General features: G+C 34.6%; 1 protein-coding gene across 1 annotated transcript; it reads right to left on the reverse strand.

Moving 5' to 3' along the window:
* Positions 1-21,887: 21,887 nt before the first annotated feature.
* On the reverse strand, positions 21,888-41,298 carry LOC142340465 (uncharacterized). The gene is made up of 9 exons (XM_075391040.1): positions 40,887-41,298; positions 34,705-34,734; positions 34,512-34,637; positions 34,368-34,433; positions 31,391-31,624; positions 28,494-28,736; positions 26,130-26,369; positions 25,379-25,585; positions 21,888-22,678 (listed from the first exon to the last, which is right to left on the reverse strand). The coding sequence occupies exons 1-9, from the start codon at positions 41,209-41,211 to the stop codon at positions 21,888-21,890; spliced, it is 2,262 nt and encodes a 753-aa protein (XP_075247155.1). The 5' UTR covers positions 41,212-41,298.
* Between the last annotated feature and the right edge of the window lie 30,791 nt (positions 41,299-72,089).

Here is a 72,089-nt window from a genome sequence, read left to right on the forward strand (position 1 = left end):
GAAGAGGGGAAAAGCAGAAAACAGGCGCCTACGAAATCAATAATTGATGCTCTCAGCTTTTTAGATTTTTATTATTTTTTGGAGTTTCAATAATTTTTCCGTGAGATAAAAAAGAGTTAATTCTCTTGCCTTCTCGGCCAATAGGAAAATTATGAAGCACCTCACTATGAACGTGAGTTTGTGATTCGCTCCCTATCGGCCCAAACGGAGCTGAGAGGAATTAATTGTTTCTCTCAGCGAAGTGGGACGGAATAAAATTAGAGAGACAAATAACAGAGCCAGCGACGAGCAGCAGACAACTGCTTTCATTTTTCTCAAAATTTAAATTCACTTTAACAATAAAATAGTCGAACAAAATTGTTTAATAACTTAGACAAATAATTCCAGATTTGATTTTATAACTTTCTTTTTCGACAAATAATATAACTGAAGAAACACCCAAGTGAACGATCGCCCCACAGCTCACCTCCAATTCACCACTACACCACTGGTAATTAGTAAGCTGTAATTTTATATTTACTCTTTTATAAATTTAATACTTTCAGCCCCCCAACCATTTTAAATTGAGACTTATAGCACAGACAGGTCTTAGGCATATATCTTTGCCTTCGATTTGTTATATCTTTTGTCAAGTTTGACTGGCATACATAAAGAGATCCCGTATTGTGTGATCTGTAGCAGCCCAGCCAAATTTGATAACTGGTGCGCCCAGAGGAAAGAATCACGCCTGAATTTTTGTTTTTCTATCCGATCGGATTAAAATAGTAAAATAACCACTAGCACAGAAGTGAAAGCACACTAATAGACAAACAAATAGAGTAATATATATCAAATTTACGGCCGAAATACAGTAAATTTACATTAAAATAGTAACAGGCAACTGATTCTTTGCTCTTGTAAAATTGTTCTGACCCGGGTGGGGGTAATCTCTGTCCAATTTTTAGTTTATTTATATAACAATTAAAGTACTTTTACATTTTATAGTCAAAATTTAACCAAAAATCATCCCCCCAAAACCTATTTAGCCTAATTTTCACCCAATTTTCATCAAATTTATGGTTAAATTTTAGTATTTACACCTTAAATAACCGAAATTCAACCAGATTTTATCCCCCCAAAACATATTTAATTTGATTTTAACCCAATTTTCACAAAATTTATGGTTGAATTTTAGTATTTTCACTCTAAATAATTGAAAATTATACAAAATTCATTCCCCCATAACCTGTTTAGTCTATTTCTAACCCGATTTTGACCAAATTTATGCTTAAATTTTAGTATTTTCACACTAAATAATCGAAATTTATACAGAATTCATCCCCCCAAAACTTGTTTAGACTATTTCTGACCCGATTTGGACCAAATTTATGGTTAAATTTTAGCATATGCACTCCAAATAACCAAAAATTATCCAAATTTCACCGCCTCAACATCTAATTAAACTAAAATTTAGCCGATTTCCACCAAATTCACAGCAGAATTTTAGCATTTTCACACTAAATAGCCGATTTTTAACCAAAAATCATCCCCCCAAATCATATTTAGAGTAACATATGTCTAATTTTTACTGAATTTTTGACCAAAATATAGCATTTTCAAACAATTTAACGTAAATTTAACCAGAATTCATCCCCCCAATTAGTGTTTAGTGTAATTTATATCTAATTTTCTACACATTTAAGCACACGTTGTTGCATTTTCACATTAACTAACCCAATTTTGGTTAAATTTAAGCCTTCCTTAGTTGAATATTCACTCTGTTTTATCAATTCCTTGACCAGGGTGGGGTAATATTAATCAAATTTTAACCAAATAAACATTATTTTGACTTAAATCCTCAAAAACTAACCAGATTTTAACAAAATTAACGTCACTTTTATCATAATTTAACGAATACTAATCACATTTAAGCCTTAAAAACATCATTCTTATCCAATTTTAACCAATAATACTCAAGAAAATAGCCATATTAACGTCATTTTTACAAAAAATTAGGAAACATTAACGAAGTTTTGACCACATAAATCTCAATAAGGCCCTAATTTAACAAAGAATAACGGGTTTTAAACCAAATTTTATCCCCCCAACATAGATTTTTAGCCTGAAAATAACATAAATTGATGAGAATTCCCCCATTTTAACTGGTTTCACAAGTACAATTTCACCAATAGAGGTTTTAAACAGTGCATGGACCAAACTGGAATAGTTATTGTAGAACATCTTAATCTAACAGCAATAGAAAACACTAGAAGGGGTAAAATAACACGGTTTATTACTGACGGAATTACTTTCTTAGCTATTTTCTACGTGTTTGAACATAATTCTCCCGCTGATTTTTGTATAACTTATGCATCTGAGAACCCTAATTTTCAGAATTTACTAACTTTGTTAAAAACTAAAAACAGTGTGATCGAGATTCCCGCAGAAAATTTAGCCAATAATTAATTAAAAGAGCGTAAACTAGCCTTTTTAACCCAATTTGTACACAAATTTATCATAGAAAAGTTGTTGTTTCATGTTAAAATACGGTCATTAACAGACTCAAGCACTTAAGAAACAATATTTAAACACAATAATAGCTACAAAAATACTACTACTGATGTACTAAACATCCCGTATTAAACGTTTTTATACTGTCTTCTGTGTAATTTCATACAAAAATACATTAATAAAACAACAAAAACAATTGTTCTATGTTATTTATATGTCATATATTAAAGTAAACGTTCAAGATCTAAATATAAGTATTAAAGTACATAACAAAATAGGCAAAGTTTCATATTATTTAACTGACAAGAACAGAAACTTTTTATGCATTTACCATCACTCTTCTAGCGAAACAGAAACTGAAATCTACATAACTTACAAGTGGACCAACCCAAACTTTAAGGAACTTTTGTGTGCTCTAAGAAATCAGAACAGTGTGATAGAATTAGCATAAACGTTATCATCTTGTGTGTGGATGAGCCACCAAAATAAAATTCCCCCGTTTGGTTTACAAATCTTAAAAATTATTAAACCAAAATACATCAACATTTCTCCTGACGATCCGAGTTTACCAGATAGAGTTAAATTACTTATAAAAACAGAATTTGTCACACAAATTAGATTATCAAAAATAAACAGATTTCACCAATACTCTGTTGAATTTAAACACTCTGAAAGCACTTATCCTTGGTTATTAAATTTTACCGTTGAGCAAACCGATATTTACTCTTGGGTTGAAATTTTTAGTACTGATAACGGCAAAAACTTTGAATTTAAAATACAATCATTAAACGGTCCTAAACAAATAAAATTCATAACACAAAACAAACAGTTCAACTTTCTACTTTAGTATTAGCGTTTTATTACATAATTGTTATAACAAAAATATTTTCTACACTAATTACCCAAACTAATAATACTTTCGTATAAAATATTCTTTTCGTACACTAAAATAAAACATGGCAGCGAACGTTGTTGCGTACCCCGACATAGCGTTAGAGAAATTTACAGGTTTAGATCCATCTGAAGATGCCCAGGAATTCTTTAGTTTAATACAAAGAAAAATCCAATTCTCACTAGGAACAAGAGATCCTGCGGATGCTGATTTGCAAGCAGCATACGACGCTAGACAAAAAGCATTGTTTGGTTCGGTTTTGCGTGGGCCCGCAGCCCAATGGTTTGAAACCTTAGCACCAGGTTTAGCATGGAACGAAGTTAGAAACCAGTTCATTACCCGTTTTACTGATGCAAAGGACAAGTATAGGAAAAGAATTGAAGTCGAGAGTATTAAAAGGCAACCAGATGAGTTGATAAAAAGCTATACACACCGAGTAACAAAAGCAGTTGAAAAAGGATGGCCAGATCCAGATTTTAACAACGACCAGCGTAACGCTAAGTGTATGGAGTACTTTGTAAGAGGATTAACGCCACCTACACTCAAGCAAAAGGCACATCAGCGGTTAATAGAAAACCCAGCTACAACTTGGCAACAACTACAGGATCATGTAGCAACTAAAGACTTAAGTTTTTCTGTTAGCAGTGAATTCACGGGTACTGCCTCAAGTAGCATCGACAATAAAATAGAAATAGAAGGGTTAAAAAACCAACTCACAGAAATTGCAAATCTAATGAAAGATCATAAAATAAACGCCACATACAACAACGACAATCCCAGATTCAAACAAAACCAGACTAGATTCTGCAAGTTTTGCAAACGTTCAGGTCACACAATAGCTTTCTGCTTTAAGTACAAGGACTTTAAAAACGAAAACCGAAACCCACCTCAACAACGAGAAAAGTTCACAGATAATTATAAACGTAGTAGGAGCCATTCACCAGGTCAACAAAATTACAAATCAAACAATTATGACAATCGAAATTCTAGGGACAGACAGAGAAATAGTTATAACCAAAATCAATCCAATTATCAAAACAACTCTAGATCAGACTACCGACATCGATCACCGTACCCATCAAACTCTTCAAACAATTATCGATCATCTTCCTACGATAACCGATCACAGGAACGACAAAATAACCATCGAAACAACTCTTACAGAGATAACAATAGGCAAAATAGTAGGGATAGACAAAGCAACGGTCCTCCAAGATCAGATAATCGATATCGTGATAGGAGTAGAGACCATGACCGAGATAGGACACCTACTAGACAAAACCATAATACTCATTCAAGAGATAACAGTGAAGGGCGAAGCCCTCGAGTTCACTTTACCAGTGAAACTTCTAGAGACTATTACAATGAGAACCACAACGACGAGTATTTAAACTAGACAGGTCTCCGTTCATAAACACTACTGATAACAAAACAAGTTACTCACATATCTATATTAATTTATACCAATCCGTCGGAGACAAAAATAAAAATAACGGCTTAGAAACACAGTTTTTATTGGACACAGGAGCATCAAGCTCTATAATTAATTACCACACTTATCTTGAACTATGTAAATTACAACACATTGAGATGAAAGCTTCAAAAAATCATACTTTAGCGGTTAATGGTGAGAAACTAAAACTTCTAGGTCAAATTACTTTCAAAACTTCTTTCGACATTGAAGGGAAGTATCAAGTGGAAGTTACCACATGGGTTTCAGCCAAAGATGGTTGCAAGCCGAATTTGTTGGGAATGGATTTCCTTGAATCTACAGTAAATTCTATTGACCTAACCACTCCAAAAATTGATTTAAAAACTTACCCTGAAGTAGCCGTCACACTATCTAGATACCAAACGAAAAGCTATCCATACATTAGCTCTTACAAAATTGTAACTCTTGACCAGCAACTACCATTAGCACCAAAATCAACTCGAGTAATATCAATTAGACCTCCGAATGAATTCTTCAGAAAGGGAACCTCCTTCGTAATTGGAAGTGAACTGCAAGCTCAAGGAATTTATACTTACAATGTTCAGTGTTTTAGAAAAGAAAAGGAATTACCAATAATGCTAAACAATCCTCTAAACAACAAGGTTGTCATCCAAAAGGGTCCTATTGGGCACACTTTAGAAGACATTGAAATTAGACAAGACCCAGAATTTTCTGTAGTTGACAACGTTGCATTCATAAACCACTTAATGAATAGTGACACTAATTGGGATCAAATATTCCATGTTAGTGAAAAACAAGGTCCAAAAATTTCAAAAATCCAAAATTTCTTTGCAGGCAAAACTCCTGAAAAACAGAAGAAAACAGAAAAACGAAAAAGGCAACAAGATTTTACCAACAACTACGAATTAGAAACAGACTTTAGCGACGACCTCAAGGATCTTAAGCCACAATTAGAAACAATTGATGAGAACATCAGACCCGTTGAACTTCCCAAAGAAAAACTTAACAGATTTGAGAAAACCGATCAAGCGTTTCTCAAAAAATTTGATTTCAGTCAAGCTGATATCAATGACGAAAACTTAGACAAGTTACTGAGGACTTTAACTAAAAATAAAGACGTTTACTCCCAACACAAATACGATGTTGGAAAGATAAAGCAAAAATTTCATGTCAAACTTTTACCAAATTCAACTTTAACCAAACAGAGACCTTCCAAAGTACCATTACATTATCAGGAAAAACTAGAAAACCTTTTGGAACAACTGTGTAAAACAGGTATAATCCGGGAAATGGGTAATGATAAAGAAATGGGATCAGAATTTATTAATCCAATCATAATCCTACCCAAGGGGAACACAGTAAAACTGGTTATAGATGCCCGATACCTGAATTCAATAACAGACCTTAGTCGATATTCATGGCCACTCGAACCAATCGGAAGTCTATTAACTAGATTAAAAGGTAATTTCTTCACAACCAGTGATCTTTGTTCAGCCTATAACCAAGTCCCTCTAACTGAGGAAACCAAACAGCTGGTAAGTTTTGTAATTGGTCCAAAGCAATACACATTTGAACGCGGATTTTACGGCCTATGCGGTCTACCTAATTTCTTCAGTCGTATAATGACTATCCATTTTGCACCATTAATTAGAAAAAAACAAGCTATAACCTACATTGACGACACCATCATGCAAGCGCAAGATGAAACCGAAATGTTTGAAATAATTGACAAGTACCATGAACTTTTAAGGAAATCTGGGTTGAAAGCTCAACCTGAAAAGACTAAATTTTTCCTTAGGAAAGTACAGTTCTTGGGACATGTAGTAGGTAAAGATGGGATACAACCAGTCAAGAAGCGAGTAGCAGATTTAAAAGCACTTAAGTCGCCTGAAAACAAACGTGATGTCATGAGAGTTCTAGGTTGCTTAGGATTCTACAGCATGTACATCAAAAATTTGCATGTTGACTGCAAACCATTCTATGACTTAACCCGCACAGAAACTAAATTTGTTTGGACAACGGAACACGAAAAACTGTTTAACGACATTAAAAACAGAATTAGCGAAGATACTATCTTAGCAATACCGGATACTAAATACCCTTTCCACGTGCATGTAGACGCTTCTTCTATAGGAGTAGGCTCAATTTTCGTTCAAGAATTTCCAGAAGGGAAAAGAATAGTGTCTTTTAACTCTAGAATTTACACTAAAGAGGAACAAAAAATGAGCACCACAGCACGCGAACTTTGCGGTGTAATATCTGCACTACAAACTTATGAGCATTACCTAATTGGTTCTCCCCATCCAGTATATGTGTACACCGACCATAAGCCTTTAATGTATCTATGGGGTAGAAGAGGAAAACTCTCTCACAGGTTTTTTAGATACCAGTTAGTAATATCTCAATTTCAGAACTTGAAAATTATTTGGACTGAAGGAAAAAACTTAGCTTTTCCCGACATCCTAAGTCGCAATGTAAAACTTAAAGATCTGGACAAGTATCAACTTAAACACAAAAAGATACCAAAAGACATTAGTTTTTACGACGAGCATGGCAATGAGGAAAAATACTTCATTTTGCGTGATAATGAAAAGGGACCAGCAGATGATTTTTTTCCAATCCTAAAACAAAGCATAACGGGTATCGACAAATTCATTTTCAAAAATGACAAAATGGTAAAGCAAAAGTACGACAATAATCAAAACAGACTTTGCTCAATAAACAATATTTCGGAAGATTTCTCGTATGGTTCATCAATTAACCACTATAGGCGTCACCGCAAACATGAAATAACACCTGTATCAGAACAGGAGGAAGACGAAACGTCCGATCATTATACAGAAATTGATTCCTACCCTGATGAAGGGATAACCGAACAAAATTTTGACCCAATTTCGGAATTTGAATTGTTCAATGAGAACCAGTCACCGGAATTAGATTTTGACAAACTCTACATTGATCAAACTAATACCACAGACTCGGAGTACAGATTTCCTCTAGAATACGATAAAGTTTTTCTCGTGAAAAATAGCAGTTGTATAGACAAAACCGAATTAGCGAAAAAATTTCCCGAAAATACAAAAATACAAGATGCAAGAGAACTCATCGATAAACTGACAATCTTCTCTAAAGAAGTTGATTTAAATACATCGGTAATTTGTCAAGAACAATTAAAAGACCCAGTGATACAACAAATTCGCCAATTAAGGACGAACAATAACAAAGATGAAAAGAAAATTGAATTCCGACAATCTAAAGCCATAATGTCATACATTAATAATTTTGAAAAACTGAGTTTCGTAGGCAACATCTTATGTATTCAACAACAAACAGACGAGCCAGATATTGAATACCTAAAAATTTGCGTACCACTGTCATTGTTCTTTAAAGTTTTTCAGTTAGCTCATTGTGAACTGTCAGGTCACGTAGGTTTAGATAAAACACTTGCTAACGTAAAACGATTTTTTTATTGGCCCGGAATGTATAAATGGATTGAAAACCTAATTGCTGATTGCCTTGAATGCCAAAAAAATAAACAAAAAAGGAGAGATATCCACGAAGCACCTCTCGAAAAGTGGACTGATACAGTCCCATTCCCCTTTCATACGGTCCATATTGATCACAAAGGACCTTTAAATCCACCATCGAACGGTAAACACCATTGTTTAGTTATTGTCGATTCATTTTCACGTTTCATTCAAGTATACCCCGTACATTCCACAGACGCAGTAGACACCATAAAAGCTTTAGAAAAGTTCATCTTGTCTTTTGGAATACCACAAAAACTTGTTTATGATAAGGGTTCGGCATTCATGAACCAAGATTTTGCGAGTTACATTCATGAATTAGGTATAACACCCGCACCTCGAACTGCTTATGCGCCTTGGACTAATGGTAAAGTCGAGATCCAAAACAAACATCTAGGAGCACATTTCCGAATTTTTCTAGAACAAGCTCGAGGTAAATGGGACGAACTGGCACCAAAATTTGCTTTTTCTCATAACACGGTTCCAAATGCTAGTACTGGAATCTCACCTTACGAAATTGTGTTCGGACAAAAACCACAGATACCTCTGTCACTTAAGTTAGGACTCCTACGAAATTCACAACTCACATGCTCTTCCGAGTTTTGCAAAGACCTGCCTCTTCACAGGCATACCTTGCAAACTTCAAAAAACACCGAAATTGACAAACTTCTAAAACCGACTATTAACAATTCGTTGCTTATGCGAGAAAACCAATTCAAACAAATATACAATAACGCTTATAAAAAGAGCTTAGAAAACAATAACCGCGCACATAAACATAGAAACAAACACAAATTAGGCAAGCCACTTGAGGTTGGACAAAAAGTTCTAATGGAAAACCATCAAATTGAGTTAGGAAAGTCAAAAAAACTACATGAACTAAGATCAGGTCCTTATACTGTAGAAAAAAAACTAACCAATGTTAACTATGAATTAACTCTAGATAGCAACCCGGCCACCAGGAAGGTCGCTCATAGAAATCACCTAGTCGAGTACTACCCAGCTACTGAAACTATACCAGAGTTAACCCTAGAGTATGGTATAGATAAAAATAATTGTGACACATTTTATAATAATCTAATGACAAGTCAGATGAATAAACTCAATAGTCCTTTGACTAAATTCTCCTTCCAAAGCCCCACTAACACCGAATATTTCCCCGTGGATAATTTCATACGAAGAGACTCCCCTGTGCAGAACTTCGACCCTGACCGAACACCTACCAATTTCGATTCTGGATTCAACGAAGCAAGTTCAGGTGGTCGTAATAACCCACCTCCAGTCCAAACACACTTACCTAGCGGTAGTCGAACAAGAAGTTCAACTCCTTGCCCACAGCACAATTCTAGAATACCTCTAGACCCTAATTTAAGTCCTCTCCGCCCTAATACATCGGAACAAGGACCTTCTAATTTACAAACTTTAGAAAATAATAATAATAATAGGCGAACTTCTAGTCGCTCGGCCAAGCCGCCATCACGCTATCAAGCCCGATTTACTTAACTTTGTTTTAGGTAGCAATAAATCCAGTCAACATTTACTGGCAGTGCCTATTACTACAACTCATAGCCTTAATTCCCGACTTGAAGCGCTAAAAAAAGAACAGGATGAAAAGATATCCTTGTTTTGATAAACTCTATTTTTCTTATTTACTTATAAGTCTTTTCTACTTTTGTACTCTTTCTATAGTTATTAACGCTACTGAGGATATTAATGACGTATCTAACAAACTTAGGGTCATTCACTATGACTGTTCTAAAATGAAAGAAAATAAAATGTATGCTTTAACACAAGTTTCTCCTTGCAAAATTACACCCGAAAACATTCAGATGGTTGATACACATGTAACACTCTATCAACGGTCTTATCGGACCTTTGTCAAAGCACTTATGTGTAAAGTCACTGCAATGCTCATTCGTTACAATTGTGGTATGTTTTCTCATTCATCAATTGTACACAACGCTCCAATAATAACATACGATATTATTGTTTCACCCGAACAATGCCTAAATGCTAATAAAACTGGAAAAATTACTGTTACCGAATTTGACGATGATGACATGGAAATTGACATAAAACATGGAATAAAAACTGTCTCCTATAAAAACCAGGGAGTTGATCTTGAAGGTGAATCATCAACATCTTGTGATAATCGTGGTCAAATTAAACACTTCTCTTTTGAAACCCTGATGCAAGAAACTGTACTCGATATTGATCTTAATGACAGAACTGTCTATAACAGTCAAGGACTAAAACTTCCTTGCGCCCTCTCAGAAGGAGGTTGTCATTCGACATCACTCGACCCCTTTGCATACAATTGGGAGGCACCGGAAAATTGTATAGTTACTAAAAGATTTTCACAAAACGCAAAAATGCTAAAACATGAAAACGAACTTGGTAACGTACAGTATTTCATAGTGAGTGATGAAAAACCGGAGACGCCCTATGAAGGACCAGGAACGTATTCTCCTGCTGAAATGGACATAAAAATTAGAGTAATTGATGAAAAAGAAAAGGTGTGTGGAAAACCAGAATTTATTTACAGAACAAATTTAGTTTCTTTATATGTTTCTTATAAAGGCGGATTTAATATGAAGACTGGCAAACCTTATAAAACAAAAACTCAACAATTTTTTCATAAACTTCGTGTTGAACCTGACAATAGCCTAAGTGTAAATGGGTTTAATAGGAAGCCTTCAGATGAACAGATCCGAACATCCGACAATGGTTTTGTTGCATGGGAACACTTAGACAAAGACAAGTTAGACTATGATCTTAACCTTGCGGTAAAAATGGATTTTGTCATATATCACAATTACATGCAAATAAAACAAGCATGGAAAGGTTTGGTCATAGAGCAATGCGAACTTGACCGAACTCAAAAACAAATGATACTAATGCAGGCTATCCAAAACAATCGTTTAGCTGGATATATGTTAACCGGCAACCGCTCGATGTTCTTAGACACAGATGGTAGCATAGGTTGGCTGTACCACTGTCCAAAACGAAACTCACCACTTCAGGTTCTTGAACAGTGTTATGATAGGATTCCTATTCATTATGATGGTAGGACAATGTTCGTCGACCCAATTACTCGACAAACCTACCCTTTTGCAAACGAAGTAGATTGTGTTGGAGGCTACAAAAATGCCTACCAATTAGATATTGATAATGAAAATTCATGGTACCATTTGATGCCAGCACCTGTTCCTTTACAACCGCCAAAAATATTCTCTTCAAGAGTTATTAGTTCTATTCCAAAATTTACCGGTTACGAATCGCAACGTGCCGGAATTTACACACCAAATCAACTTAAATCGTTTTGGGACAATATCTTGCATTCGGAAGCTTCAAAATCTGTTTTGACAAAAATTTCAAGAGAAGTTCTAGAAGGAAGAAGCATAGACTATTCTCAAAAAGATATCTATGCGTCAGCAATGGGAATTAACAGACAAATTTATCTAGATTCTCTTCTTTCACCTACATTTTTTACAGACCAGTTCAAAGGCACTTTTGGAATCATCACTTTTTATCTGGAAAAAATTGGAGTTTATTTTGCTTGTTTCTTGTGCATAAAATTCTTAACTGATGTAATCGTAACAATCATAAGAGCGTTCGAAATCCACAAAATATCCAACAAAACAATGGGTTTTTGGAAAATTCTATTAGGAGCAACATATAATCTTTGTATCTTATCGTTCTTTACACCGGTATTCTCTAACGAAACCAAACCGTCGGCCCCGCAGAACAACAATCATTTTTTACCGCTTAGTAATTATCAACCTTACAGCACAATAGAAAAAACTTACAAATGCGTTGAGAATCAACCTCGAGAAAATAAAATTGATGAGCATTGTCATACAGAAAATAATAAAGTAGAATACCCAAATCTGGCGTCACATCAACCACAACCACAAAATGATGCAACCATTCTAAGTGTGGTGGCACCTCCTTAAAGCTGTTAATAAAAAAATCATCTTTTTTATAAAAAAAATAATTTCTCTCAAAAATAATAAAAATTATTTGTATTAGACTCTATAAGTTAATTAATATCTTGTTTAGATACACCTCAAGGATGCTATGCTATGCAACCCAAATTCATAAAACAGCCTAACGCTTTATTCATTCGTTTTGGACAATACACCGGACAGATATTATCCTCAAGTCTTTCCGATTTAAAAACTACTGTAACTATTAGAGTTGCATCTTTCTACTTCAGTGACATTATAGACTTGGACGTACCGCATTCAAATTTTCAATACTTCTCATTGTTAAGAGCCCTGATTGATGACACAATTACTTTTGTAAACATTGGAGTCGAATACAAAATTGTTTCAAAGCGTTTGAAGAAAAATATTATTAGACTTTGACTTTTCCTGTAAGAGACATGTGTGGATTCCTTCCTTGCTTTTTAATTCTTATAATCCATTTTCAACTATGTAATCGCAACTATGTCTATCTAGCTATTGCCTGCACTCTTCCCATACTCCGATTTTGCCTCAGTGAATCCGATTGATATATTATCTATAAATATCAATCGTTGTCAATAATCCTCTTTTCAGAAATAATTGACACACCCTTTTTTATCCTTTTTTTACATTTACATACTTTTATACATAGTTTTGAAATGAAGAACAATAAGTTAATTAACAACTAAAACGCTTCCATTAATGTACTTTTTGTTTCAGGATAGACTCGTTACAATTTATCAAATAAAGAAAACTTTTGAAGAAAATCACGGAGACATTTTCCCTCAAATCGTTATAAATTTTGAGTTTTGGGACACTTGGGAAAACGATACTGTGATTTTAACCCCTCATTCGTTGTATTGGAACTATTTCGTGTATTTAGCACAATTCGACCCTAATAGTCTGCCAAATGAGCTAGATCAGCAACATGATTCATTTAACTAATAGAAACCTACAAATCAGAATCGGAAACCAAAATTTTGAGCTATTAGCCGTATACTATGTTTCCGCTATAAGTATAATGACTTTCGCAAAAAAACCCATGACAAATATTTACAGACTTTTAACTATTTTCATTACTCATCCTCAGTTCGCCGAATTCACCATTTTTCTAGCATTCAAAGAAAACTCGGTATTTCAAGTACAACATCCAATCTACATTGCTTAGGTATCATTCTAAACTATGATATTTGCAGTTAACAATAAATTTGTAGAGTTACAAAAAATTCAACGATCTTTTGATGCATACCCAACTCCTGTACCTACTATGCTAGTAACGCTCAAAGAAATCCAAAGTGAAAAAATTTGTTTAATAAGTATTAATCCTCTTTCAGTTCATTGGAAATTCTTCCTATTTATTCTAGAAAACCCAAACTGTGTACCTCACAATCTTTATTTTGAATTGCCGAAAAGTGATTGTTCTCCAAACGATTTCATTACTAAAGAATTGGAAACTATTAACAATTAAAAGCAGCAATGATATTCTCATACAAAAACTGCCTTATACAAATACAAATTTTTGAAAAATCATTTGTCACGACAAAAAGCAACAGAGTAATCCCACAATTAATACTCCATTTTGAATATTTAAACACTTGGACTGATGGAACCATTACCTTAACACCATCTTCCCCCTATTGGACATTCTTTATAAATATATCCCAAGCTTTAAATGGTTCTAAAATCCCTTTTAATTTAGATCTTCTATAATGTTGTTCCACTTTGGTGAGCGACTAGTCAAAGTAGAATCCCTCGAGAAATCATTCATTGAAACTCCCACTGCAGAAATAAAGCCCTGTATAATCATACATTATACTGACTACGAACGTGGATGTGAGGGTTCTACTCGAGTAACAATGGGAATGATGCACTGGAAATTCTTTCTCGCACTCATCGATATCGAAGAGCACTTCCCAGTCAACTTGGGCGCTCTTCAGTAAAGTAATTTGTTTTACATAACTTGCTCTCCACAAAAATTTTTTTTTCTCCTTTCCTCTTCTTCATTTTATTCTATCCTTTTTTTTCTGATCAATTTGTTCTTTTCCCCTCATTTCTTTCCAAATTGTTAAAACTAAAATGATTTTGTTCATTGGTAAGGAAAAAATTAAAATTGTTAAAGTAGAAAGATGGTTCAATATTTGTTTCACACAGTATAAAGCATGTATCAAGATAACTTATATGTTTTTAAGCACCGGTACCATTAATCATTATTACATTTATCCAAACGAGAAACACTGGAATTTCTTTTTTGCTATTGCAGATTTAAATGTAACTATCCCCAACGAACTTGAACACCATGGATTAGAACTCGTATACCCGAATCTTTCTAATTTGTCCTTATAATGGGAAACATTCTGAAGATATCGTCTCAGCAACCTCAAATTGATACAACCCCTAAAGTTGAATGCCCTGTTTGTTATCTCCCTTGCCGTCAATTCAAAAAATTGCACAAAAACCCAAATGGTCAGCCCCCCCATTTTGCTTGCATTCCTTGTAGAAACGAATTATTTAAATATTGGAACCAACCTAAATGCCCCATTTGCGTAACTCCCATTTATACAATCAGTCATTGCCATTATTTCCAGTGTGATTCTTGTCAAGAAATCAAAAAGTTATCCACTTGCCACAGCCACTTCAAAAGCCTACACCCTGAAAAATCAATTTGTTTGCAGTGTATGACCTTCACCACTACTAAATGCCCCTTATGCAAACAAACAATTGACCCAAACAACCCGTGGTAAAATCCTTGATTCAAAACTACCTTCACAAATTATCCAAAATGTTTATCCCCAAAGTACTTGATTTTTTATTAATGGCCCTCATGATTATTGCAGCAGCCTTCTCCTTCATTTTAACCGTTTTCCTCGTTGTTGTAAGTATTCCTTTCAATTTTTTGATGTTAGTAGTTATATTAGTAATAGACCAAGCAATAAAATCCCAAAATAATCAACAACCAAATCCTCCAACCATACCAGTCCCATAATCCCCTCCAATAACAATCTTCCAAAAATGAATACAACTGACAAAGAAACCAATACTATAGAATCCAAACCGGTCTCATTAATTTGTTTATGCTGCAGACGTGAAACAATTGTTTTCAAGAAATTACACGAAAACCCCCCTAACGAACTACCCCACGTAATGTGTCTGCTCTGTTACCAATATGTTATAAACGATATGGGCTACGATTTTTGTCCTAAATGCTCTAAATTTAATGTTATCTTTTCAATCTTTAACTGGTTTCAATGTGATATTTGCAAACAAACAAGATTTCAATATTCTGTTGCAAAAACGTTTCATCACAGTGATCACAAGCCCGTCAACTTTTGTAAATTTTGCGTAGAAGACTATGAATTATGCCCTCGTTGCAAAAAAATAATTACATAATGCGTCCAAGAACTTCCAAAATTTTAATTCTTTTCCTGCTTTCACTTTTGATCCACTCGATATCCCTAATTCAATTCAGTTTTTACCAGGAGCAAATCACCTCCTTCACCCTAGTTCTACACTACTCATTGAATTGACAAAATGCATCTCGTAACATTGTTTATTCTTCTTTTTGTCCTCTTGTGCGCATTGGCAATATCCCTTTTTATTAATCACTACCTCCTTTCCATTTTCTCCAGATACGGAAAATGACCAATCTAGACCTATCCACAAAAATATTTATCTTAATCCTAATTACCTTGCTTGCAATATCGTTCCTTATTAACCTCATCCTACTGCAGTTTCTCAGAGCTTTTCCTGTTTTTGTATAAGGAAAACAAAATAACAGTCACTCGATGGGTCTTTCACAATCCCTATTCGACGGTTTTCGTTGGTTCTATCCCCATAAGGACATTATCTGCCCTATATGTTCACGAAAAACCGTTATTGTAGAAAAACTACACAAACAATTCCCCAAAGAAAATCCCCACTATGTATGTATTCCTTGCAGAAAAGCACTTTTTAAAAGATACCCAAACCCTAAATGTCCCATCTGTCTTCGACCTTGTCTTCCTGTCCTGATCACATCCTACTTCCGATGCAATTTATGCAAAAAAATGAAAACAGAATTAGGAGTAACAAAACACCCACATGTTTCCCAACATGACGAACACCGATTCTGTCGAGTGTGCATAAATAAGCAGAAAAAATGTCCCATTTGCAAAAATTTTTTAGACGACGTTGTCTAATAAACCAAAAACAACTCAAGTACAAACGATCTTTTTCTTTTTTCTTTTAACTTTTCCTCGGGAAGGGGTTACCTCAGCTTTCTCCAGCCTGCCCCCCTGGCTTTTGAACCTAAATAATTCAGAACACTAACACGATAACTGAAAGTTCCAAAAACGACCCGAAAAATTTCCTTCTTTCAGCTAAAGCAAGGTTGTCTCCCCAGCTGCACGGGTCGTTGCAGCCGTGTTAGTGTGACGCACGCCCCAAGACTCACACCTCCGGGCAGCGGAGAAAGACGTACTTGTGCCAGGGCTGCCCGCCTGGCATAAGTATAAAAATTTTTTAATTTATGACCCCCCTCCCTTTATTAAAATTAACTTTGCATTTAGCAAAACAAACGATTTTCTACCAAACTTTATTAACAAATGCATTTAGCATTATAATTTTTAAGTAAAGCAGTTAGCAACAAAACCTTACAAAAACATTTTTACAATAGAATACTTTTCTATATTAGCAATACATCTGCAAACATGAAAAGAAGCCATAATGTGTGATACTAATGACACAGGCTAACAATATCAAAATATTTTAGACCTCAACCACAAAATGAGCATCAAGCACAACCTCTCAAGTGTAATCGTCCCCGCTGCTTCACCATCTTCATCAAGCCAACAACCAACACTACAACATCAACAGAAACCGTCATCAACTCCGCCATTTCGACCAATGCGAGAACAACAGGACCAATATGATCCCCAAAACAACTGGCAAGTCAGTCGCAAACGACCCTACGAATTTCCAAACCAGTCAAGCCATGCTGATAAAGTAAGGAAATTAAGTAATATAAACGATCTAATGACTGATGAAGAAAGAAAGGACACAAAGAAATGCCTGGTGGTTCAAAAAAGCAGGGAGAATGAATTCAATCCTGAGAACCCAAGATTTGTAACGAATTTGAAATATTCACTGAAAACAAAATTCAACAACTTCAAAATTGCAGATAAGGTCAAGATTCAAAACACTGCCACAGGTGAAGAATTATTTGCAAAAAGTCGTGAATTACCGATCATACCAGACTTCTCACTTCCCGACAACCTCAACGTATGGAGAATTAAGAATAGGAGTGATGAACAAAAAACCTATTTGGTTAGAAATAATCAGTTGGATGTATACGCAAACGTTCCCTACTCCGCAATCACGGCTTTTCCGACGCCATCTGACCATGTAGGAGAAATATCGAAAGAATCTCTGATATCTGAAAATTCTAAGTTCCGCCAAGAACTCTTCATCAAGGAAACCGAGTTACAAGAAGTAACAATAAAACTGGAACAACTGAGAGTGAAATTGGACAAGCAAGAAAAGGAAACAAGCGACGATTACTGGAGACGCCAGTACATAATCTCAAAACAGCTTGACAAGACTGAGGAAAGTAACCTCAAAACACTCAATAAAGCATATGCACGAAAACATTTGGAGGTTACATCAGCTAACCAGAAGCTTGGAGCGGAAAATAAGAAACTCATTGAACAAGTCAAACAATTATCCGCTCAAGTAGATAAACAAAGGAAGAAGAACCGAAAACAAAAAAGGATAATCAAGGAACTATCAAATACAGAAAAGCATGCAGATGGAGACGAAGTAGTGGAAGTGGTTGATATAATGGACGACGGAAACAGTCCAGTGCCAAGCCCAGTCATTTTGCCCCCAGAATTTTTCGAATAATACAGCACAACATTATCGCCCTTTGCGATTAATTTTATAGCATACCATTATCGCCCTTTGCGATTAATTTCATAACTATCTGAACTTGTAGTAACTCATTTATATGTTCCAAACGCAATAAAATTATATACGATGCAATATATTTCTTTTTTTTTTAAATCATTTTCTTTTATCTTAAAAATCGGGGTGAGCTGTAGTATTACGAGAGCCGTTACAAATGAGCGGATAATTAATCCCGCATTAGAGCGAACGTATTTAGGCGCTAATTAACCATTCTTTCGCCGCGCGCTAAACAAACTAACGCTTGTTAAGACTACCAGTACACAAGTATTTAAACAACTCAGTTCGACTTATTTAAATAACACAACTTTAGGCCTGGATCTCCTGGCTTATATCCAGGATAGAAAATGTACATTGTTGAACGTAGGCGGCCTGTAAAACCACAGTTTCTTTTGATTTAAATTACTTCTGCTTTTGACAGTTGCAATGCAGATCTTTCCCCCCAAGTTCAATAAAGATGAAGCAGATTGCTTCAGGGGAAAAGACAATAGAGTCTCATAAAAAGCCCCCAAGAAAACCATAATTGTTGCGGTTTTAGAAGAGGGGAAAAGCAGAAAACAGGCGCCTACGAAATCAATAATTGATGCTCTCAGCTTTTTAGATTTTTATTATTTTTTGGAGTTTCAATAATTTTTCCGTGAGATAAAAAAGAGTTAATTCTCTTGCCTTCTCGGCCAATAGGAAAATTATGAAGCACCTCACTATGAACGTGAGTTTGTGATTCGCTCCCTATCGGCCCAAACGGAGCTGAGAGGAATTAATTGTTTCTCTCAGCGAAGTGGGACGGAATAAAATTAGAGAGACAAATAACAGAGCCAGCGACGAGCAGCAGACAACTGCTTTCATTTTTCTCAAAATTTAAATTCACTTTAACAATAAAATAGTCGAACAAAATTGTTTAATAACTTAGACAAATAATTCCAGATTTGATTTTATAACTTTCTTTTTCGACAAATAATATAACTGAAGAAACACCCAAGTGAACGATCGCCCCACAGCTCACCTCCAATTCACCACTACACCACTGGTAATTAGTAAGCTGTAATTTTATATTTACTCTTTTATAAATTTAATACTTTCAGCCCCCCAACCATTTTAAATTGAGACTTATAGCACAGACAGGTCTTAGGCATATATCTTTGCCTTCGATTTGTTATATCTTTTGTCAAGTTTGACTGGCATACATAAAGAGATCCCGTATTGTGTGATCTGTAGCAGCCCAGCCAAATTTGATACCAGGAACTACAAAGAAACTATGTCAACCAAATGAGCGGCCTTGACAACAATTAACCGTATACGAACTGGGAAGGTATCTGCTTGGAACTTAAAAGAAGAGAAGTATCTGCTAAAAAAAACCTAGCAGGATTAACGGTAATTTGGTCAGTCTTATAGGAGCTCTAATAAGATAATGTATAATTATACATGAGTCTTACATAAGTCTGGCAGATAATATTCTCTATTTGACTCAGGAAAAGCCAGAACAAACAAACACCCGTATAAATCTTACCCGACCATAAGACTCTACACCGGGGCAATTTGAGTACTGATCCAGAAAGAAATACAGAACCTTATCATAACTTAAACAAGTTATTATTAAAGTTGAATTCGTGTGACTCTGTGTCTGATACAGATTCGGAATCATAATCTGCATCAGATTTTGCCCGGATCAAAATTTGATTCAGAGTTTTTTCTATGACTCAGACTCTCATTCAAACTCCATATTGAATTTTGTGTGAATGAGATTCTGATTCAGAAGTTTTTTTATTCAAACTCTCAATTTTATTTAATTCGGCAATATGTAAAAACAAGATGGTGAGCCAAGCAGCGTTGTGCCATTGTTTCTGCTTTCATGTGCAAAAAAAATTTTAAAAAACATAAAACACCTTGAATGGCAATATATAAACAGATTGACAGAAATTTTTTCCAGTCTTTTTAAAAGATGACCTTTTGCGATTTTCCAGTACGCTCTGTTTGATTCTACACTCAACATTTTTCATTCCTTGACGGAAACCAGCTGTGGTGGATTAACTGATACAAGGCAACGAGATCGCAATTCACCATTGTTAAGTGACAATTACGTACTAAACAACCGATACGTATTGGAAAAAAACAATCATTGTATAACAATCAATATTTCAACCCTTCTTGACCCTTCTTGAGCTAATGATACCTCAATCTACGGCTGTCTAAGGGAAAAGCAACAAAACACTGAACAAGATCTTCAAAAAATCTGTGACTGGATGGAGGAAAACCAGCTGAATGTTAATCAAAACAAAAGTAAAATTTTGAAATTAAACTCAAAAAAATCCCAAGGCGTCTGTAGACATTCACAATTTTTAATAATAAATACAGAATTGATGAAGTATTTGGGTGTTTCTCTGGAAAAAAACTGTCTTTTGCCGATCATAAAGAAGAAATTACAAAAAAGTTGAAACATCTAACAAATTGATTTTTCAGTTTCAAAAAATTTTTCAGTAAAAAACTCTTTTACTCTTGTACAAAACGTATCTTTAACTAACTGTAAAAGACAGCGTCTTAGTGTATAGCACTGCAAATGTATCTGTATTTGAAAAAAAAAACAATTGGCCACAAAATCATATCTGGAAGACTTTCTTGGCCTTCGAAAATTTGAAAGCGTTTCAAAAGTCACAAAAGACCTGAAAATTTTACACGTACAAGAATTTCACCTCTGAAATAATTAAAGTGCTTTCCAGGGTTCTTAGACAAGGCTCAACACCCCTTTTTTTGGAATTACGTATTAAAAATATTGAAATAGAAAAGCATATAGGTGCCCAGGCTAGATAGACTGAGCTTAAGCTTTAAGTGATATCAACAACGAAATCTGTGGTAGCGCAAGTGCCTAAGATATTTAATGCTTTTGCAAAAGTGAAAAACAAAATATTCAAAAACCTATTAACGCTATCCAAAACAGAGATTCCAATTTTTTGTTTTTACATAAACTTAAGGAAAATTACATACAAGGAAACCAATTCTTTTTTTAAACAAATTTCGTTGGGGTCTTTAAATTAGCTCCTCGGGTTTTTTTCATTTTGTTCAAGGTTCTGGCAGGTTCGGGCGTAATTGAATTTCTTTTAAACGCTGATTGTACTAATTCATTGTACAATTTATACAGCGTTTGGAAATTCAAATCTAATCTAATCTAATCTAATCTAATCTAATCTAATCATTCTACTTTTATCAATATCCTTAAAAGTATATATATATATATATATATATATATATATATGTGTGTGTGTGTGTGTCTGTGTGTGTATGTATGTGTGTATATATGTATGTATGTATGTTTATATATATATATATATATATATATATATATATATATATATATATATATATATATATATATATATTTAAAATAAATAAAATCTAATTATATATAACTATGTATCTTACAGGACACAATTTTTTTATGTCGCAAAAAGCATTATCCTAATTTGTTTTTGACAACAGATAGACACAAATTTTTTTAATATGTATTCCATAATGACTGCAATGGAATCAATTAAAATTTCCATATTATTTCAACAGCAACATCTAGTAAAATCGCTGATTTCCGAATACAATTTAGTGTCGGAATGTTTTAAATCCTTAGTTCTCGTCTAGGGTCCTATAACGTGTTGGGTTGTGTTACATTCCACAAATCCGGTCAGGTTAGTGACCAGAACATCACCAAGCAATGCCGGCGGAAACGTCAACAAAACTTCCTTTCGAACCGGAAACGTGTCTGCGTAATCTAATGACTCCTGAGTAATGACATTGTATGTTAAATTATCTCCGAACTCATCGACTTTTAGAGCCATTAAAACGTATCCGCCACCGAGAAAAAGTTGACGTTTTACCAAAATTGGAGAACAAGAAAGCTCAATCTGGGCAGATTTTGTCTCTGTTTCGTTGATTTTGATCAGTTTTACGACAGTTGTGACAGCATATTTGTGTCCTGAAAGTAAATTGTCAAAACGCCAATTTAGTTGTTCACTTCCAGTCAGGTCGAAAAATGAAGAACTGAATTTGATTGGCTGAGGTTCAATGAACACTTCAACTGTATCGTATCTGCCTCGGATGTGAACAGTTCCTCCAATTGAATTATCCAAATGTTCAGTTATCACAATTTCAGGCTTTGTTAACTTTGTGTGGAAAAAGATTATTTGAGTGTCACCAAAGATGCCATTTTGAGTTGAGGGCTTCAAATGGATCTCATAATTGGTTCCAGGTAGAAGGTTTTGGATATGCACGCTGTTAGAACTAGAAACAGTTAAGGGTGGAATATCTTTCGGGTAGAATTCTATCAGCATGTCTGCGTTAGCCTTGTCAAGATTCCAGGAGAGAGTAATTGAAGTCTGGTCTGAAATTGGGTCCGGACTGCTCAGAAACCTGGGCTCATCTGCGTCACCTGAAAATTTTTTCTTTTCAACTTGTGCTATAACCCCCAAATCTTAAAGGGTGCATATTATCTGCAATCCCAAACGGACGTGTCAGTTTTAAGATATTGATTATATAATGTTTTTGGAACCTGCACCTGTTCTGTAACTTGAGAGGTTGAGGTAACGCAGGGGGGGGGGACACAAACGAATATTCAGCGCATTTTTAAACTAGTGTCATGTGATACAAAGTTTTTATAAAAAAGAAGCTTCAACTTGTTCCAATCAATCTTTTCTGGGATTGTAAAATAACTTCAAGAAGCGCAATAGGATAGAGCGAATGAAAAAAAAAAACATTCTGTATGAAAAACTTGCTTTTTCTTGGCTACAGTTGAGCTGTTGCATTTAGTGATATCATTAATTGTGAGTTGTTTAGAGTTAAGAAGGCATTATTCATAAAAAAATACCCTTCTAACTTTTTATATCAAAAAATGATAAAAGTATAACTAGTTGCAACGGGTTATATGAAATTACAGCCATTAGTAATCGTTCTACTGTTATTAAATTTGTCAACATCTAAAGTTTTATGAAAATTTTAAAAATAATGTTTCTTAAAACAGCCTAAAACATACTCTAAAATTAAAGAATACAAAGGTTGTTGGTTATTAACAAAAAAACTATGTAGTCTTCTTAGGTTACATTTTTAATGCTGACTTTCTATTTTTGAAAAAAAGCAATTATATTGAAACAAAGAAACTTAGCAATATTATTAGGATTTATTGCAGCAATTATAAACATAGCGGGCAGATTGCCAGAAAATAGCCGCAATAGCTTTGTAGACCTGGAGTCTCAAAAAGATAGTAACAGAAACAGACCAAAAAGACATTTCTTTTTGTTAAAATCTGAGATGTTATATTTTGATTACAAATCCGTATAAGATATTTCCGCTTCAATTCTATTAACTGCTATCAAATAACCTTCATTCAAAATGACAAGCACTCACTTGATCTAATCTCTGTGAATTAAAGTAAAGAAAAATGAGTTTTAGAGTCAAGGAGTTGTTTTTGAAAGCGAGGTAAGTCGCGCGTGACCAAAACTTAATACCGAAAATGACCAGAAAACTCGATCCAATAAGAGTGAAAAATGACGTCACGCACGCAATACAATTGAAATTGCATGAAAGAATTAACTAAAAGCACATCTGAAGTGATTGTGACGTCGTATGCTCGTAACAAAATTCTTGATTACGAAATAAAAAACCATAGCAGGACAAGCCCTGAAATACAATTCAATGAATTTTTATTGACTTAACAAAAAACTAGAACTAGAACGGAATATGAGCAAAATGGGAAAACCATTTCTGGAAAAATCAGAATAAAAAATTAAAAAAAAAACAGAAATTCAAAGTCAAATGGCCGCATGTGAAAAACAACCACTATCAATAAAGGGAAATTTGGCTCAAACAAAAACTCTAGGCCTAAAAAGAAATGAATGGATTGGGAACGGAGGTATTAACCACTCGGCTATCAGGGACTTGTGATCGAGTCTTAACAAAACAATCGGTTTTGTTTGAACATCAAACTTTAATTCGGAGCGAGAACAATTGAATCACTCAAAATTCAAGAAGAAGAAGAGAGTGAAAAAGTTTCTTGTGAAGTCAAAGATTATTCAAGAAGAAAAGCGCAAAACGGTCAAGCGGAAAATTTTCATAAAAACACACGGTTACAATAAGTGCACTTCATTCGAGAGTAATTAAAAAACAGTAAAGATCAGAGTGGAAATGACACATGTGTACACAAAACCACTAGCGAGAAAGCGAATTTTTGTTCAAATACAGTTTTCTCATTCTACTTCAAATTTAAATTGAGAAAATTTCACGCCGCAAAGGTACTCGCTTTTCCGTTTCAATTCCTGTTTCGGCGTGACCAAAATAACTTCTCCAATTTGACTTCAAAAATCATGAAAATGTTTGAACAGACCTTAAAAAATTAACCCAAGTCAATTCAAATTCTTTGAATTGCCAAAAACCAAGAGAAGTCCAATAATAGCCCACCTATCGCTTTTCGGCTGTTAATGAAAATTTTGGTTATTCATTACGACTACGACTAGAACGAATCGTATTATCGTCATAATCAATTATGCTATATGTATATATATATAAATATATATATATATATATATATATATATATATATATATATATATATATATATATATATATATATATATATATATATATATATATATATATATATATATTCTTGGCTCTGATTATATATTAGCGTTTCTTGGAAAATTAGGCAAAATTGCCTTTGCTACGCGAAAGTTTCTAGCAGGCTTAAGAAGTTTTAGAGCAGCTACTAGCTTGTTATATTATGTTGATTCGTTGTTTACTCCATTATAGTGAGAGTAATGTTCTGTACTTTTTGTGAGTTGCAACCTACAATCTCTTAAATGCTTGACATCATGAGGTCCCCACTGAGCCAACTGGTCCACACTGTGAGATTCTGACTATGCTGTTTCATACTAAGCAATCACCTTGCTCTAAATTTTTATATCAAATTACTCACTAGTTGATTACTCAAACAAGACAGGATAAAGTAACTCAAGTAATAATTGAGACTGATACGATTTCAGTTCTTCCTCCTGCAAAAAAATGTCTTCGACGTAAGGAGGTTAAATGAATTGAATTTCCAACCTCTTTCTTTACTTTATCCATCAAAACCACTAACGTCCAAATAGGAAAATTCCACAAACTGAGTTGTATCCTTTTGCAATTCTGCCTTGAGGTTTCTCAATCTGGACAAAGTTGGACTCATTTTTAATGGGACACACTACTGAGATCCAATGGAACTGGTTGTACTCTGATGGGGATCCACACAACTCACACTGATTCTCATCCAAACACGACCACACTGTCCATTGCGTGATCGTCCAGTCTATCAAATAAATTGCGCTCATAGTAATTCCTTAAGTGATGTCGTTAATTTTGGGGCTATCATTCACTGAGACAGAAATGCATTGGTCTCACCATTGGTTTCAACGTACAAAAGCAATGAATATAATTTTCAGCTCAACAAAGCAGCTCAAAAAATTTTATGAGCAAGTAGGAGAATAAAAAACGAGAGAAACTCTGGTCAGAGAAAGTGCGACAGAACAAAATTGATCTCAATTTTTTAAGGATTCTGTTCCAAAAAACAGTGACTTGAGCCCAATCTTGAATCTATTTGAAAAGTATACAAAATCTTTTTACCTCTGTAGAATAAGTAAAACAAAAAAGTTTTTTAACGAAATCTTTTTAGCAAGCGCTTCTCGATTTTCGATTAGATTGGTAGAAATCAAATAAATATGAAACAACTCTGAATAAAATATTTAATTTAAGATTTGGACCAAGTACAGAAAATGATTAGATTTAGATGAAATTTATACTAAAATTAACTAGAAAGGCGGACGTTGAAATAATTAATCGAAAAGAATAGCTACCATTTTGATCTTCTGAAGGTAGAATGAGGACATGTGAAATGTATTTGGGTCCCTCTAGATGGAATCGGATCTTCACTCTGTCAAATTCATTTGGTTTAGACACAATGAGACAGTCGTCCAAATGAGATCCATTTATCTTTGGCATCCAGAAAGAGTCATTATCATAGTTCAGATCTGTGACATTGTCTTTTTCCACCTCCAGTTTCACAATTTTAAGGTTGTCTTTACCATGAAGAGATACTACACAAACACATTAAAGGCCTAAAAAATAATTCACTGAGGCAAATAGATCTACTCTTTGCTTGAATTCTTAATTGTGGCAACGAACGTGACTAATAACCGCATCGGAAAAGGCAGAAAAATTTTTAAAAACTTATCGCGTCTTGAAAACAATTTTATTTGATCTATCTGCACGTTGTTTTATCCTTTATATTTTTCTGTTCTTCATCAGTAAAGCGATTTAAGTGAGTGTGCACTGTCAATTTATGGGTGAGCGTTTAACAACTAGCGTATATTACTGTTTTCGAATTGATTGAAAATTTCATTGGTGTAATACTATTTTGGGTTAAATTCAAAGCGGATTAGTATTAGAGCACTCTGCATTTCAACAGTAACCAATTTGTTATAGATGACTATTTAGAAATTATAGCATCTTTCAGAATATGTTTTCTAATAAACAGAAAAAAAAGGAATTAAATTTCAAGTTCCTGAATTTAGTTTTGCACCAAAAATGGGATTGTACTTAACCATTTCGTTTCATGAGGTCAATTTACAAATAAGCACCCAGGCTGAACTCCAAGGCCAAAGGTTGTAATTCGCAGGTCATCTCAGATGGCACCTATTTTTCTGTCGAAATCAGAAAAATTATTTACTTCCTGGTTTTTCGAATGTGCCTAAGTTGAAATTTTCATCTCCTGACGTTCACATTTGTGCACTGCTGTTGAAATTCTTAAGCAATTGCCTCCAAACTAACTCTTTCTGTTTTTGCTTTCGCTAGTGGTCTCCCGCTGGTCTCTCGATTTCTCTTGTCCTCTTTTGCTGGGTCACTTTTCGTTTAGTGTTTGTCTACTCATTTGTGATTTGTAACATTTATTTTAGCTGCCCACATCTTAAATTACATTATAACAGTTAAACAGTTTAGGTTTAAGGCAGACATAGACATGGATTTAACGTTTCAAGAGGAAGTGAAACATATCTTACGAAAAATGGCCCGAGGAATAAAAACAATTTATGCTATTAGAAAATCAATTCCACAAAAACTATTGATACTTGTCCTGAATGCCCTAGTACTAAGTCACTTGCACTACTCAGCGGTTATCATTCACGCAATTGAGCAAAATTTAATAATGTCTCTTGAGAAACAGCTTAACTGGTCATTACGAGCAACTTTTTTTAAACAGAAATTTGAATCTGTTCAAGATATTAAATGCAGTCGGAATATACTACCCGTAAAACTCTTTTAAAAACAAAAAGATTACAATACTTTTGGAAAATAAAAAAAAACAGTTACGACCTGCTTTTTCACCAACATCGGGACGTCCTTTAATCACCTGGAATCTTCATGAGTCTATAAGGACAAAAAATTGTTTTGGGACCAAAAATTTTTCTCTATCAAAAGGCAAAACTCGTTTGTTAGATTAGCGATACTAGATTGGAATGAACTACCCAGCGAAATTAAAATCAAACAAGACAAAAAAAGTTTCACCAAGCAACTTAGAACTTTCTTCTCCTCAGCTTACAAAAGGAACCCTTTTTTGTGGAAGGTTACTTGTTCAACATGACGTGACTTTAATTTTGGAAAATGAATTAGAACTACTGTTTACTGGTTGGGTTGACTTTATAAACTTAATTAATTTTTATTTTGAGATATGCGACATAATTTGAATTTAACTCAAGTTTTCTGTTATAATATGTAAATAATAAATCATTTAAATAATTACACTGTCGGACTAATATCAATTGTAATCGTTGATGTGGATCGGAATTCAGTGTTTTTCTTTAGACAATACCTATGTCGCCTATAGGTATTAAGATGTTTCAGCGCCGCGCGTGTTACTATGAATAAAATAATCATCCGCAGTTCACTTTTGTGGAGTCATGAAGAACCCTCCTTCCTCTCATCTCCTGCTTCTCTGCCTTAATATATTTTTTTCGATACGATGAAAGCTTCAGATTTAGAAAGAAAAAAGTTTTATTGTATGACATCATGCGTTCAAAAGCACCTATGACCAATCATTTTTGCGTTCATTGAGTTTTATAGACTGTGTAACTGTGGAGCCATGACGCCCCCTGGTGTGTCCACTTTCACTCTGGGATGTTGGCCTGGAAAAGTTAAAGAGACAGGCTCGAAACTTATACTCTTACCGTTCATTCCTAGAAGAGATACTTCACACAACTGAATTCGTATAAATCGAGGGCCATTAGGTGATTCCATTTGAACTTTGACGTAGTTGCCAATCTGTTCACACTTAGAGAAGATCCAGGAGTTGTTTCTTTGCGACGAGTCATCGAAGGAACGTCGGTTCAGATTAGGGTCCAATGGCTGGCATGGGCGACATGTTGGAGGGTTACGAATCGAATCACAAACCAGAGGATTTATTCTCACTTCTGAGCAGAAAAAACAACAAAACGTAAATGTTGAGGATTTCCACGTCTCGCGAAAACCAATGGAGGAAAGAAATAACTGTAGATACTAGGCAATTTACAATCATTTTCGTAGCTCTAAAATTTAACATTTTTATACAAAACCTGAGACTTTTTAGAGCTGAGTTACAAATTTTATCCTTTTCGCTGCTCCAACAAGCTTATTGTTTAAAGGTTTGTATGAAGCCCACTCTAAGTTTTGTCTCTACTGGTAACATTTAAGGTGTCCCGCTTTTTCATCCCTATTTATTCAAGCCCCCCGCAGTTCACCCCGCATTTAATCTTTCATAAAATTAGGACTAATAATTTAGTCAAATAATCTCTTGGCCATGCCTGGCGGGTCATGACCATGCCTCCTCGGGCACTTCATATGAAACCATCATAACCGAATGTGTTATTAAGTTATCCGCTTAATTATGAAAAAATATGCCTGTAATGTCGACTGCTAATTGGTGGGACAAACTGATGGAGGGGTGAAATGATAGAGGGGTTGAGCGATAGAGGGATTAAATTATAGGGGGTTAAGAAATGCAGGGCTAAAAGAATCGGAGTGAAAAGAAGTAGAATCGACATTTAGAAACTCTGAGTTCAATGCTTTGCTTGTAAAATATTGTCAAAGCCTATCGAACAATTGAATCCTGCTAAAACAGCTGCCTAAACATTTAGAGAAAAGCTTTTAGCGCTACATTGAATACTCTTGTGCTTTGTTTCAACTCAGCTTAAACTAGTTAAAACACTGCTCTGTTAACACGAACATGCGAAAAGGAAATGCGGATGGATGAGTTGATCAAAATCATATGTTACCATTTGAACTATTCCTACTTTCGGATTTTTTTCTCGTTCACATATGGTTCTTTCTAGTCATACGAAGACCATATATGGTTCTTACTAATTATATGAATTACATATATAGTACTTAGAGAACATGGCAAGATGATACAATGAAGTTATTAAGGTATTTAATGGAACCACTAATGATCTTATTGTAGTTACACTCATCATATTCCCCCCGGTTGTAAAATAGTTTATATTGAATCGGTTTTCAGAATCTAAGGACATGTTATTCACGGAACACAAACACATTACTAAAATCTGACAAAACATCAGTAGTATTTAAAGAAACCCAGTCAAAAGATGATACGAAGCAGTTTAAAGACACTTGAGCAGAAACTTTTTTTAAACTTAACAACTCTATAACAAATTTGCTAAAGAGTTTGATATGTCTGTACAATTGCATGAAAAAAAATTTTTTGACAACCCAAAACCTTGATGTAATGAAAACTAAATCAAAACTAAAACAGATAAATTTTGAAAGCTTTGCCTTGAATGTATCATTGAATGTATAATATAGAGGAAATTCCGTATATTTACGCCAACAAATTTAGAAAAACAGTTAGTTGCCTCATTAGATGGTTTGATGGATCTACATGTTTTTCTCAACTTTGACAACTTCTAATGTTCAACACTTGCAATTATTGATTTGATTTTCTCCAGTGAACCAAGTCTTCTCAAAACTATGGCTATGGACCACAAAATCTCCTTCAAATGCAGTTTTTTTTGAAGTTAAAGTTGGATTGTTTTTCTCTTACAGTCCTATTTGAGTTATGCATTCTTACACCGCATATAGTTCTAATCAAATGACTCAATTTGGATTCCAGGGGCTTCAGCGTTGTTTTGCAAGCTGTTGCATGGGTTACAATATATTGAACTATCGGTTTTACCAAATTTTTATAACAAAAAGTTTAATTGAGGAAAAAAACTATTTTTTTAGACGATGAAAAGGATTTTTTTGTTCCATAGTTTCACGAATTATTGTAATTGGCTGAATAGTAGCTTCACGATATCCGCCTTTTTTTTACAAATTATGGTCATGGTTTTCTTATTCAACCAATCGACAACGGCTTTTAAGCCTTTTTGGCAATATAAATATTTGTTTTTTTTTTCATTTTGCACAAAAACTGCGTCATTAGCTAACAGCATAGAGTCAAGAGCATTTGAAGTTTTAGTGATCACATGGATGCATAAAATGAAAAAGAGAGGCCCCATAACCACATTAAACTCAGAAAGACTCTGTTTTTATACTCTTTTTATCTCATTTTGACTATGTTACTAGGGGCCAGTACTCCTACCAAATTTATTATAACTACAAATGCGTAAAATTGCGGAAACTCGCTACAAAGGCATTTTAAAGTATAATTTAAATTATAATGTTTTATTATAGTGTTATTCTCTATAATATATTGTATAATATTATATGCCAAATATTATAATTGTTATTTCGTCGCGATATCCCTCACTTTAAAACCCTTTTGATATGTATTAAGATACGTTTTGTCAAATTAAGACCTGGGCCGAGGTTTCAATGCTAAAAACACAAATTTATGCAAATTGGGGGTGAATAATTTGCAGTGAATTAATAGACCACGCATAAATTTTCATCTCATTCACCGCAAAATTTTGTAAGAGAATTATGGTAAATTTTCTGACTTGTCAACGCTAGTTACCGCTTATCTTGAAAAACTTTGTCAAAATTCGGCCCGGGGAAGTAAAATGAAACAAATGGTCCACTCTTTTGGTTAGGGGTGCTGGCTATTATTGGCTGACAAAGGCTTTGTAACCTGCGTCATCTTGGTGGGCTATTATTAGTGCAATGGAGTCTACAAAGTATCGCATCCTCTTATCGGTTCCATTTATGTCAACGACAACAGTTGTGTTCTCCAGAGATCCACTACTATCCAAATCAAGGGTTTCACAGGACCCATCATTCGGAGAGGGTTCGTCAGTGCCGTCATTTATGGGCCACCAAAGCCTGCCCAGTGTTGGGTTCGAGTCCCAGACAAGAGCCATTTCAGCTGAAATAGAATCTGGAGTAAAACAGAAGAATTTGAAACTCAACTGTCTCTTCAATCGGATTTTTGAAAAGTAGATGGATTTTTTGTCTTGCCTTCAACGTCCGTTTTCTCCTTAAACTAACTGATTTTCTAGCACAAATTTAATGAAAGTCATTCAAAATACATTTTTCATGTTAGATCGCTATTTTATTAGAAATTATAGCTTTCTTGCGTTTTACAAAAAAAACTGTAATTTATTGTGGAAATCCCATTTTTTTTGGTATCCCATTTCATTCAAATTTTCGCAAGTTTTAAGTTCTAACCAAAATCCCCATAGCGTTAAGAAATTTGAAATGTTAGTTGTTGTACGGATAATTTATATTATTCATGTTGACCTTGATGATACAATTACTACTGATGATTGAGCCCTCCCTTCCTATTTGAAGGGACATCATTGGAATAAACCGTATATTGCCCTAATATGAGTTGTATAGATCTGATGGACTCTTATCGGATCAAATTTCTTTTTAGTTTTTCCCGGCGAAAAACTGACCCGTTGACTGTCCTCTAACCTCCACCAAGCCGTTAAAAGCAAGGTGACTTAGGTTGTGACCTTTTTTTGCTCCAAGAACAAGAAGAGAAAATTAATTGAACTGTAAAAACATTATTCAAATAAAAAGAAAAGTTCCAATGGGTTAAAGACACAGTCGAATGAACAAAAAATTGTATTTTAATCAATGCTAGACTATAGTGCGCTCTAAGTGGCCTCTGTGGTCAGACCAAAACAAGCTCTGTTCACATTCAATTCTGACCACTATCAAGACTTTTGTCCATCGTTCAAATACGGATCCAGACCAGATTACACTGCCAATGTTGGATTTCATTTTCTGTCACTATTTCACTACGCGTTTATTGAGAGTAGTTTTATAAGCATGCGTGTAAACTAATCACAGTATTCAATTTCAGTTCAATTAAACTTAAAATTTGGATATGCCCGCAACTCAATTCCACTGTTAGTGTTTTGAGAATAGCGTGAAAAACAGTGACGATAGCCTGTAACTATCTTCAACACCATTTATCATTAGTTCCTGAGCGTCACTTTTTTCCAGTAAAATAGGCACCCCCTTTGTATATGTTTAAACGTTATGCATGTGTTTAAGTTATTACGCATGAATACGTGCCCGGAGTCAAGCCCCATAGTAAATCAATACTAAATCATGATATTTCAATTCTGTATTTTTACACTTGCCATATTATGATCATGTCACTTTTTACCCTGTGCAGGCAACAAATCAGTAAAAAATAGGTTCCATGAAAATAGTCCGGCCAATCAAAAATCCAATTCTTAGATCTTGCTGTGCAGCCTAACTTAACAGTCTTTGGGAAATCTAGCCAGTACATTACTCAGTCTTCGAATACCATGAAAAGTTCAAAAAATAGGAAAACTTTTTGTTAAAAAAATCAATTGAATGATTTTGAATGTTAGATGAAATTCATCGAATTTACTAATTATTGAATATAATGAAGAAATAGACCAGTTCTTCTACTGTACCAGTTCTTCTACTCAAGTTCTACTCTTCAAGTTCTACTCTTCATTTCGCTCTTCAAATTTTACTATTCTGTCTGCAATTCCCGTCTTACGGGGGGGGGGGGGGGGGTGGGGGGGGGGGGGGTGGGGTAAAATGGGAAAGACGGGTAATTAGTAGTTATTCATATGGATACGTTTTTGCATATGCAGTTTGTGGATGAAATCTTAAATTAAGAATTCCGCGATTTTCAATACAGAAATCTTTTAAGAATTCCGCGATTTTCAATACGGAAATCTTAAGAATTCCAGGTTACTGGATATTGGATAGGATATTGGATAAATTACTAGTTATTGGATAGGATACGTTATTGCATATGCAGTTTTTCGGGTAGCGTGTCCTTTTAGAGCGGAAACTTCGATTGCAAGGGCACGTAACCAGTTTTCGTGAAAACATGTGAGATTTTCGAAAATTTCAAAAAAATGCATGATTATAATTTGAACAGAATGTTGAATCGCAAAAAAACTTGATATAGTATGAGTCAGTAATGCATATTCAATTTGACATTGAGATATACTGATTCAGTACATTAATATAACTGGGAATATACTCCGGGTGTGAATGAGCATTTACAAAATAATAGTAGAGCCGGAGGTGGGAAATTAACATACGTATAGCAATAAGTCACTGCATATAACATAAACATTAACCAAAAGCTTGTTCGTATTACATTTTTAAGAATTGCGTGCTTTTTTAAGGATTGGACTACTATGATTTTCACCAAAAACGTTGCAAATGTGGTTGTTGATGTATTGTACCAGGCGCATAATTATGAAATGAAATGAACTTTTCGGAAACGAGCAAAACATTATTATTTAGGGGGGTGGGTGCCTAAATTTCGGCTATCTAGCATTGGGGGGGGTAGCTAGTGGAAAAGATTCCAATAATATCTTTAATTTTAGTCTGAAGTAATTAAAGTAAATACTAATGAAAATCAGCGATGAAAGTCAACACCCAGATTTTAGGCTAATTAGGGGGCTTATAATGGCGGAATTTGTTTAAATATCTCCGTGGACACTTTTTAGCAAGTGTAAGCCGTCTTAGAAACATAATTTGAATAACTTTACTCCATCACAAAAAATAGCTACACAAAATGTAAAATGCTGACGAAATAAGACACTCCTTAACTAAGTCAAAAATTATAATTAGAAGGCTAAATATTTAAAAATTAAAAATACCTGGTCCAGGTCCGAAACCTTCTCCATAGACCCCTGTAGTCTGGTTTCCCAACAGCTGAGGAAAACCTGAAACATTGTGCATTAGCTAAAAATCAATTCTTCGAGACATTTATTTGTCCAGCAAAGAATATTCTAGAGCGATACTTGTGCAATAGAAGCCATCGCCATTCAGTCCATTTCTGCACAGACATAGAGGGGCAGAAGTTTTCACACCGTCGAAGTTGCATTCAGCATAATTGTGACATGGATGGTTTCCAGTTTCACAGGGATCTGAACAAAATAAATTTAGGAATACTTAATCACCTGAGTTCCCGTCAAAATTTGTTTTTAGTCATACCTGGGGTCTCCTCCAACGGTTCCAAACTGGCTGAAACAAAAAGTAATCACTTAATTTATAAAATTTACATTAGACGTTAACATTTTGATGGTTTATTGTAACATTTTTCCTAAACCAGACGGAAAGGAAAATTTCAGACTGGAAGAAAATTTCTCAAGTCGCTTAAGTAGGCTTAAGACTCCTATTGACGTCATCAGAGCGCGACCCAATTGACCACTGCTCAGACTTTAATGTTAATTTGATCGATGTGTCAGGCATTGGCATTGGCGTCCATCGTGTCTCTTATTACGACTTTTGATATCCAAATAGGTCATAATTAGTTAATGATAAAAACCGGCAAATCATAATTTGGATCTTTTCCGTTTGTGCACCCCCACCCCCCAATTTTATAACACGTGTCCTTACATAGTAAAGACACATATGTTAAAATATAGCACGTGCGCCTGGGGGTTGCAAATAATATGCGTCCACTAAGCTGGGGGAGGGGAGGGGGCGCAAACGGAAAAATCCCACAAATTAGGTAATTGAGACTCTTCAAGAAGACTTTAGTGGCAGTATTAACAGGATCTCTTTTCTACGTAAGGAATAGCATGCGCTTGAAGCCACTTCTCTAATCTTTCATGAGCATTAAGAGTAGCTTCTGATCTAGATTTTCTCTCTTTAAACAGGCCAAGATGAGGTCTGCAAGCCGAGGCAGGTTTTGCACAGAGCGGGGTCCAGTACGACCCAAATCAGTGGTCTGAAAAAACTTTTGGTCGAGCCTTTTGTCTTGCCAATATCAAAGTTTGCTATATTCCATCTGGCTAAAATCCAGATTTCGGTCGGTTCGGTTTGGTTAATACCAAAATTTTGGAATACTCTGTCTAGCTATTACGCATCTTTTGGCCTGGCCAATATCTAGTTTTACATGAACAATTTCTCTGAGATTGCTGTTTTAAATCAGAAATTGTAGTTTGTGTTGCTTTTTTAAGAGTAGAGTTAAAGTAGTCACTGCTTTCTTCTCGGATATGTTTTCAATTTCAGTATGACAGAAAAGAACTGTACTTCTAAAACGTTTTGTTAACTTTCTCCAAATTTGCGTCGTACAATAGATTCAGCGTCTGATTTTCATACATTATATACGGCTTTTGATTTTATCATTTTGCGATTACCTTTGTTATAGATTTTGAATTCAATTGAAATAACTTTTGATGAAGTTTTAGAAGATGACTACATTCAACGAGATCTACATCGAGATCCACGTTGAGATCTTGTCAAAACTTGGTCATAACAAGATTCCAACAAAATTTGGTTATTTTATAGGATCTTTCAGAATTCTTGCAAAAAATGGTTTTCTTGTAACATCTTACTCGATAAATGGCTGTTTTCTCGCAAGTTCATTTCAGTTGAGGTGCACAGTCAGTATTTTAATTGTGCGAATTCTCTTTCATTTAATAAATAAAAATTAGAAAACAAGTTGTCGTATTTGACTGATTGCCATGTATTTATATGTTTGAATTGGCTAAGATCAAAATCGTTAATAATTTTTTTTTGTAGGATGCCCAAAAATGCAGCTCCGAAAAACATAAATGATTCATTGTAGTTCTCTGAACAACAAACTGCTGAAGTAAATGTTTTCATTTTGATGTTAAATGATAGTGAAACTCAATCTGGAGGAACTGAATAATCAAGCAATATTGTTTTCACTTTATGATTGATACTCACTATTAATGCATTTGTTACAAAACATATGTAGATTTTTGGCTCGGACTATTTACGCAATTGAAAAACAATTTCACACTGCTTTCATCGTATGTCGATTATTTCCAATTCTTTTACATACTTTGTGTTTTTACAGGATGAACGGCTGCTTTGCAACAATTTCTGTGAAAAAATTAATTTTGAAAGCTCAATCTTTTTCTCGAATGATTCTGTAAGGATATCTTGTAAATCATCTTGTGACAGAATCCTACAAAATCTTACACGATAACCATTCCTAATTTGCAAAAGAACGATGTGGCAATCAATTGCTATTGATCAGACAATGTCAGATTGAACAAGACATCTACAACCTCCGTTTTTAATCCGATCATGGTGTTTTTCAACTTTGAAATTGGAATTTGTAAATTGAACAACTTAAGGAATTGAAATCGTTTACCGCGTGGAGGTGTGAACGCTAAAAATTGCTAAAAATCTAGGAACTGCTGGAAATGCGGTAAATAGTTTTAAGAATCGCAATTTTAGCACTGAAAGCGGTAAAAGTTGTAAAAAATCAACGTCCAAAACAATCCATGTTTCGTCAATTCACAAGTAAAAACCAATATCAATTTTTTTGCGGCTAACATTTTTAAGAGATGTGGTTTTTAGCGGTAAACTTTTATTCAACACTTCCTGTTGTTAGCGGTGAATTTTTGCACCGGTTAAAAGCTGAAAAATCAAAATCATCACAAAAAATTGCTAGCCTTACAAAAATTTGCGGATAAAAACTGCAAATATTACAAAACTTTAACACTCCTGTGTTCTAAAAAATGGAGCAAATCTAATTTAATATAAAGTGAATGTTAAAGAAATAAGCGAAAGGTGCTGCAGTTTTAAAAAGTAGTAGTTGGCTTGTGGAATCAGAGCGTCAAACACTTTTTGGTAAGAATTCCGATGAATACGATGAAATTAAAATTTCCACCGTTAAAAACCACAAAGGTTACTAAAACTTCACTCGCTAATTTTTTCGTCGATGAAGATGCGGGTGCTTAAGGTGAAAGAAACTTTTTTCACCGTTATTCATTGGACTTCTTACATTAAATTTTCAACAAAACCTCAAACTGCGTTGTTAAAAAACAAAAAGATCTTTGTTAGATGAAAAAAGTAATATCTTTTTGTATATATTGCAGCGGACTTGAGTTCGGTCGCATTATGAATTTCTGAAAATTCTAATAGTTTCCTTTCAGTTCAAGATTCGTTATGAGTGTTCAAATAATTTCAGCCAACGTCACGGGGCAATAATTGAACCAGCATTACAATTCCAGGCGTAAAACGGTCAGTATTTTTAGAAGAAATTGAAAAACTAAATGAAGTAATGATCTACTTAAATATATATTCAAATGTCTGCGGAGATTTTAATCTTGACACACTAAATGAAACAACTGAAGTTCTAGTCATCAGGACCTCATCAATTCCTACGGATTATACCAGTGCAATGATAGTCCAACAAGAGTGCGGCCAACTTCCTCAAAATGAATAAATCTAGTATTTGCTTTCAACAAATTGAATAGTCGAACAATAACAAGTATAAGCAATCGCTATCCAATTTTAATAGAGCTTTCAAGTACAAAAAGAACAGCACCATGATTACCTGGTGACTGGACACGACACCTTAAGATTCTGGATGATCCCATTGCCGCCAGAGAATTTTTTCTGAATTAATTTACCAAATTCCTAATCTACAAGCAGATTATCTCAATAATAAAGTAGAAAATCTGTCTGAATTTTTAATGCAACGTCTTGATGAGGTGGTACCGCTGAAACCTTCCGTATCACACAAAAAAGTACCATGGTCAGATATAATGTTAAAAAAGTTTTTCATGTTTGAAACAAGTATAATCAGCGCTGGCTAAAAAATCTTACCTCTGAAATTCGAGACGCCTATCAAAGAAAAAAAATGATGCAACATCGAAACCTCGCAAGGCCAAGAAAAACCATTATGGTTTGATATTAGGCAGCAAGCCTTCCATCGAATCAATTTTTAGATTCTATGATGAGTTCTGCTCTAAAGAAAATAAAGGAAAAGGCCAAAAAATAAATGCAGACAAAATGAATCACTTTTCTTGCAAACGTGGGACATTCTCTGGCAGCAAATTTTCCTGACACAACATCTATTCGTTGTTATTTTTCTTGCCCTCAAATTAGTAGCAATTTTTTTATATCCAATACAACACCTGATGAGGTGATGAACATGATAAAGCTCTTACAAAATAAAATGTCAGCTGGTCATGACAAAATAAGTAATGATTTTTGAAAAATTGCAGGCCTTGTTCCTGCAAAATTTTTGGCTGATTTTTCATACCAATGTATTGAAGAGATTAAATTTCTCATTTTTTTGAAATTGGCAAAGGGAGTTGGTATTCATAAAAGTGGTGACACTTTTGTGCCAGAAAACTATCGACCAATAATTTTGCTAAGTACACATAGCGAAATTTTTGAAAATTTAATAAATACAAGATTGTTAAATTTCATTAAAAAGTAAGACATTCTTAACCAAAATCAATTTAGTTTTTGGCCGAGTTTGAATTGTGCTAACGCGGTCAAAGAACTGACAAAAGAAATCCGGACAGTATTGAAGAGCAAAAGATCTGGACATTTAAGCTTGCTTGATTTGAAAAAAAATTTTGATACAGTAGATCATCAAATTCTCCTCAAAAAACTTGAATTCCTAGGCTTTCCTGACAAAACTCGAAATCGGTGCAAAATTCAATAACCTATGAAATGCCATAGAGCCCAATTTCCGGGCCCCTTTTGTTCATTTTGTACGTCGATGATCTGGCTAGTGTAATTTTCTATATGCCGATGATACCAGTCTATTTTGTTCGGGTAAAAAATCTGGTGTAATCTTAGAAAAAAATGTCGAAGAACTATCCCAATGCCTATCCTTGAATAAGTTTACCAAAAATGCAGAAAATGTAAAATCTTTTGCTTTGGAGCCAGCAGTGATATACCAAATAATCCTAATTCGACCAAAGAAAAAGATTCATGCCAATGTTTCGGAATAAATCTTGATAAAAATTTAATTTATAAACTAGGTTAGAAGAAATTTGTCGCCTTTTTTTGGAATGATTTATAAGTTAAAAAAATTTTATCATGAAAACGACTTCTCATTTTCTATGACCCATATGCAAAATCAATCATCAAATCGTCATTCAAATCTATGGCTATACTTTTAGATCAAATATACAAGATATTTTAAATATTCAAAATCGAATAGTGAAGACAATATTTTTCAGAATGGATTTCAATTCTCTACCTGAAATTTTTCGTAAAAACAAGATTTTTAAACGCTCAAATTTAAACGCTCATTTTTCAAGTAGAATATGCACTTGAAGAGCATCTCAAGGGCTCTTAATTCTATCACGAACACAGAAAGAATTTCAAGAAACTCTCTTAGAAATAGGTCATTAAAAGCCTTCAATATCCTGCAATCTCTAAAAATTCAGCCAGTTTACCTGCCTCTAAAAATTCAGCCAGTTTACCTGCAAAAATTTAACAAAGCCAGCGTACAAAAATTTTTGCAAATGTTTCAATGAGACATATGTGTTTGATAACGCCGAAATTTTTTGGGTTTTCCCCCATTGAGAAACGGCCCAAGTTAAACGTTTTTTGTTTGATTTTGACTTGGGCAATCACTCGAAGAGAAATGGCTTTCTTATTGGTTGTCCTTGTTGGAATAATGTTTATCTGCTTTTAAAATAAATACATCAACTTTTGCCTGTAAAAAATCCAACTAAATTTAATTCAATTCGATATTCGATTCAATTAACTTTGAACAAGAGAAAAAAACGTTCAAATTCAATTTGCTTTAATTGTAGGTTAACGTCCAATTCTGTAATAATTCCGTTGTTGAAAACTTGTTACATTTCAGGTGACAATTTTTAGATCTCATTTAGTAGGAGATTTTGTGAAAACTACATGATAAAATTGCAGTCGCAATTTTTATAAATAAGTTTTGCATAAACTATCAAAACTTGCAGGACGTTTGCTGCCTGCATAAAACAATTTTTAAACAATATCTGATTTTTGTTTGAAAAGAATGTGTCAATCATCAATGTTGCTTAAGAAACAGTGATTGCCAATAGACGTCCAAAGTTGAATAGATTTTAGTACCCATAATTAAAACTTGCTTTTTAAGTGCACAGGACTATTGCCCTGTTGGGTTCTCATTTTCTTATCCATCCAGATATTACCAATTTTTTCCGAATTCATGCGTAAAGATGTTCGGTTTTTAAGCTGAAGTAGAAAATCCAGTGGCAACCCTGAGTTGTCTGTGACCATAAAATGGGCTAAATTTGACAAACGCAACTTGTGAAGCCCAAATTGTCTGAACCAAGTTTGTAATGGGCTTGATCACAATAATTTTCTTATCTACGAACGGTTGTCTTATAACGTCTGATCTCGGCGTCTTTCAATTTTAAGAGAAAAGGAGGAGTTATGCTTACAATGGTAGATGTACGCAACTTCTTTCGACTTTTGTGTTGCTCTGAAATCTAGCAGTGGTTCCTTTCTAGCAAAACAGTTGCATGTTTGTGAGTGAGTGTTGTATCTCACCACAACTCTCAGTCCATCTTTTTTGACCTTGTCATTCTCTTCACACCAATTAGTACACGAGGCAGAGGTCATATGGGTCGAAATTGACACCACAACTATGGAGGTCGAATTGTCAAGAATGTTCGTCTGTCCAACATCATGTGTTGTTTTGTGGTATAAAGTTGCAAAACTGCGCCTCAAAAAGAGCAAGTTCAGCAACACTGAAATAATCCGCATTTGTCTTTTTCTTTCTCTGAGCTTGAAATCTTATCAGAAATATCACACAGTCTTCAAAATCTCAGGAAATATGACATTTTATCAACCAATTTTATTGAGAACGAGGAAGAATTATGTGTAAAAAAGTTTTGATTTTTGAAAACTCTTACGCACAATAATTAAATGGAACACCTGTTTATACAAGCAGCTTAGCTTTTGTGTTGACAAATAAAACTTAGAGCACTCGATATTTTACAAAACACCAAATATTTGAATCGGTTTTAGCCTAATTACACTTAAATGTACAACCCAATAATTGTAGTTTGTGCCTCCTGAATAGTTGATAACTCTTCAAGCATACAGTCTGAAAAACAATTTGTTCCGCCTTTCTTGTTTAAAGGTACCCCAGTTATTGTGCGGTGAAATCAGAGCGGTTATTCAAAATTTGCTTTTCTTTTAAAAAAAGTTTCAAGAGCTCCCAAGCCACGAATGATAAAGTGGACTGGCTAAAAGACAACTCACAATTGTTCACAAATCAAGCGTTTGCGGATAATTATCGCAAGAACTGTCAGGCAAAAAACAACAACTCAAAATCGCAGTTTTCTAATTCATGCAAAAAATTATTATTAAAATCAAAATAATTATTTCAAAAAAACTCATTGTTGTCGAACCTGTTGTAAACAAACCAATTCAGTTCACTTTCATGCGCTGAACTTAATGAGTATAGATCAGCAATGTGTCCGCTTAATTGTCCCGAGTTACAATTACAAGCTTCTTTAATTTTTCATACACAAAGTTTTAATCCACCTACTTTAAGTATTTTACATTTAAAACTTTATTCCGTTTCAATCGTAAAAAGTCTAGAAAAATGTTCATATGTTGACGCTGAAGAAAAACAAAATTCATACTGCCTAAGGTTTATCAACTAAACTTATCCAATTCTGCTTGTCGCAATCATCAACAATCGCCATCGATGTTTCTACCGCAGAAGAATATGATGACAGCGTCAGATCCAAATCAATATTCAGCGAAAATATTATCGACATCGGTTGTAACCATTTCGTTAGATTTTTCTCTGACCAGCTATGTCTAACAACTTTTCAATATTTTCATGAAAAAAATTTTTCTCCCGATTGCTTGAAAATAGCATCAACAATATCTTCAGGACCTGCTTGCAAAAAAATACGGCAGTTCCAACAAATTGCATGAAAGCTGGAGTTTGTCCTAATTGATAAAAACGTCGTTTTTAAATCAGCACACAAATTTCTGAACAAATACCGTTACTTCCAATAATAAGTATTCATTTTGTAAAAATATTTTTTTTCAATTGACAAGTAAATTACTTTCTTAATTCAATGAAAAATTACAAGTGAGGTAAAATATATACATTTTGTTCTCAAGTAGAATATTTTGAAAAAAGTTAAGGGTTCCGTTTTCTGCTAAACATTAAAAAACGTTGAAGTAGCTAATGCTTCTTTCGAGTGGTACCATTTCGAATTGTTGAAGCAGAGGCTGTGTTAATGTTTTTTTTAAATTTCACTTTCTGTTCCAATTCAGAATGCATTCCGCAAAGAACGGTTACCTGCTTTTAATATGATCAAATGTTCTGTTCTGCAAATTGTTCCCACCAGAGCATTACCCCCAGGAGAAAGTTATCAGTACAAAATTTGTTTCCTGAAATAGTATATCTTCTTAACTTCAAAACCAGAGTTGAGTGATTATCAATCTGCTAAAATATCAGATTTAGCTAAAAGATTTCTTGATATTTCATTTTTTCTCATGTAGCATACTCTGATTTCCCAATTTATCGGATGGTTTATCAATTGATCCCAAAATACTTTTTGATTTGTCACCCTTGAGCCCAAAATACTTTTTGTAAATGTGAAAACATTTTTTCCTTTAGGACTAATTGGAATCATAGTATAGGAAGATTTGGAACTTTGTTTAAATTCGCTTATTCGATCTGGTAACACCAAAATCATAACTAGCAGAAATTACGTAGGGCATGGTAAAAGGACCTACATGTGTCATACATCTTGTCACCATTATGTTTGACGAAATTCATACATGAGGCGACTTAGTATTGAGAGCTGGAATGTTATGTTCCTACACCACTCATCCACATTGTAAGCTCAATTGTCTACCAAATGAAGCACCGATTTGAAAATTTCAACAGAATTCTTATTTGTTAAAAACAATTTGAATTCTCAGAACACGACAAAAAAAAACAGGGAGGTTTTATATATCACTACAATGATGAACTGAGGGGAACGTTTGCTTAAAAAAAAAGAAAACAAAATTTCAAAAGAAACAATGGCAAACAGCTTCAAGTACACAAATTTAGCTGCTGGGTAATCCAAATAACCAAAAAAAATATCTCATATGTTTTTCGTAATGAGAGTATTGTAGCCTTAACTGCGCAGAAGGATAATTCAAGATATTCAATGAAACAGCAGCAAACCACTGAGTTACAACACAATTAGACAAAAAAATGACTGCTTTAAATTTTTATGTGCACGAAAGCCTTTCTGTCGTTAAAGCAGATGCCCGTACTCAGGGGAACATAAACAACTATTAAACTTTTCAGTGGTTGTCAAATTCCATTACGCGTCCTTCTACAACACATCAATATCGGTGTGAAATATGGAGCAAAAGAGTTTGAGTTTGATATTGAGCAATACTGAGCTTGGCTAAAGAAACATGTTTTCGAAATCAACCCGGGCCGAGGTGTCCACCCCTAATACACCGTTATTAAGCGAGATTAGGGTGTAAAGCGTTTTCCACTCTTAAATAGCAGGGAAAAGAGTGTAAGAGTGTAATTTATAGAAAATTACACTCTTTTTACACTCTTTACACTCTTCATTCCACTCTTTTTACACTCTTAAAAATTACACTCTTTTGTTCAATTTTTAGTGGCGAAAATAGTGAAAAGTGTAATTTTGAAGTGATTGCACTCTTAGAAATACACCGCTATTTTTATGAAATTACACTCTTAGAAATACACTACAATTACACTGTTTTGTCCACTTATTTCCTTCTTTTCAACGGGTGTAAATCTTATCCAGGCTCCGCACGGAAAAAAATTACAGAAATTTGTGCTGCAAAAATAAAAATTTGATCTACGTCTTCAACCCAGAATGAAGAGGAGAAGGATACAGATGACAATGAAGCCTTTTTTTGTTAGTTTTTTTGGTTTGGCTTATTTTTGTTCTTCTTTCTGCAGTAGAAGAGACTTTTGCAGGTTAATGGCATGTATTATTCATCGCATAATGAGATTCAAATGCACCTTTTCAACGCCGTCGGTTGCAATCTGTTTGTTTTAATGTCCTTGATACCACTGAATAATACAGAAAAGACAACGAATTGAGATTACGGGTTAATGAACCGTCGAGTTAGGTGAAGAAAATGTCGAACTTCATGAAAAACAATTGTTAATAACTTTTTGAAGATGACGGGTTAGAAAGTCTATAATAGCTCATTTTGTTGCCGTGTTAACGTACTCTATGAGTTTGTGTAGAAGTAAATGCCAATATTTTGATTTGTTCAAAAATTTTTAATGAACCGTCGAGTTAGGTGAAGAAACAGTCGAAATTCATGAAAAACGTGTGTTAATAACTTTTTGAAGAAGACGAGTTTGAAAGTCTATGTTAGTTTTTAGCCCATTTTGTTGCGGTGATAACGTACAAAATCAATTTGTGTAGAATTAAATGCCCACATGTTGATTTGTTCACAAAATATTAATTAATCATCGAATTAGTTGGAGAAAATGTCGAACTTCATGAAAAACGTCTTCAAATAACGTTTTGAAAAAGACGAATTAGAAGATCTATGTTGGCCCATTTTGTTGCACTAGTGACGTACTTCATGAGTTTGTGTACAAGCAATTGCCTAAATTTTGATTTGTTCACAAAATTTTAATGAACCGTATAATTAACTGAAGAAATAGTCGAACTTCATGAAAAAACGTCTGTTAAAAACTTGTTTAGGAAAACGAGTTAGAAGGTCTATATTAGACTTTTTTGTTGTCGTGATAACGTACCCAATGAATTTGTGTAGAAGTAAATGCTCATATTTTGATTAGTTCACAAAATTTTAAAGAACCGTCGAATTAGGTGAAGAAAAAGTCGAACTTCATGAAAAACGTCTGTTAATAACTTTTTGAGGAAGACGATTTAGAAAGTCTATAATAGCTCATTTTGTTGCCGTGTTAACGTACTCTATGAGTTTGTGTAGAAGTAAATGCCAATATTTTGATTTGTTCAAAAATTTTCAATGAACCGTCGAGTTAGGTGAAGAAAAAGTCGAAATTCATGAAAAACGTGTGTTAATAACTTTTTGAAGAAGACGAGTTTGAAAGTCTATGTTAGCTTTTAGCCCATTTTGTTGCCGTGATAACGTACAAAATCAGTTTGTGTAGAATTAAATGCCCACATGTTGATTTGTTCACAAAATATTAATTAATCATCGAATTAGTTGGAGAAAATGTCGAACTTCATGAAAGACGTCTTCAAATAACGTTTTGAAAAAGACGAATTAGAAGATCTATGTTAGCCCATTTTGTTGCACTGGTAACGTACTTCATGAGTTTGTGTACAAGCAATTGCCTAATTTTTTATTTGTTCACAAAATTTTAATGAACCGTATAATTAACTGAAGAAATAGTCGAACTTCATGAAAAACGTCTGTTAAAAACTTGTTTAGGAAAACGAGTTAGAAGGTCTATGTTAGACTTTTTTGTTGCCGTGATAACGTACTTTATGAGTTTGTGTAGAAGTAATTGCCCATATTTTGATTTGTTCACAAAATTTGAATGAACCGTCTAATTAGGTGAAGAAATAGTCGAACTTCATGAAAAACGTCTGTTAATAACTTTTTGAAGAAGACGAGTTAGAACGTCTCTGTCAGTTGTTAGCCCATTTTGTTCCCGTGATAACCTACCCAATGAAGTTGTGTAGAAGTAAATGCTCATATTTTGATTTGTACACAAAAATTTAATGAACCGTCGAATTTGGTGAAGAAAATGTCGAACTTCATGAAAAACGTCTGTTAACAACTGTTTGAGGAAGACGATTTAGAAAGTCTATAATAGCTCATTTTGTTGGCGTGTTAACGTACTTTATGAGTTTGTGTAGAACTAAATGCCAATATTTTGATTTGTTCAAAAAATTTTAAAGAACCGTCGAATAAGGTGAAGAAGAAGTCGAACTTCATGAAAAACGTCTGTTAATAACTTTTTGAAGAGGACGATTTAGAAAGTCTATAATAGCTTATTTTGTTGCCGTGTTAACGTACTCTTTGAGTTTGTGTAGAAGTAAATGCCAATATTTTGATTTGTTCTCAAAATTTTAAAGAACCGTCGAATTAGGTGAAGAAAAAGTCGAACTTCATGAAAAACGTCTGTTAATAACTTTTTGAGGAAGACGATTAAGAAAGTCTATTATAGCTCATTTCATTGCCGTGTTAACGTACTTTATGAGTTTGTGTAGAACTAAATGCCAATATTTTGATTTGTTCACAAAAATTTAAAGAACCGTCGAATTAGGTGAAGAAGAAGTCGAACTTCATGAAAAACGTCTGTTAACAACTTTTTGAAGAAGACGATTTAGAAAGTCTATAATAGCTCATTTTGTTGCCCTGTTAGTGTACTTTCAGAATATATATAGATCTTTTTTCCACTTTGTTTATTTGATTTCAAAATTTTCAATAATTAGCGATTTAGGGGCCAAAAATTTGACAATTTTGAGTTACTTTGACTAAATTTCCCACTTTATCAAGACAAAACATACAAGTTTTTGGTATCATGGTAAACTAGATTTCACGTTTCCAACAACCATGTTATTATCTTTTTAAAGTATTGCCAAACAACAGAATGCGAGAGCAATGTAGAGACCGAAATCAGGGTCGATTTTCGCAAAATTTTCGAATTTTCAAAGTTGTTTAGTTTAATAACTTTTTTGTTACCCGACGTATTTGAAAGTATATTATATCATTTTCTTGCCCATTTAATCCTCTTTACGAATGTATATTGGTTGAAAAACTTCGGTTTAATTTCATTGCCTTATTTTCCAATTTTCCAAACTTTGCTGAAAATAGGCAAAATTTAGCCAAAATTGAGTTTTTATTCCTTTACTTTTTTAACTTTTTTAACGCCAGGTTGATGCCCCAGTTCATGTTGATTCCAAAACATATTCATTTTTTAAATTTGATTCAGTAGTTTTCGAGATATAAGCCTTTTTCGGACGCATACCAGGCCCATGGGTCCCATAACCTCCAGCCCCCCCCCCAACTGCAAACCTTTTTTAAATGTGTTCCCGTTCGATTTTTGAAATCCCGTTTACTTAGTTAGATTCTATATGAATCCAGCTTTCCAATGATATACTTTTTAAATTTCAAGTTTTGAAATGCTCACTTCATAGTTGTTCACCATAAAGCAGGGTATGAAAATTTCGTTTGGTGTGTTGCCTCAGAGGTAACGTGACATGCTAATTGTGAGTCAACACTGGTGGAGACGGCATCACCTGCATCCGCTCACTGAACTGCCATGAATAGAGCATTTGAAATTGCGCAATGTATACGAAAGTTCCAAAAGCTCAGACAGTAAGCCGGAATTAATTTCATTAGTTCCAATAGGTCGTTGTACGATTTCACTGCAAAGACGGATCGTTCGGACAAAGGATCGACACAGGGTCGAGATGGAGTGTTGCGATACACAGGGGACGGATGTGTTGCGATGGCGGCACAGGGTCGCGGTGGCGGCACAGGGGCCTGGCGCGGCCCATCGCTCCGTTTCGATGGGACCCATACAAAAGTTATATCGTTGGAAAGCTCTCGTCAAGGCGAATTCGATAAGCTATATGCCAGTACCCAATAAGCGCTTAGTACTATATCTGTACTATTATACTATTGGTGGTTTGCTGCTGCTGTGTTATTGAGCTTTGTAAATATTTGTTTCGCTTTCAGTTGAAATGGATCGCAGTCGACTGGGTAACCTCCATGGGAACAACAACTCAGCCCCGCCTAAGAAAAGGCTATAACCGCTGTTTGCTAACCATCAACAGCACGGACAGCTTGTGAAGGACAACATCGAAGGCACCACAACTGAATTTATTTATAATAATTTTGTTGATGAAGAAGAGGTCCATACCGCGATAGTCGGCGATTCTATCTTCGACAGCATATGTGTTCAGAACTCTGTTGCCTATTCCTTATCTGGGGGGAAAGTTAATCAGTTTTTTGTGTTGCTGGATACCTTGGCCGTCTACAGAAATGTTATCCTGACTGTAGGTGGTAACAATCTGGCTGCGCGCAATGGACCGTGCGAAGATCCAACTGATGTATTGGAGAAAATACGGGCCTTATACAGTGCCATCAGAAATTTGGCGAACCGTCCAAGAGTGATCGTGTGCACTGTACTGAAGCGAAACTGCACTCACTTTAACATCCAACGTTTCAACGCGCAACTAAGCCAGTCAAACTTGCCTTTTTTCAAGCTGCACAAATAAGTGCACAAAGCGAGGTCTTTTTTACCTGACGGCGTCCATCTAAACGAGAAGGGTAGAAAGGAGCTTGCTTGCGCAATCAACAAAGCCATGCGAGAAAATCATTTGAATTAGCTTAATTTGATTGCTTTCTTTGACTACTTGTACCTTTGTTTTTTTTATTACTTTGATTTATTTGTACTATTGCACTTTGATTGCTTTCTTTGACTACTTGTACCTTTGTTTTTTTTATTACTTTGATTTATTTGTACTATTGCACTTTGATTGCTTTCTTTGACTATTTGTACTTGCACTATTGCAATTTGATTCAATTTACATTTGACCGATTTTGACAAAAAAATTGATTACATTAGTAGTAGTAGGTGCTAGGTGTATTAGGCGACACACAAGTTAGAAGACACGCCAATTAGCTGGCAGCCTTCATCAAGACGACGTGAAAATGACCAAAATCGGAACTGTATAATTGAAGTTGTGTTATTAGAAGCGTCGACTTAATTACGTTCGGCCATCACAATTTGTTCGGTTGTGATAGATTCATATCAAGTCCCACGGGCCACGGAGGCATGGCTATGTTAGCTAGCAGTAATAGCCGATTAATGTTTGTTTCACAACTAAAGAGTGCTACATTTACCGCTTAATGCGCGGGTAATTATCGTGAATTGCGGTGTTCGAGTTGTTATATTTGCTCAAGTGTCGGCTAAAAGGTGTGTCGTCTAATTTGTATGTCGGCCAATTGACCGGCCACGGTAGTAGTAATAGTAGTAGTAGAAAACTAAAATTGACGAACGTTAGCGGGTGTTTCTGCCCGCTTTGAATTTTCACTAAGCGGATTTTTTCCGCTTCGACCGTTATTGTTAAATTTCAATAAAATTAAAATTGACGAACGTTAGCGGGTGTTTCTGCTCGCTTCGAATTGCCACTAAGCGGATCTTTTCCGCTTTGACCGTTATTGTAAATTTTCAATAAAATTAAAATTGACGAACGTTAGCGGGTGTTTCTGCCCGCTTCGAATTTCCACTAAGCGGATTTTTTCCGCTTCAACCGTTATTGTAAAATTTCAATAAATTTAAAATTTACGAACGTTAGCGGGTGTTTCTGCCCGCTTCGAATTTCCGCTAGGCGGATCTTCCGCTTCGACCGTTATTGTAAAATTTCAATAAAATTAAAATTGACGAACGTTAGCGGGTGTTTCTGCCCGCTTCTAACTTCGACTAAGCGGATCTTTTCCGCTTCGACCGTTATTGTAAAATTTCAATAAATTTAAAATTTACGAACGTTAGCGGGTGTTTCTGCCCGCTTCGAATTTCCGCTAGGCGGATCTTCCGCTTCGACCGTTATTGTAAAATTTCAATAAAATTAAAATTGACGAACGTTAGCGGGTGTTTCTGCCCGCTTCGAATTTCGACTAAGCGGATCTTTTCCGCTTCGACCGTTATTGTAAAATTTCAATAAAGTTAAAATTAACAAACGTTAGCGGGTGTTTCTGCCCGCTTCGAATTTCCACTAAGCGGATCTTTTCCGCTTCGACCGTTATTGTAAAATTTCAAAATTAAAATTGACGAACGTTAGCGGGTGTTTCTGCCCGCTTCGAATTTCCACTAAGCGGATCTTTTCCGCTTCGACTGTTATTGTAAAATTTCAATAAAATTAAAACTGACGAAAGTTAGCGGGTGTTTCTGTCCGCTTCCAATTTTTAGACCTATAACTTAAGATGAAGTAGAAATTAGCAGTTACAATTAGTTGAAATTAGAATACCCATAACTTCTTGAAGATTGATGGCGATGGTAGATTTAGGCGTGAATGTACTGCGGTAGGACACGAGGTGAAAGTTTTTTGAGCTGTCATCTTTTATTACATGTTGTGCTTTTTAAGAAACCTTTTAGAAATTTTTATAATTTTTTTTTCTTTTCGATATAAACTTTTTTGGAAATCAGAAATGTTTTCAGTTGAACGGCTGATATGCTGGAACAAACAAAAATTGTGTTCAGACAGAATTTTCTGGGTTTGGAAAGTGGTACTGCGATTGAAACCAGGTTTCTTGAAAGTCCTTTGTCTGAAATTGAGCAACTGTGGCAAGAAATAAAACAGCTACGTGAAAGAATAGATGGCTTAAGGCAACGAGTAGAAGACCTAAAAGTTGAGTATATTGAGTTCTCGGAAAGCAATGAGGAGTCCAGCTACACGACAACTGCTTCCATATCAAGTGCTGAGAATATGGAGCCGATGAATGGATTTTATTAATTTTTGTTTCCTCAAAGGTGCCGTGTGAAATTTTCGTAGTGTTACTTTGTTTGACTTTGTTTTTCTTATTCTCAGAGCTTGATTTTTTTGATAATGATAGTCGCAAAGCAATTCTTTTGGCTGTAGAGTTTGATTGAAATTGTTAGCAATTGTGCATGAAGTTGATGTTTTTTTGTCTTTTCGCTTTCTTCGTTGGATTGCAATTGACTCTCAATTAAATGAATGTTGACTCGAACGTTTTTGACAATTTTCTCCGTTATTTTTTAAATTTTTGGATTGATCTGTTTTTACTGACCTAACGATTTCAGAAATGCCAATGAAAATTGAGTTTGTTTTCCTGACAGCAGGTTGTCAGGTGTTAAAAATTGGGTTATTTGATGGGCGTTGGCTCAAGAGCTTTCAAATAAATGATCGATTGAAAATAGAGATTGACGGAAAAACTAATCTGTTGATCGATGGTGTTGAAATTGAATGCGTTTTGTTAAAACACGGGCCTCCTGCGGCAATGCAAGATGAATTCGAGCGATACCAAGAAACTTATGGGGCTTTCGCACAACAGTTTGAAAACCCAGTAAGAGGTACCCCACCTACAGGTGCAAAGTGGACCCTCAGCCAAGGTGGGACACCGACTACAAGGCTAGCAACTGCAAGTCTAAGGGTTTTGGTTAGAGCTCCTCTTTTTTCTCTCTGTGAAAGAGTTATCGCAATAAATATAAAACATTTGCTCTCTAAGAAGTCAAGAAAAGATAAACATTGTAATTTTTTGCGAGAAATTTAAGCAGATAAAATATCATAGCGAGTGACTACTGCAATCGTTAAGCTACGATCCGAAAATTTGGTTGATTCGTTATCAGTTCTTTGGTTTTGTCAGTTAAAAACATTCTTGTTTAGAAATCATGAAAGATTGCTGGAAGTTCTTAATGAGGAGAAAAAACTCATCGCAGAGGTTATACAAGCATATGAGAAGACGGTTTTGTCCTGCAACAGAAAGCTGGAGAGCGAGCTCCAGAAATTGAAAACCCTTGTAAGATCTTGCCTCAGTGATACAAAAGTTTTGACCAATTTTTTGGTAGAAGTGGTTTCTAGCAAGTTTTTATAAAGTTTGCTCAATTTTTGCGCTCAGACTTTTCTTTCAAGAAATGTTTATTTTGCCAAGTTTTGGATAGATTCCAAACCATCTGTATTTAGAAAGATCTCAAGAAAGTTGATGCAGACAATGACACAGAAGAGGCAGGTATAGCTATACCAAGTTTTTATGAGGAAGTTGATTTGGATAATTTCCCAACAACTTCAAATCCGGAAGAACTGGGAAGAAATCTGCGAACAGCATTATGGGGCGAGAAGGGTCTACAGAGGGATATCATATCCCCAACCCGAGAAAGCGAAGTGCGGAAGCCTGCATCTCCCAAGAGAACAAAAATCTTTAAAGGTATAATGATCAAAAACTAAGTTGTCAAAAACTGGGTTTCAAGAATAAGTTGTCGGAAGTTCAAACTGATTTTCTCAAATGATTTTTTTCTGTTTTCGTTTTTGAAGTTTTTTGTAACCATTTTTTATGATTGATTTTCCTAAAAAGCTTAGCTTAGGTGTGTTTTCCTCTGCTTAAGGCCTTGTACAGAGACAGTTTCCACCTCGTCTTTGGCCAGATGCGTACAATGAAGCTCGTTTGGCTGCCAACAGAGCTGGCATGGATTCACTTCGATACAAGAAACGAAAATCTGATCCTTTTTGGGTGAATCAAATGAGGGAAAAGGCAGAGGCCAAAAAAAAGCGACAGGGAAAGAAACTCCCCGAGACTTCTCAAAGTTGTGTCGATTTGAGCGAATCTGAGACCGAAAGCAATGAGTTTCCATCCAATAATCAGGAGTAGCAATTGTTGCAAGTGATTTTTGAAATTTGAAAAATTGTAATTGAATCAGACGTTAAACACGGTAAATTTGAGTTCCTATATGTAAGTGTTGTCTTTTGCGGAAGCACGCAAAAGTGTTACAGATGAGAATTTGTGCTACTTTAGTTTTAATTTGTCTTCTTAAAGGTGCTATTTCTCGAATTAGAAGTTTTGGATGAAATCAACTCATTTAAGTTGTTGAAAATCAAATCACTTTTTTTTCAAATGACTTAACTCAAGAACAATTTTATGCAAGAAATACTAATTGCAGATTCGCAGAAAAAACATAGAAGTAATTTCGCTCTAGCTAGTTTGAAAGTTTTAAGATAGTTAAGAATGAAGAAAATTGAATTGTAATCAAGATTAGGAACCGTTTGTAGTGATTTTAGAATCGGCTGTTTTTCTATAGTTCTGTTTTGAAATAAATTTTAATTGAGTCAGACGTTTAACACGAGGTTGATTTGGGTTCCTATATCCTATACGTAAGTGTTGTCTTTTGCAGAAGTACGCCTAAGTGTTACAGATGAGAATTTATGCTAGTTAGTTTCAATTGTCTTCTTAAAGGTGCTATTTTTTGTATCGGAAATTTTGGATGAAATCAACTCATTTAGGTTGTTGAAAATCAAGTCTTTTTTTTCAAATAATTTAACACAAGAACAATTTAATGTAAGAAATTCTAATTGCAGATTCGCACACAACATAGAAATAGTTTCGCTCTACTTTGTCTAAAATTTTTAGATCGTTGAAAATGAAAAAAGACAACTTGAGATCTGAACCAGCGAAAAGCCATAACCTATTCGACTCTGAGGCTGAAAGAGAGGATAGTATAAAGGATAGCATTTTGGGGGACAACTTAGCATGGCTTTTTGTGAAAGACAATTTGATTCTTATTACTTACAGCAGCACCAAGTGGCCTAAGAAAATAAAAACCTCAGAAATGTTGAGTTTATTTGAAGGAGAGAGTTACAACCTGCAATTTAAAGACCAATCTTTTACTTGTCGTTTGTTGTCTAAAGGCAACTATAAAAAAGTAGAGGAAGCGATGAAGAGTTTTCAAGCAGAACTAGACGGTGGCAAAAGTCCTTCAGAATTGCGCAAAAAAGTTCTAGCTGCGCCGAAGGCTCCTGTAGTTGATGATGTCAACTTTTTGAGTCGTTCCCGCGCTCCAGTTATGAGCAGCAGAGAAGTCTGCCTGGGACAATCAACTGAGCGGAAGAAATCAAAAAAGGCTAAAGTCAAAAAGTTAACGCAGCCAGCCGTTCTCCAGGGCAGCCAGAACAAGAACATGGTAAAAATTAAAGGTTTTCAATAATTTTAATCACAAACCAGATCATATGGTTCCAGTTGTTTCTAAATCAAAATCAGTCGCCAAATTAAATAAACATTTATGCATACATACATACTTCCATACATAAATACATACATACAAACATACATATATAATAATTTTAATCATCGCAGACGTCAGTGGGTGTTTCTGCTCGCTTCGAGTTTCGAATTTTGGTGTGATTGGAATATTTGCTCTTTGCGTTTTTAGCAGCCCTCTGATAATCTGAGTTTCTCACAACCTTGCTCCAGTTCTTTACCTGAGATCAGCGCCAACATGGTTTCAAACAGTGGAACCAACAAAGACGATTGCGGCCCCAATTGCTCGAAAATCACGTTCTGGAGATGAACGAGTTGATGAAAAGCTTTGAAGAGAAACGAAAGATCGACGACAAGAAGCGTGCAAACCTGTGTGCAAGAATTGACGAGAAAGTTAGATTATTGTTTGCTTAACAATTTGGTATCACTCAGCCTTAATTGCTAGACCTTTTTGGCCTTACCCATGACAACTGGTAGTGACAAGTGGTAGTAGACAAATGAGTTTCTGCAAGAAATAGGGGCAGTTGGTTACATGAAAACTTGTTTCAGACTGCACAGTTGAAAGAAATTCGTTTTGTTGACCACCACGGCTACCAGAGCATAGACGATCATCCTTCCCGCGGCACATCTATAGTTGCTGTTATACACAACGATGAAGATCTGATGACAATGCATGCCGGATCTGAAGTCGGGAAATTTGCGCGGGCCCTCTTTGAGAAATTGTTGCCAGAAAACGAGCGTGCAGGTGTTATCCTTGAGCCGAGAAGACGTGAAGCTGACGGCCGCAAAGAAGCGCCAAGTGAAATTCTCGAAAAGTTCAGGAGTAGGTTTTTTTAGTAAAACTTATTCGTCAGCTTCACCGTAGGAGTCATCATTGCATAACAGCCTTAGATAGCATGAATTAAGAGATCGATCTTTCCTTGACGTGAAAACCCAAAAACCTAAGTTAATTGATGAGCAAAAAATGACCAGGTTTTTCTGCCTGTTTTAGAAGTTGTAGAGCAAAAGTACCCAGATACACCAAAACTGGCTTTCGAGACTGCAAGAAAAGCTGCCAACCAATACGGCAAGGATTGTCGGAAACGACATTCTAGTTTAGAAGCGAATGAGTAGTTGTTTAGAAGATCATTGTTTGTAATGTGAAGGCCATCTCCTTGATCTTGTTTATCGTACTGATACGTTGCTTCCTATTTGTAGAAATACAGTTCCTTAGAAAATACTCGCCTTTCTGCCTTTACTTCTACTGGAGTGTTTAACCTAATTCCCTGTTTAAATCATTTGATATTATATTGTTTAGTTGATGAGTTTGCCGTTTTCTGAAGCTCGGTTTTCGTGTTGCGATCATAAATTCAAAGTTTACTTGATAGTTTTTCATACATACAAATTTAATTTCGTACTTACATAAATACATACATACATTCAAAGTTTTAATAATGTTGAAATACGCAATAAACGTTAGCGGGTGTTTCTGCCCGCTTCGACCGCGGATTTAAATCTTTAAATTTGAAATTCCGGGACTTTAGCGGGTGTTTCTGCACGCTTCGAATTTTTATTACTAGTTCTGCTTTTAACTTTGTTACTTGTTGAAGTTAATTTTAATAATACTTAAAAACTTTAATAATGTTGAAGTACGCAATACACGTTAGCGGGTGTTTCTGCCCGCTTCGACCGCGGATTTAAAACTTTAAATTTGAAATTCGGGGACGTTAGCGGATGTTTCTGTCCGCTTCGAATTTTTATTACTAGTTCTGCTTTTAACTTTGTTACTTGTTTAAGTTAATTTTAATAATACTTAAAAACTTTAATAATGTTGAAGTACGCAATACACGTTAGCGGCTGTTTCTGCCCGCTTCGACCGCTGATTTAAAACTTTAAATTTGAAATTCCGGGACTTTAGCGGGTGTTTCTGCACGCTTCGAAGTTTTATTACTTGTTCTGCTTTTAACTTTGTTACTTGTTTAAGTTATTTTAATAACACTTAAAAACTTTAATAATGTTGAAGTACGCAATACACGTTAGCGGCTGTTTCTGCCCGCTTCGACCGCGGATTTAAAACTTTAAATTTGAAATTCGGTGACGTTAGCGGACGTTTCTGTCCGCTTCGAATTTTTATTACTAGTTCTGCTTTTAACTTTGTTACTTGTTTAAGTTAATTTTAATATTACTTAAAAATTTTAATAATGTTAAAGTACGCAATGTACGTTAGCGGGTGTTTCTGCCCGCTTCGACCGCGGATTTAAAACTTTAAATTTGAAATTCCGGGACTTTAGCGGGTGTTTCTGCACGCTTCGAAGTTTTATTACTAGTTCTGCCTTTAACTTTGTTACTTGTTTAGGTTAATTTTAATATTACTTAAAAATTTTAATAATGTTAAAGTACGCAATGTACGTTAGCGGGTGTTTCTGCCCGCTTCGACCGCGGATTTAAAACTTTAAATTTGAAATTCCGGGACATTAGCGGGTGTTTCTGCACGCTTCGAAGTTTTATTACTTGTTCTGCTTTTAACTTTGTTACATGTTTAAGTTAATTTTAATATTACTTAAAAATTTTAATAATGTTAAAGTACGCAATGTACGTTAGCGGGTGTTTCTGCCCGCTTCGACCGCGGATTTAAAACTTTAAATTTGAAATTCCGGGACTTTAGCGGGTGTTTCTGCACGCTTCGAAGTTTTATTACTTGTTCTGCTTTTAACTTTGTTACATGTTTAAGTTAATTTTAATAATACTTAAAAACTTTAATAAGGTTGAAGTACGCAATAAACGTTAGCGGGTGTTTCTGCCCGCTTCGACTGCGGATTTAAAACTTTAAATTTGAAATTCCGGGACTTTAGCGGGTGTTTCTGCACGCTTCGAAGTTTTATTACTTGTTCTGCTTTTAACTTTGTTACTTGTTTAAGTTAATTTTAATAATACTTAAAAACTTTAATAATGTTGAAGTACGCAATACACGTTAGCGGGTGTTTCTGCCCGCTTCGACCGCGGATTTGAAACTTTAAATTTGAAATTCGGGGACGTTAGCGGATGTTTCTGTCCGCTTCGAATTTTTATTACTAGTTCTGCTTTTAACTTTGTTACTTGTTTAAGTTAATTTTAATAATACTTAAAAACTTTAATAATGTTGAAGTACGCAATACACGTTAGCGGATGTTTCTGCCCGCTTCGACCGCGGATTTATAACTTTAAATTTGAAATTCGGGGACGTTAGCGGATGCTTCTGTCCGCTTCGAATTTTTATTACTAGTTCTGCTTTTAACTTTGTTACTTGTTTAAGTTAATTTTAATAATACTTAAAAACTTTAATAATGTTGAAGTACGCAATACACGTTAGCGGCTGTTTCTGCCCGCTTCGACCGCTGATTTAAAACTTTAAATTTGAAATTCCGGGACTTTAGCGGGTGTTTCTGCACGCTTCGAAATTTTATTACTTGTTCTGCTTTTAACTTTGTTACTTGTTTAAGTTAATTTTAATAATACTTAAAAACTTTAATAATGTTGAAGTACGCAATACACGTTAGCGGGTGTTTCTGCCCGCTTCGACCGCGGATTTAAAACTTTAAATTTGAAAATCGGGGACGTTAGCGGATGTTTCTGTCCGCTTCGAATTTTTATTACTAATTCTGCTTTTAACTTTGTTACTCGTTTAAGTTAATTTTAATATTACTTAAAAGTTTTAATAATGTTAAAGTACGCAATAAACGTTAGCGGGTGTTTCTGCCCGCTTCGACCGCTGATTTAAATCTTTAAATTTGAAATTCCGGGACTTAAGCGGGTGTTTCTGTCCGCTTCGAATTTTTATTACTAGTTCTGCTTTTAACTTTGTTACTTGTTTAAGTTAATCTTTATATTACTTAAAAACTTTTATAATGTTGAAGTACGCAATAAACGTTAGCGGGTTTTTCTGCCCGCTTCGACCGCGGATTTAAATCTTTAAATTTGAAATTCCGGGACTTTAGCGGGTGTTTCTGCACTCTTCGAAGCTTAATTAGATAATAGATAATTTTATGTTAGGTTTGGAGAGTGCTCTTTTGCATACATACGTTAATCCCTTCATGCATTCATTCGTTTATTCATTCATTCACCTTGATTAAATTCTAATTAGATTTTTCAAGTCATATGATGATAACTTGCGAAGAATTGGTAATTGTGGACGGACAAGTAGTGCGTCAAATCTTAAGCAAATTCGATGTAGTTCCTCAAACAATGCTTCCGTTGATCAGTTTTGAAGAGTATGAGAAACGTTTGAAAGCAGACAGACGACTTTTTAAAGCATATTCGTCTTTAAAAGAACTCTATGAGGCCTCTATTGAGAGGGGTTTCAAAATCTTGCCAGACAGTTTTGGGGGCTTTGGCCTCTTCAATCATATAGAAAAGACCTTGAAGCCTTCGCTGGAACCCCTAAGACCTTTTCCTGTTGGGCCTTTTGAAAGTGTTCCTCAGGAATTACAAAACGAAATGTCTGATTTGTCAGTCATGCGCGGTGAGTTGGAAAGGGATGAACTAGTGCTATTGGGTCCAATTCGTTTTGCCAACCACTCCTGCTCCCCGAACACCAAATTTTTTATGGGATACACAAGCTCTTTCCTCCCCCACAATAGATGCATTTTTCTCCAAGTTATCAAGTCTATAGAAGTTGGAGAAGAAATCACAGTGAGCTACGGTAACAACTATTTTAAAGATGGCCGATTGAAATGTAGATGTCCGCACAAAGAGAAGCACGAATCATATAATGAAATCTTGCCACCCACGACACCCCGAGAACAACGCCTGGGTGATATTTCGACCCAATCTTTACATGCTTCAGGAAATTCAAGTGAAATTTTTCATTCCGGAGAAAGTTTCGGTTCAAATTATGGAGCAAGTCAGTCGAGTGTTGGTACGCCTACCGATTTTGGAAGTGCCATAAAAAGAAAATTCCAGAATCAACGGAAGAGGCGCGTGAAAAGAAGGTTGGTGGACAGTTCAAGTAGACACATTCAAACGTACATACACCAAGTTGATTCTGTGCGTTCTTCAGATGTTGAAACTGAGGAGAATAGTACCCATGGGAGTATGCCTGTTTCTGCTGATGACATAATGTCCGATCCATCTTGTGAAGTTGCTTCTATAGGTGAATCGTCATCGAATCGGCTAGATATCATCTCAGACCACGACAGTGAAGACGTAGTCGACACGGAAAAAGACTGTTACGACCATAGCAAAGATGGCTTTCAATTTTCTTCTCAGCCTCTATTGTGTAATTCAAACGTCACTGTCCATAATGCTGCACTTGGTTTATTTGCAATATTTGCCCGTTATTGTTTACCCGACGAAGCGCTGTATGACCTTTTAAAATTTCAAAAGATTATTCATCCAAATGACCGTCTACATGCTCCAAATTTTTTGAAACAAGAGACAAAGAAACTGACAGAGCAATACATAAAGCACAGAGAGAACAATGGCAATGGGGAAGTTATTTATCTAAATTTTTTCGACAAATTGGTGCAGAATGTTCAAAAGTACATTAATGAAATAGTGAAATACGCAGACCCAGAAACAAAAACAGATCTAAAACTCTCGAGTCTTTTTGAGGAAGGCACAATCCATTTGAAACTTATAATTAACGTTGACGGAGTTCAGGTTCGAGAATCTAGTGATTGCTCCGCTTACCCTCTCTGGGTTGCTTTGGCTGACCTGCCACCAAAACTCAGATCATCATTCGATAATATTTTTCTCTGTTCTTTGTGTTACGGCAAAGGAGAAATTTCGTGGGATCCCATTTTTGATCACTATGCTTCTGAGATTTCAAAAGTAGAGAATATTAAATACAATGAACGTTCGTACCAAATCCGCATCACTACAATTTTCTTGATTGTCGACCTCGTCTGCAAACATGATTATCTGAAAATGAAAAAATTCAACGGTTATTATGGCTGTGGGCTGTGTACTATGAGGGGAATTCAGAGATTTCCAGGTAGTCATTCGTACCCGAATGATCGCACCTTCACAATGAGGAATCCTGCAGAGCATGAGCACTTGGTTAGACTATTTGAGAGCGGAGTCGTTGACGAAAGAAAGGGAAGAAAAGAGAAGGATCCAGAAGTTGACACCTTGGGTGTCAAAGGACGCTCGAAAATTTTCGACATTGTTCCGAACCTGCCATTGACCTGCCCTATAGACACCATGCACCAATGCCTTAAGGGTGTTGCTCACGATGTCATCAAATTTTTCGCTGAACAACTCAGCTCGATTGAAATAGCCGAAATTGACAATGCAACTGAAAAAGTACGTTTACCAAGCGAGTTCAAGCGGTCGATCAGATCACTGCGCTCACTTGATCATTTCAAAGCAAATGAATTGAAAACTGTTCTTCTTTATTTTTCACCCATAGTTTTTTGTAAGTTTTTCGAAAGTTCTGTCGCCCATGAGACTAACATTCAAAATCTTGATTGCCTAGCATTTTCACTACGATCCATGTACGAGAGTGTATCACAAGCAAGCCTATGCGGACATATTTTAGAAGCCTTTTGCTATAATATGTCGTTTCGCTATCCGCTGAAAAAATTTGATTCTATCAATTATCATTTATTAAGACATCTAGCATGGCAGTGCACTACATTTGGGCCATTGTGGACTACTTCGGCTACGATGTTTGAGAACGCAAACAACCACCTTATAAGAACTCTGACTGAAACGGTAAATACTTGCAGTCTGATTGTCAGTCGCTATATTCGTAATCGACAACTTGTGCGTAGAAAGGAATGACGTTTTCAATGAGACCCAAGCTAAGTTTCCAGAAACTCGTTTATTCGGCAGATTTCGAGGGCTGTTCCATCTTGACAGCCAGAGTTATACAAGATCAAACGCTAACAGTTTTGTCGCAATTCGTGAGGATGGTGAGTTTAAGGTGGGTCAGATTCTACTGTTCGTAGATCGAAGTTCAGCGATCTTCTGTTTAGTACAGCTGTACGAGATAATTGAAACAGTCGTTATTGATCTCAGGTCGACAGAATTTGAAAAGGAATCAGGTGTCCTTGAGCCTCTTGCATATCGTGTTACAGAATTGCCTGACATTCAGCTTCTGAGAGTGGATTCAGTTCAAAATAAGCTTATCAAATTTTTCTTCCTGGGCGATCTTTACTTTATCAACGTGCTAAAACATTTCGAGCACGATTAGATTTGAAGGACCGTTTAGTTCTTAAAATTTAATTTTTACTTGTTCTGATAGTTTAGTCGAGATTTGCCTACTTGCGTAGGTTTCTGATAGCAAGGGAACTAAATCAATACTTTGTTTAAGTGGAGCTTCTGAGTGAATTTACTGGTTTCTGAAATTTATTTTCTCAAGAATACATATATACATTCATTACACATACATACACACTAATTTTAATATTACTTAAAAACTTTAATAATGTTGAAATACGCAATAAACGTTAGCGGGTGTTTCTGCCCGCTTCGACCGCGCATTTAAAACTTTAAATTTGAAATTCCGGGACTTTAGCGGGTGTTTCTGTCCGCTTCGAATTTTTATTACTAGTGCTGCTTTTAACTTTGTTACTTGTTTAAGTTAATTTTAAGATTACTTAAAAACTTTAATAATGTTGAGGTACGCAATAAACGTTAGCGGGTGTTTCTGCCCGCTTCGACCGCGGATTTAAAACTTTAAATTTGAAATTCGGGGACGTTAGCGGAAGTTTCTGTCCGCTTCGAATTTTCATTACTAGTTCTGCTTTTAACTTTGTTACTTGTTTAACTTAATTTTAATATTACTTAAAAATCTTAATAATGTTGGAGTACGCAATAAACGTTAGCGGGTGTTTCTGCCCGCTTCGACCGCGGATTTAAATCTTTAAATTTGAAATTCCGGGACTTTAGCGGGTGTTTCTGCACGCTTCGAAGTTTAATTAGATAATAGATAATTTTATATTAGGTTTGGAGAGTGCTCTTTGAGCCCTGATTTGTATCTAGTGCTCTCCTCATTTCTCCTATAACCTCTAAACATAAAAATAGTATCTACTTGTTTAGATTTGGAGAGTTCTGGAGCCTGGTTTTGTATCTAGTGCTATGCTTATCTCTCCTATAACCTTCAAACAAAAGAAATATCTGTTTGTTTGTTTACATTTGGAAAGAGTTCCTTGAGCCTGGTTGTGTACCTGGTGCTGTGCTCAATTCTCCTATATCTTTTTGTAACTCCACCACTGCCGGTCCCAAGTCCGGAATGAAAAAGGAGGAGGGTAACATGAACAGAGCATACTGGAAAGAATTCGAAAAGTTGATTATAAATTCAACTATAGAGACTTTTTCCGACAATTCTTATATTGATTCAATATAATATTGCTTCAAACTTATTTTCATAAATCAAATATGTTCATATTGCTTGATATATATTGCTTCATACGTAAATTTCCGATTAATTCGAATAATTAATTTTAAATAATTTTTAAAAATAGGTCATTTTTATCGGGTCAAGGAGTTGTCCAAATCGAACCAAACTTGGTATGGAGTATCCCCTGTCAATACAGAGTCTGAAACAAAAAGATTTTGCTATAGCTTGCCTAGGAAAAAAGTTAGTTTTTCATACGGAAATTTTGACTTATTCGCTTATTCTATTTTCAAAAATATAGAAATTTCATCGGGTCATGGAGTTGTTCAAAGTGAACCAAATTGATATCCCAGACTACCAGTACTATTTAGGTTGTTATGCAAAAAGAATGGTCCGCCTAACTTTCCTAGAAAAAAAGTTAGTTTTTCATACGGAAATTTGCTGTTATTTCAAATAAATAATTTTAAAAATAGGTCAGTTTCGTCGGGTCGAGGAGTTGTCCAAATCAAACCAAACTCGGTATGGAGAATCCCATAGGTATCTAGAGTGTAAAACAAAAAGAATTTCTGCTATAGCTTGCCTAGGAAAAAAGTTGGGTTTTCATACGGAAATTTGCTATTATTTCAAATAAATAATTTTAAAAATAGGTCTATTTCGTGGGGTCGAGGAGTTGTCCAAATCAAACCAAACTCGGTATGGAGAATCCCATAGGTATCTAGAGTGTGAAACAAAATAAATTTCTGCTATAACTTGCCTAAGAAAAAAGTTGGGTTTTCATACGGAAATTTGCTATTATTTCAAATAAATAATTTTAAAAATAGGTCAATTTCGTTGGGTCGAGGAGTTGTCCAAATCAAACCAAACTCGGTATGGAGAATCCCATAGGTATCTAGAGTGTAAAACAAAAAGAATTTCTGCTATAGCTTGCCTAGGAAAAAAGTTGGGTTTTCATACGGAAATTTGCTATTATTTCGAATAATTTTGCGATTATTATTTTAAAAATAAGTCTATTTCGTCGGGTCAAGGAGTTGTCCAAATCGAACCAAACTTGGTATGGAGTATCCCCTGTCAATACAGAGTCTGAAACAAAAAGATTTTGCTATAGCTTGCCTAGGAAAAAAGTTAGTTTTTCATACGGAAATTTTGACTTATTCGCTTATTCTATTTTCAAAAATATAGAAATTTCATCGGGTCATGGAGTTGTTCAAAGTGAACCAAATTGATATCCCAGACTACCAGTACTATTTAGGTTGTTATGCAAAAAGAATGGTCCGCCTAACTTTCCTAGAAAAAAAGTTAGTTTTTCATACGGAAATTTGCTGTTATTTCAAATAAATAATTTTAAAAATAGGTCAGTTTCGTCGGGTCGAGGAGTTGTCCAAATCAAACCAAACTCGGTATGGAGAATCCCATAGGTATCTAGAGTGTAAAACAAAAAGAATTTCTGCTATAGCTTGCCTAGGAAAAAAGTTGGGTTTTCATACGGAAATTTGCTATTATTTCAAATAAATAATTTTAAAAATAGGTCTATTTCGTGGGGTCGAGGAGTTGTCCAAATCAAACCAAACTCGGTATGGAGAATCCCATAGGTATCTAGAGTGTAAAACAAAATAAATTTCTGCTATAACTTGCCTAAGAAAAAAGTTGGGTTTTCATACGGAAATTTGCTATTATTTCAAATAAATAATTTTAAAAATAGGTCAATTTCGTTGGGTCGAGGAGTTGTCCAAATCAAACCAAACTCGGTATGGAGAATCCCATAGGTATCTAGAGTGTAAAACAAAAAGAATTTCTGCTATAGCTTGCCTAGGAAAAAAGTTGGGTTTTCATACGGAAATTTGCTATTATTTCGAATAATTTTGCGATTATTATTTTAAAAATAAGTCTATTTCGTCGGGTCAAGGAGTTGTCCAAACCGAACCAATTTTGGAATGGAGTATCCCCTGTATATATAGAGTCTAAAACAAAAAGAATTTTTGCCATAGCTCCTCTAGGAAAAAAGTTAGTTTTTCATACGGAAAGTTGCAATTATTTCGTTTAATTTGCAATTATTGAATTTTAAAAATAGGTCTATTTCGTCGGGTCAAGGAGTTGTCCTAATCAAACCAAACTTGGCATGTAGTATCTCTTGTGTACCTAGAGTCTAAAACAAAAAAAATTTTGCCATATCTTGCCTAGGAAAAAAGTTAGTTTTTCATACGGAAATTTGCTATTATTTCAAATAAATAATTTTAAAAATAGGTCTATTTCGTGGGGTCGAGGAGTTGTCCAAATCGAACCAAACTCGGTATGGAGAATCCTATAGGTATCTAGAGTGTAAAACGAAAAGAATTTCTGCTATAGCTTGCCTAGAAAAAAAGTTGGGTTTTCATACGGAAATTTGCTATTATTTCGAATAATTTTGCGATTATTATTTTAAAAATAAGTCTATTTCGTCGGGTCAAGGAGTTGTCCAAATCGAACCAAACTCGGTATGGAGAATCCCATAGGTATCTAGAGTGTAAAACAAAAAGAATTTCTGCTATAGCTTGCCTAGGAAAAAAGTAGGGTTTTCATACGGAAATTTGCTATTATTTCGAATAATTTTGCGATTATTATTTTAAAAATAAGTCTATTTCGTCGGGTCAAGGAGTTGTCCAAACCAAACCAATTTTGGTATGGAGTATCCCCTGTATATACAGAGTCTAAAACCAAACAGAATTTTTGCCATAGCTCCCCTAGGAAAAAAGTTAGTTTTTCATACGGAAAGTTGCAATTATTTCGTTTAATTTGCAATTATTGAATTTTAAAAATAGGTCTATTTCGTCGGGTCAAGGAGTTGTCCAAATCAAACCAAACTTGGCATGTAGTATCTCTTGTGTACCTAGAGTCTAAAACAAAAAGAAATATTGCCATATCTTGCCTAGGAAAAAAGTTAGTCTTTCATACGGAAATTTGCTATTATTTCAAATAAATAATTTTAAAAATAGGTCTATTTCGTGGGGTCGAGGAGTTGTCCAAATCGAACCAAACTCGGTATGGAGAATCCCATAGGTATCTAGAGTGTAAAACAAAAAGAATTTCTGCTATAGCTTGCCTAGGAAAAAAGTTGGGTTTTCATACGGAAATTTGCTATTATTTCGAATAATTTTGCGATTATTATTTTAAAAATAAGTCTATTTCGTCGGGTCAAGGAGTTGTCCAAACCGAAGCAATTTTGGTATGGAGTATCCCCTGTATATATAGAGTCTAAAACCAAACAGAATTTTTGCCATAGCTCCCCTAGGAAAAAAGTCAATTTTTCATACGGAAAGTTGCAATTATTTCGTTTAATTTGCAATTATTGAATTTTAAAAATAGGTCTATTTCGTCGGGTCAAGGAGTTGTCCAAATCGAACCAAACTTGGCATGCAGTATCTCTTGTGTACCTAGAGTCTAAAACAAAAAGAAATATTGCCATATCTTGCCTACGAAAAAAGTTATTTTTTCATACGGAAATTTGCTATTATTTCAAATAAATAATTTTAAAAATAGGTCTATTTCGTGGGGTCGAGAAGTTGTCCAAATCGAACCAAACTCGGTATGGAGAATCCCATAGGTATCTAGAGTGTAAAACAAAAAGAATTTCTGCTATAGCTTGCCTAGAAAAAAAGTTGGGTTTTCATACGGAAATTTGCTATTATTTCGAATAATTTTGCGATTATTATTTTAAAAATAAGTCTATTTCGTCGGGTCAAGGAGTTGTCCAAACCGAACCAATTTTGGTATGGAGTATCCCCTGTATATATAGAGTCTAAAACAAAAAGGAATTTTGCTATAGCTTGCCTAGGAAAAAAGTTAGTTTTTCATACGGAAATTTTGACTTATTCGCTTATTCTATTTTCAAAAATATAGAATTTTCATCGGGTCAAGGAGTTGTTCAAAGTGAACCAAATTGATATCCCAGACTACCAGTACTATTTAGGTTATTATGCAAAAAGAATGGTCCGCCTAACTTCCCTAGAAAAAAAGTTAGTTTTTCATACGGAAATTTTGACTTATTCGCTTATTCTATTTTCAAAAATAAAGAAATTTCATCGGGTCAAGGAGTTGTTCAAATCGAACCAAACTCGGTTTGGAGAATCCCATAGCTACTTAGAGTTTAAAAACGAAAAAAAAATTTTGCTATAGCTTGCCTAGGAAAAAAGTTAGTTTTTCATACGGAAAAATGCAGTTATTTCGTTTAAATTGCAATTATTGAATTTGAAAAATAGGTCTTTTTCGTCGGGTCAAGGAGTTGTCCAAATCGAACCAATTTTGGTATGAAGTATCCCCTGTATATATAGAGTCTAAAACAAAAAGAAATTTTACTATAGCTTGCCTAGGAAAAAAGTTAGTTTTTCATACAGAAATTTTGACTTATTCGCTTATTCTATTTTCAAAAATAAAGAATTTTCATCGGGTCAAGGAGTTGTTCAAAGTGAACCAAATTGATATCCCAGACTACCAGTACTATTTAGGTTGTTATGCAAAAATAATGGTCCGCCTAACTTCCCTAGAAAAAAGTTAGCTTTTCATACGGAAATTTTGACTTATTCGCTTATTCTATTTTCAAAAAAAAAAAGAAATTTCATTGGGTCAAGGAGTTGTTCAAATTGAACCAAACTCGGTATGGAGAATCCCATAGCCACTTAGAGTTTAAAACAAAAAGAATTTTTGCTATAGCTTGCCTAGGAAAAAAGTTAGTTTTTCATACGGAAAGTTGCAATTATTTCGTTTAAATTGCAATTATTGAATTTTAAAAATAGGTCTTTTTCGTCGGGTCAAGGAGTTGTCCAAATCGAACCATTTTTGGTATGGAGTATCCCCTGTATATATAGAGTCTGAAACAAAAATAAATTTTACTATAGCTTGCCTAGTAAAAAAGTTAGTTTTTCATACGGAAATTTTGACTTATTCGCTTATTCTATTTTCAAAAATATAGAAATTTCATCGGATCAAGGAGTTGTTCAAAGTGAACCAATTTGATATCCCAGACTACCAGTGCTATTTAGATTGTAATGCAAAAAGAATGGTCCGCCTAACTTTCCTAGAAAAACAGTTAGTTTTTCATACGGAAATTTTGACTTATCCGCTTATTCTATTTCCAAAAATATAGAAATTTCATCGGGTCAAGGAGTTGTTCAAATCGATTTAAACTCGGTATGGAGAATCCCATAGGTACCTAGAATGTAAAACAAAAAGAATTTTTGCTATAGCTTGCCTAGGAAAAAGTTAGTTTTTCATACGGAAAGTTGCAATTATTTCGGTTAATTTGCAATTATTGAATTTTAAAAATAGGTCTATTTCGTCGGGTCAAGGAGTTGTCCAAATCGAACCAAACTTGGCATGTAGTATCTCTTGTGTACCTAGAGTCTAAAACAAAAAAAATTTGCTATAGCTTGCCTAGGAAAAAAGTTAGTTTTTCATACGGAAATTTTGACTTATTCGCTTATTCTATTTTCAAAAATAAAGAATTTTCATCGGGTCAAGGAGTTGTTCAAAGTGAACCAAATTGATATCCCAGACTACCAGTACTGTTTAAGTTGTTATGCGAAATGAATGGTCCGCCTAACTTCCCTAGAAAAAAAGTCAGTTTTTCATACGGAAATTTTGACTTATTCGCTTATTCTATTTTCAAAAATAAAGAAATTTCATCGGGTCAAGGAGTTGTTCAAATCAAACCAAACTCGGTATGGAGAATCCCATAGCTACTTAGAGTTTAAAACAAAAAGAATTTTTGCTATAGCTTGCCTAGGAAAAAAGTTAGTTTTTCATACGGAAAAATGCAATTATTTCGTTTAAATTGCAATTATTGAATTTTAAAAATAGGTCTTTTTCGTCGGGTCAAGGAGTTGTCCAAATCGAACCAATTTTGGTATGGAGTATCCCCTGTATATATAGAGTCTAAAACAAAAAGAAATTTTACTATAGTTTGCCTAGGAAAAAAGTTAGTTTTTCATACGGAAATTTTGACTTATTCGCTTATTCTATTTTCAAAAATATAGAATTTTCATCGGGTCAAGGAGTTGTTCAAAGTGAACCAACTTGATATCCCAGACTACCAGTAATATTTAGGTTGTAATGCAAAAAGAATGGTCCGCCTAACCTTCCTAGAAAAAGAGTTAGTTTTTCATACGGAAATTTGCTATTATTTCGTTTAAATTGCAATTAGTGAATTTTAAAAATAGGTCTATTTCGTCGGGTCAAGGAGTTGTCCAAATCGAACCAATTTTGGTATGGAGTATCCCCTGTATATATAGAGTCTAAAACAAAAAGAAATTTTGCTATAGCTTGCCTAGGAAAAAAGTTAGTTTTTCATACGGAAATTTTGACTTATTCGCTTATTCTATTTTCAAAAATAAAGAATTTTCATCGGGTCAAGGAGTTGTTCAAAGTGAACCAAATTGATATCCCAGACTACCAGTACTGTTTAAGTTGTTATGCGAAATGAATGGTCCGCCTAACTTCCCTAGAAAAAAAGTTAGTTTTTCATACGGAAATTTTGACTTATTCGCTTATTCTATTTTCAAAAATAAAGAAAATTCATCGGGTCAAGGAGTTGTTCAAATCAAACCAAACTCGGTATGGAGAATCCCATAGCTACTTAAAGTTTAAAACAAAAAGAATTTTTGCTATAGCTTGCCTAGGAAAAAAGTTAGTTCTTCATACGGAAAAATGCAATTATTTCGTTTAAATTGCAACTATTGAATTTTAAAAATAGGTCTTTTTCGTCGGGTCAAGGAGTTGTCCAAATCGAACCAATTTTGGTATGGAGTATCCCCTGTATATATAGAGTCTAAAACAAAAAGAAATTTTACTATAGCTTGCCTAGAAAAAAGTTAGTTTTTCATACGGAAATTTTGACTTATTCGCTTATTCTATTTTCAAAAATATAGAATTTTCATCGGGTCAAGGAGTTGTTCAAAGTGAACCAACTTGATATCCCAGACTACCAGTAATATTTAGGTTGTAATGCAAAAAGAATGGTCCGCCTAACTTTCCTAGAAAAAGAGTTAGTTTTTCATACGGAAATTTGCTATTTTTTCGTTTAAATTGCAATTATTGAATTTTAAAAATAGGTCTATTTCGTCGGGTCAAGGAGTTGTCCAAATCGAACCAATTTTGGTATGGAGTATCCCCTGTTTATATAGAGTCTAAAACAAAAAGAAATTTTGCTATAGCCTGCCTAGGAAAAAAGTTAGTTTTTCATACGGAAATTTTGACTTATTCGCTTATTCTATTTTCAAAAATATAGAATTTTCATCGGTTCAAGGAGTTGTTCAAAGTGAACAAAATTGATATCCCAGACTACCAGTACTATTTAGGTTGTTATGGAAAAAGAATGGTTTGCCTAACTTTCCTAGAAAAAAAATTAGTTTTTCATACGGAAATTTGCTATTATTTCAAATAAATAATTTTAAAAATAGGTCTATTTCGTCGGGTCAAGGAGTTGTCCAAATCGAACCAATTTTGGTATGGAGTATCCCCTGTTTATATAGAGTCCAAAACAAAAAGAAATTTTGCTATAGCTTGCCTAGGAAAAAAGTTAGTTTTTCATACGGAAATTTTGACTTATTCGCTTATTCTATTTTCAAAAAAATAGAATTTTCATCGGGTCAAGGAGTTGTTCAAAGTGAACCAAATTGATATCCCAGACTACCAGTAATAATTAGATTGTAATGCAAAAAGAATGTTTCGCCTAACCTTCCTAGAAAAAGAGTTAGTTTTTCATACGGAAACTTGCTATTATTTCGTTTAAATTGCAATTATTGAATTTTAAAAATAGGTCTATTTCGTCGGGTCAAGGAGTTGTCCAAATCGAACCAATTTTGGTATGGAGTATCCCCTGTTTATATAGAGTCTAAAACAAAAAAAAATTCTGCTATAGCTTGCCTAGGAAAAAAGTTAGTTTTTCATACGGAAATTTTGACTTATTCGCTTATTCTATTTTCAAAAATATAGAATTTTCATCGGGTCAAGGAGTTGTTCAAAGTGAACTAAATTGATATCCCAGACTACCGGTAATATTTAGGTTGTAATGCAAAAAGAATGTTTCGCCTAACCTTCCTAGAAAAAGAGTTAGTTTTTCTTACGGAAACTTGCTATTATTTCGTTTAAATTGCAATTATTGAATTTTAAAAATAGGTCTATTTCGTCGGGTCAAGGAATTGTCCAAATCGAACCAATTTTGGTATGGAGTATCCCCTGTTTATATAGAGTCTAAAACAAAAAAAAAATTCTGCTATAGCTTGCCTAGGAAAAAAGTTAGTTTTTCATACGGAAATTTTGACTTATTCGCTTACTCTATTTTCAAAAATATAGAATTTTCTTCGGGTCAAGGAGTTGTTCAAAGTGAACCAAATTGATATCCCAGACTACCAGTACTATTTAGGTTGTTATGCAAAAAGAATGGTTTGCCTAACTTTCCTAGAAAAAAAATTAGTTTTTCATACGGAAATTTGCTATTATTTCAAATAAATAATTTTAAAAATAGGTCTTTTTCATCGGGTCAAGGAGTTGTTCAAAGTAAACCAATTTTGGTATGGAGTATTCCCTGTACATATAGAGTCTAAAACAAAAAGAAATTTTGCTATAGCTTGCCTAGGAAAAAAGTTAGTTTTTCATACGGAAATTTTGACTTATTCGCTTATTCTATTTTCAAAAATATAGAATTTTCATCGGGTCAAGGAGTTGTTCAAAGTGAACCAAATTGATATCCCAGACTACCAGTACTATTTAGGTTGTTATGCAAAAAGAATGGTTTGCCTAACTTTCCTAGAAAAAAAATTAGTTTTTCATACGGAAATTTGCTTTTATTTCAAATAAATAATTTTAAAAATAGGTCTTTTTCATCGGGTCAAGTAGTTGTTCAAAGTGAACCAATTTTGGGATGGAGTATCCCCTGTATATATAGAGTCTAAAACAAAAAGAAATTTTGCTATAGCTTGCCTGAGAAAAAAGTTAGTTTTTCATACGGAAATTTTGACTTATTCGCTTATTCTATTTTCAAAAATATAGAATTTTCATCGGGTCAAGGAGTTGTTCAAAAGTGAACCAAATTGATATCCCAGACTACCAGTACTATTTAGGTTATTATGCAAAAAGAATGTTTCGCCTAACTTTCCTAGAAAAAAAATTAGTTTTTCATACGGAAATTTGCTATTATTTCGAATAAATAATTTTAAAAATAGGTCTTTTTCATCGGGTCAAGGAGTTGTTCAAAGTGAACCAAATTGATATCCCAGACTACCAGTACTGTTTAGGTTGTAATGCAAAAAAAATGGTCCGCCTAACCTTCCTAGAAAAAGTAAGTTTTTCATACGGAAATTTGCTATTATTTCAAATAAATAATTTTAAAAATAGGTCTTTTTCATTGGGTCAAGGAGTTGTTCAAAGTGAACCAAATTGATATCCCAGACTACCAGTAATACTTAGATTGTAATGCAAAAAGAATGGTCCGCCTAACCTTCCTAGAAAAAAGTTAGTTTTTCATACGGAAATTTGCTATTATTTCGTTTAAATTGCAATTATTGAATTTTAAAAATAGGTCTATTTCGTCGGGTCAAGGAAATGTCCAAATCGAACCAAATTGATATCCCAGACTACC

Source organism: Convolutriloba macropyga, chromosome 5 (genome assembly GCF_964194025.1).
Source record: "Convolutriloba macropyga chromosome 5, txConMacr16.3, whole genome shotgun sequence".
Taxonomy (NCBI): domain Eukaryota; kingdom Metazoa; phylum Xenacoelomorpha; order Acoela; family Convolutidae; genus Convolutriloba; species Convolutriloba macropyga.

What these genes read in the sequence shown, in the direction of transcription:
- LOC142340465 (XM_075391040.1), bottom strand. Translation starts at nt 41,211, where the DNA reads ATGCGGATTATTTCAGTGTTGCTGAACTTGCTCTTTTTGAGGCGCAGT. An exon ending in CGATGGCTTCTATTGCACAA is followed by an intron (nt 34,434 to 34,511) that starts GTATCGCTCTAG and finishes ACAATGTTTCAG; the next exon opens with GTTTTCCTCAGCTGTTGGGA. An exon ending in ACCTTCAGAAGATCAAAATG is followed by an intron (nt 25,586 to 26,129) that starts GTAGCTATTCTT and finishes TTTATTTGATAG; the next exon opens with ACTGGACGATCACGCAATGG.